The following is a 72,089-nucleotide window of genomic DNA, read 5'->3' as shown; positions in this document are numbered from 1 at the left end:
GTAACAATTATTATTATGTTTTCGTTATAAAGAACTGAATTCCTTTATTTCAATCGGCTCCCATTAAAGACAAAAATAATTATAAATAAAATGAACACGTTATTTCGATAGGAGGAAAACTCGAGGCAAAGAAATAGTCACGATTGTACCAATTATATCGCTAAACATAAAACTGTTTCTTTCTAAAACTATTTTATGTAATGTTGTCAGCAGGAACATAAATCGATTCTTTTCAATGCATTTATATTGAAAGCCATTTAAAAAGAGCCTAAATTGAAATCTGCCATTAAAACAAGAATTTTAATTTATATATATATACTCTAAGTTACGTGTTATTTCTAGTAACATGCGCTAAAATATATCCTACCAAATCCTCAGATTTCCTATACAGATTAATTTTACAATATACAGATTTATTCAGATTTTTATTTCAGTAAATATGCAGATATTTTAAAAGAATATGTGGCAACACTGAAGTGATCTCTCGAGTAATCTCTCTTATAGTTTCAATTCTAATTCTGCCAGTTATTTCCCAATATCCCTCTGAGGGATTTGTTCTCCATTCTACAAAATCTGTTGGAGATTGTTTCATTGTCATACCACGACTCGTGTCCATACAGTAACACCGATCTTACTCATCTATATATAGCCAGATTTCTATTTCAGGCTATTTGATTTCCAAATTTTACTTAACCTAACCATTGTATGATTTTGTTTTTTTTTAATATTTTGTTGAACTCAAATTCTAGGAATCCTGTATTAGAGATCATAGTACTTAAATAATTAAATGGTTCTACCTCATCAATCCTTTCTCCCTCTAATGATATTTCATCTTCCATTGTATATATCAATCTCATTATCTCTGTCTTTCTTCTGTTTAGTTTAGCTTTATGCCAAACCTCACATTTCATGTTTTCTGGTAAGCAAGCTTTGCAAGTCCTGAACTGATTATATTATAGCCTGGATTTTTAGTATGTAATTTCAAGCTTTATTTGTGTCCAGAAAATTATTTTGTGTTGTAAAATATCCATCCAGATGTCAAACTGATATTTCAATTTTCTCTCCACAGGATTAAAGAACCCATGGCAAGAAGAGAGCAAATCTTGAAGGAAGATGGAAGTCTCAGTAGACCCTCTACAACTGCTGCTGCTGTCAACAAGGCGAGAGATCCTCAGGATGAATTATTGGAGTTCCCCTGAAGGTGGCAGTAATCTGTCAGGTCTTCAAAGAAGTCTAGTTCAATCAACGAATCTTTAACGGAGGATTAATTTTGATATTTCAACTTCGTTTTACAAAGTTTTATATCCGAGTAGGAACCCAAAGGTATTTTTGGCAAACTAGGATAACCTGCAAAATACTTTTTATCTTCAGTCTTGCCAATAATTAATTACCAAACCTTTGATGTCCTTCGAGACCATAGTCATGTGCATAATTGGTCCTCAAAAGGATTTAGGCTTGACATTCCTGTTCTAGATTGTTGTCAATGAGTAATATTATCTGTGAATTTATATAACTCTTTTAAACAAATTATCAATACGTGTGACTGCTGGGTAATTAACTTTGTACTTTACACTCCAACTTCTAAAATCTATTATTTGCATTATTCAAAATTCTTGGAACTGTAACTTCAAACCAATTCTTTAATTATTCTTCTTCTTTCGTGAATCAACTCATTTAGATTTTGTTTATAGTTTGTTTTAAAGTTTAAATGCATCTTTCAGTTTGAGATTAGCTTATTTCTGTAATATTACTTTTATCAATTCTATTCCATAACTTTTAGTTGGCCTAACTAATGTCTGCAGAGTTCATGATGTCGATGTTGGATTCCATGTTGAAGTTTATTCATGATAGGCTAAAATTTTACTTAGTTTATGCTTGCATTGTCTATCCCTGTACTGTAGTACAGGCATCACTCCCATAGCTATCTTTATTCAAATAATAGCTAAAGAGAATCCTGTCAAATCCATCTATCTGATTCATTAAGAAATTGACTAAGTTTCTGCATGTATATTTGTCTTTAGTGTTTTTCCATTATAATTTTGCTGTTTAAAATTTTCATCAGTCCTTAATATAACGTTAAGATTGAGCAATTTCTTAATTTGATAGGTTTTAATATTTATGCAGTAAGCCAGTGAGAATCAAAGTAAAGTTGTTTTAAATTATCAAAGCCATTTTGAAATCCTGTAGACATAATGGTATCTGATGGAGATTTGTTGAATTACTGATATGACCCAATAAAAATTTCATATTAAATTCATTCTCTCTCTCTCTCTCTCTCTCTCTCTCTCTCTCTCTCTCTCTCTCTCTCTCTCTCTCTCTCTCTCTCTCTCTCTCTCTCTCTCTCTCTCATATACAATTCAGGTTTTCAGTAAGTTTCCGTTCTGTTGAAGAAAATAATTTTTGTCCATTATTCTCCACTTGTTTTCTTCTCAGAAGCTACTTTAAATACAAATTTGATTGAATTTTTAAAAGAAACATCTTCTGTGGAACATTACAGCAGTCACACATAAGATCCTTGTCCAAAATAGCTGAGAAATTGTCCTAAACTTGATGTTCTTGGAGTTGTTAGTTTTGGATAGTAAGCCTTAGAATGACTTCACTGTTTTTGCTCAAAATTTACTGATTTTAAGGAATGTTTTCATTGAAATTTCATGTAATGACCTTAATCATGTGAACTGCTTCACACCAATAGTTACATAATATAGGTCAAGTGACTTGATTGAAAGACTTAAGGACATAAGGAAGAATAAAGCTTCAATTTAGGTATTTGGGGATCAAATTGTTAAAGACTTTAGTTCTTAAAAGGTTTGAAGCTATGGCAGATTTATAAATTAATGGTACAGTTATAAGACAAGAGAATGGGTAGATACAAAATGTTAAGAACTATTAGATTAATTATAGATTTATAAGGATAGTTGTTGGATTTAAGGTCTAGGAAAGAATATCTATGTAACAACTCTATTAGTTCTAGGAAAGAATATCTATGTAACAACTCTATTAGTTCTAGGAAAGAATATCTATGTAACAACTCTATTAGTTCTCAAGTCTCAAAGAACGTATTGATTGAAAGATTGAAGGAAAGTGTAGCTATAAAACTCAAAATCTATTAAAAAATAAAGGGTTAAGTGGTGTGAGGGAATAGATAAGGGACATGTCATGGTGTTAATGAAGTATGTAAAAAGGTAAAGTACAGAAATGTATCAGCTAAAAGTAAAATAGGTAAGCCATATTTACTGAATGTTACTATGATGAATTTAGGTAGAACATTCGAGTGTAATTAAGTTTATGATCTAAATGGGACTATATGAATTATCGGAAAGCAGATGCAGATGTTTATCGGGACAGGATTGTAAGATAAGTTCAGGGACAAGTTTTAAGGAATATGTATTTATAAATGACTTTTATTAATCTTTTTTTATATATAATTAAATTAACAGCGATTGACGTAGGAATATCCTTTGATGAGACCAAAGGGGACAGTTTATAGATTCATTCTAGAAGGGCAGTCTTTGAGAAAGTTTGAGAGAAATTATTTGGGTGATCGAAGAATTTAGATTAGATTTAGGAAATAACCTTATCTTATTGGAGAGGGCAGCTTTCAGAATGTTTCCTTAGCCGGACAATAATCATAAACTTTAATAATTAAAGAAATTTTCAAAGTTGAGTAAGATCTTTAAGCGTAGGAATTGAGGCAAATGAGTTCGTCTCTTGCTAGTTTGAACTATGTCAACATTAGGTAGCTTCTAAAAACATCGCTGCTTGAAACATTAAGTGATTAATCTAGAATTATAGTTCAGAAAACGCTCTTGTTTGAAACTCTTGTGTTGGCAAGCAAATCATGCAGACATTGCTTAGAATCAACATTATCTGAATTGTTTTCATTTGCACTTTCAGTTGTCATTTTAAGATGGTTTAGATGCAGGAAAATTAATAGTCAGGCTAGTGCTCATTATATAGCCATTGTACTTTATGTATACTAAGGTTGCATATCAATGGTGAATAATATTTCTTGTGTAAATTGCTATCGGTATTTTATTTTTTTATTTTTTTGCAATTGTATTACCTGCTAATGCATTGTTTCTGACTTCTATTTATATATTGCTACTGTATCTCTATTTATGCATTATTACTGTATCTTCTCTTTATACATACTCCTGTATCTTCTCTTTATACATTACTCCTGTATCTTCTCTTTATACATTACTCCTGTATCTTCTCTTTATGAATTTCTACTGTAATATGTAATTTTGATCTGAAAATACATCTGTTTTACCAATGAAAACCTCAGAAAAGACATTAGCCATGCAGAGTACAAGAGATTTGTAATCGTAAAGTAAAATACATTATAGAAGACATCTTAAGACATTCAAGGCTAAGCCATGGATGTTTTTTATGTCTTCTATAATGTCTTTTACTTTACGATTACAAGTCTCTTGTACTTTACATGGCTAATGTCTTTTCTGAGGTTTTCATTGGTAAAACAGATGTATTTTTTTTCAAAATTACTTAATACAGTAGAAATTTATAAACAGAAGATACAATAGTAATGTATGAATTGAAGATACAGTAATAATGTATAGGAAAGCAGTAAAACTTTTGACTAATTTTGTAAAATTTATTACAATGTATAATTTATGAAACTAAAATTGTGTGAATAAATGAAATAAAAACTTCTATAAAATATATTTATTTTCATTACCATTACAACCATATTAAAGAGTATATTGAACAAAATAAAAAATATAAATAAAAAAAATATTAAAAATATTCAATGACCTGGAGTGTTCTCTCCTTAATCTAACGTTCATATGACTTGAGTGTTCTCCGTCGTCCCCCTCCCTCTTCTGGTACCAGTAAATTGCCTTCATTCTCTCTCCTCTGAAAGACCAGAGACCTCATGTAATATAAACCTTGGTTTTAAACTGATAAACCACAATTGTTCATTTATAAGACTGGTTTTATTCCCTTCCTATGTAGAGAGCTCGTTCATTCTTCCACTGGTGATAATGAGAGAAATATGTAGTCTCTTGGTATGTTAGTATTATGAAAATGAAGACTAATTTACTATGATATTCATGTTTAGTTCAATTCTCAAAGTATATTCATTCCTGACAACTCATTTTAGCCTCAAAATTAGTTATCTTCAAAATATATAAGGTACTTTCACTTTGGGTTTAAGCATAGTAGACCGAGTCGACTATTTTGTGTTAAAAATTATTTTCAAATTATGAATTAAGAAAAACAAATACGTTTAGATAATATCTTTTATTGTAGAAGATTATTTGCCATACACAGAACAGGTTTCAATATACTTAATAGCAATATTAAGTATAAATATGAATACACTACGAAGTCAAGGACAAACCATATCAAATTCTTTAACCCCGTTTTCTAACAAACTCAACCAACGACAGAAAATCATAGAAAACGGAAATTTCAGATTCCATAAAATGGGATACTAAAGTAATACGTTATCTTTGATTTTTCTGAACATTGGAATGATTTTGAAGTTAAACATTTGAGATTAAAAGCGCCATGATTGTGTAAATTAGTTAAGTTTTCAATAAAAAAAAAGAAAAGGAAATGGAAAGCCCACCAAGGCCCGCCCCTTCCCACCTGGTAACAAGATTAACTAAGCATTTTGTTTTTGAACGAACAAAGTCACCAGGCCCTTGAATGCTTTCCATTTCCTTCTCTTTTTGAAATGTTTTATTGAAAATCTTACAGACATTAATGCAATGATCATGAATTAAATACGCCAAGAATAGTATGAAGTTTTCGAGATAATGTTATAGTATTCTAATTTTGACATCTTAAATGATAAACCTTTAAGCAATGACAGAAAAAGGGGACTTTTTTCTCAAATCTAAATTTTCTTTTAGAAACAATAATTAAATAGAAACATGGTTGGAGGGAGTGGAGACCTCATCAGTCTTATATTACAATTCCACCACGATCAATTACTCCAGAATCCTTTTGCCCTCTCAAAAGCAGACAGGAACCACAACTGCCCCAAAGGATCTCTCTCATCCGTCCCATTTCATGTGCAGGATTGAGTCAGGTAAAGGAGAAGACACGTGCAAACCACTGCCCTGACTATCCTTACTACTCCTCCTAGCAGATAGGCAGATCGGACCGAAGTACACATTAACCTTGCACGTGGACCACACAAAGTCAATTCAGTTCCATGTGTAATACATTCTCAAATATGACCCCTTTTGGAAGCTATGCGGAGAGAACATAATTTAAGGTTTTCTTAAAACCCAAACAACCCTTAACATAATAGTAGGCCTACCTGCAAAGCTGAACAACCCTTAAACTAACAGTAGGCCTACCCACAAAGCTGAACAATCCTTAAACTAACAGTAGGTCTACCTACAAAGCTGAACAACCCTTAAACTAACAGTAGGCCTGCCTACAAAGCTGAACAACCCTTAAACTAACAGTAGGCCTACCTACAAAGCTGAACAACCCTTAAACTAACAGTAGGCCTGCCTACAGAGCTGAACAACCCTTAAACTAACAGTAGGCCTGCCTACAGAGCTGAACAACCCTTAAACTAACAGTAGGCCTACCTACAAAGCTGAACAACCCTTAAACTAACAGTAGGCCTGCCTACAGAGCTGAACAACCCTTAAACTAAGAGTAGGCCTGCCTACAGAGCTGAACAACCCTTAAACTAAGAGTAGGCCTACCTACAAAGCTGAACAACCCTTAAACTAACAGTAGGCCTACCTACAAAGCTGAACAACCCTTAAACTAACAGTAGGCCTACCTACAAAGCTGAAAAACCCTTAAACTAACAGTAGGCCTGCCTACAGAGCTGAACAACCCTTAAACTAACAGTAGGCCTGCCTACAGAGCTGAACAACCCTTAAACTAAGAGTAGGCCTGCCTACAGAGCTGAACAACCCTTAAACTAACAGTAGGCCTGCCTACAGAACTGAACAACCCTTAAACTAAGAGTAGGCCTGCCTACAGAGCTGAACAACCCTTAAACTAACAGTAGGCCTGCCTACAGAGCTGAACAACCCTTAAACTAACAGTAGGCCTACCTACAAAGCTGAAAAACCCTTAAACTAACAGTAGGCCTACCTACAGAGCTGAAAACCCCTTAAACTAAGAGTAGGCCTACCTACAAAGCTGAGCAACCCTTAAACTAAGAGTAGGCCTACCTACAAAGCTGAACAACCCTTAAACTAAGAGTAGGCCTGCCTACAGAGCTGAACAACCCTTAAACTAACAGTAGGCCTACCTACAAAGCTGAACAACCCTTAAACTAACAGTAGGCCTGCCTACAGAGCTGAACAACCCTTAAACTAACAGTAGGCCTACCTACAAAGCTGAAAAACCCTTAAACTAACAGTATGCCTACCTACAAAGCTGAAAAACCCTTAAACTAACAGTAGGCCTACCTACAGAGCTGAAAACCCCTTAAACTAAGAGTAGGCCTACCTACAAAGCTGAGCAACCCTTAAACTAAGAGTAGGCCTGCCTACAGAGCTGAACAACCCTTAAACTAACAGTAGGCCTGCCTACAGAGCTGAACAACCCTTAAACTAACAGTAGGCCTACCTACAAAGCTGAACAACCCTTAAACTAACAGTAGGCCTGCCTACAGAGCTGAACAACCCTTAAACTAACAGTAGGCCTGCCTACAGAGCTGAACAACCCTTAAACTAACAGTAGGCCTGCCTACAGAACTGAACAACCCTTAAACTAAGAGTAGGCCTGCCTACAGAGCTGAACAACCCTTAAACTAAGAGTAGGCCTGCCTACAGAGCTGAACAACCCTTAAACTAACAGTAGGCCTACCTACAAAGCTGAAAAACCCTTAAACTAACAGTATGCCTGCCTACAGAGCTGAACAACCCTTAAACTAACAGTAGGCCTGCCTACAGAGCTGAACAACCCTTAAACTAACAGTAGGCCTGCCTACAGAGCTGAACAACCCTTAAACTAACAGTAGGCCTGCCTACAGAGCTGAACAACCCTTAAACTAACAGTAGGCCTGCCTACAGAGCTGAACAACCCTTAAACTAACAGTAGGCCTGCCTACAGAGCTGAACAACCCTTAAACTAACAGTAGGCCTGCCTACAGAGCTGAACAACCCTTAAACTAACAGTAGGCCTACCTACAAAGCTGAACAACCCTTAAACTAACAGTAGGCCTACCTACAAAGCTGAAAAACCCTTAAACTAACAGTAGGCCTACCTACAAAGCTGAAAACCCCTTAAACTAAGAGTAGGCCTACCTACAAAGCTGAGCAACCCTTAAACTAAGAGTAGGTCTACTTACAAAGCTGAATAACCCTTAAAATAACAGTAGGCCTACCTACAAAGCTGAACAACCCTTAAACTAAGAGTAAGGCTACCTACCAAACAGAGGTTTTACCCAAGTGTCACATTGCCTAGTACTTATTCCTATCATACAGACACACCAACTAATCGAACAGTAGGCCTACTCGATAAAAAATTAGTACAGTGTTAACACACACACACACACACACAACTGCCCAGTCCTGAATAGATTCTATTGATATTAGATGCTCCTGAACATTTCTGACTAAAACAAAATATTGAAAAGCTGAAGGAGATTTTGAAGTATTTGGAGTCATCCTCTCTGACTTAGAAGTCAATCTTCCTTTCATGAAATATCTTTGGCTTCATAAACTTCGTATTTCCCATCTTAATAGTCAGTAGATTCTTTTAAGGATTTGAAAAATTAAATATCTTAAAACGTATTATGTGAAATAAATAAATTTTGAATTTGAGTCTATCAGATATCATAAAATTAATATGAAAGTTAAAAATTAGGAAACTGATTTATATTAGGCCATTATATGGCTTGGAAAAGGTTATTAACAATGTTAAAAACATCTATGGGTATGATAGTGTTCCTCTTTAACTGTTAAATTCTCCGTAATGTTAAGGATAGTTGAGGATCTACAGTTATCCTAGATATGGCTCAACTAGTTGGCTTCTAACCGAAATGTCTCCACTAGGCCTATCATGAATACTGAAGACAAATGAAACTTTATTTGAAAAGAATTAAGGCCAAGACTTGCAAAGCGTTTCTATATTTCAATGGGATGAACTAATGGCTTTACTCTTTCATCGAAAAATAATTTTATTTATTAAAAGACTTTTGAAAAACAATCAGAATTATAAAATATCTTATTCATTGGGTATCATTTGTAAATATCATTGCTTATGGTCAATGCAGAAGACTGGAACTTGTCCAATAAAAACGAATTGTTTGAAAAAACCTTAAACTTTTCCATATTATAAAAAGAATATTTTTATAACTATATTTAACTCAACACCTTGCCTATCACCTCATCTTAATGTGGCCACGTAAGAAATTAATATATTAAAAGATTCATAAAATAACTTTATAATTTTGACAATCTATAGATAAAAACAATTAGGATAGACCAATCTGGTAAAGTGAGCAAATGATAAAGCTATTTAAAAATTCTTTAGATTTAATCTATAATTAATGCAAAAACAAGTGAAATTACTTTTGATTAACCTGCGGATTTGCTATTTCATATATTTATTTAATTACTCATTATGAAAATCGTTGAAATCTACGATTCAACTATGGAATTAATTTAGGCACCAGAATTATTTAGATTATTCTCAAAACGCTTTGATTTGAAACTTCCCTTTGGCCAATTATGGAAGGAAACTGATATTGTCTGTCATGAAATTTGAATTCTTAGAGCTGTCTACTGAACAAAGTTTACCTTAATCTCATGATTTAAACCCAATCTTATTATTCAAACTCAATCTCATGATTTAAACTCAATCTCATGATTTAAATTCAATCTCATGATTTAAACTCAATATCATGATTTAAACTCAAATGATTTAAACTCAATCTCATTATTTAAACTATATCTTATTATTTAGACTTAATACCCTATGGTTTACTATAAATCTAGATTAATTTTATGGTTTTAACCTGAGGTACACACACTTACTAACCTTGATTTAACCAGAGAAAACCTAATCTAAGTGTCTCACTAATATAACCTTTACACAGATCTATTAAAATCAGTAACCAATTAAACTTATTTTCCCTAAAGACAAAACTAGTAAGAGACACTAACTCCTTTCTCTAGACTAGATCCTCCTTCTCTTAACACTTACTCCAGACATCATCCAACCATCCGTTCATTGCTTGTTACAAGTTTACTGATGTACAAGGAATGCATTGTCCTGCATTCATTAATTCCTAAATTCAATCCCAAGGTTTAATTTTAAGTGGTAGAGCAGCAACATAAGTGGTAGAGTAGCAACATAAGTGGTAGAGTAGCAACATAAGTGGTAGAGTAGCAACATAAGAGGTAGAGTAGCAGCATAAGTGGTAGAGTAGCAACATTAAGTGGTAGAGTAGAAACATAAGTGGTAGAGTAGCAACATAAGTGGTAGAGTAGCAACATAAGTGGTAGAGCAGTAACATAAGTGGTGGACTCTCAGAGATGACTGTCATGAACCAATGATCAAAAAGTTTTCCAAAAACTTTTTCGTATTACATAGTGACAAACTGACCTATTTCTTGTCCCCTTCAAGTCACTCAGAGATGACGTTAATATCTACATTAAAATCAATGGAAAAACAGACATTTGAAAAGTGTATTGTACCATATTATGAGAAAATTATAATTAAACTACCATTTTGTTAAAGTTAATTCCGCCAATTATTAATTAAAATCAACCAATTGAAATTCAAAACTTTCCAGCCAAATCAACATAGGTCTTCCGTATTTCGCATCGATATGAAAATAATGAAACGTTCAACATAACTCGAAAAAGTTACTAATTTCAAAAAATGAAATTGGCTTAATGGGTTGGTATTTGAAATGCTGAGTGACATGAAATATCAAGACATTAAAATCTCTAAAAACTGATTTTTCAGGATTTTTCTTATAGTACTTACATTAAATCTGATAATTTGCTTTGAAGATTAGTGAACTAACTTCTAGTTTTATATTACCCTAAGTTACTACACATTTACTCAACATGGACCTAAGTTAACTAATGTTTTAAACAGTTTTAATCAACAGTTTATGACAATCTTAAATATATTAGCATTTAAACGTAAGGGACTTTAGCATAAGCAGATCAGAGTTTATTAAACTTTGTTAATTCAACAGTTTTTGGCTTTAGTTGTCTGGAAAGAATGGCGTAGAAATTATGATGTTATAATAAATAACTTAAATTGTATATTCAAATCTCAAGTGTCATTAAAATCAAAAGAAATTGGCGAGTTATATAGTTTATTACAATATAAACACCAATTCTCTGAGTTGATGTTTTGTACAAGCTTCAGAGGCTTATCAGATTAGGTCTAAGTTTTCTGAACTACAAAGTTTCCTTGCATAAAATGAATATAACTTCAGAGAGGTTAAGTTTTGTAAATTACTACACAAGATACATTCCTGCACATCAGTATTATAGTACGTTTATAAAGTCTAATCTCAAAAAGTCATACTTCAGTTTAGATCCTTTGCCTAATCCTGCATAAATTTTAGAAATACTTAACCGAGAGCAGATTAAACTAAATGAAATTGAAGCCATAGGATTTAACCCTAAATAAACATCCCCTAAGCTAGGTTACCTGATCCTGAATTACACAAATAATGACTTTAATAATCCCTTAATTCCTCTCATCAACATTGGCACTAACTCCCCACTAAAAACTAAAACTATACCAACAACAATATACTCAAGAATGTATTACACACTTCTTCTAAAATGACTCACAGCAGTTCTTTATCCCTTCTTTATGTCCTGAACAGAAACAGTAGGAATCAGATATCTTGGGACATTTATAGTCCCAGCTGGACCCCTTTTCAGAGAGCTCGGGTTTCTCTCAGTATAATGGAAAGCACTGGATTGCAAGACTGATTCCGTCAACACTTTTTGAGAAAGTTATCTAAAATTTTAAAACTAAATTAAAATATCTCTACAACATTTTGATTTTCATTGACAGATAAAATTGAAAAATTAAGCAGTTACTAATTTCACATAATCATTGAAAACTCACATATTCTTGGACAAAATTTAAATCACTCTCTTGACAGAAATAATTTCACAACTCAATTTACACAATACATGACAAATTTGATATAGTTTGATTTTAAATGACAGTGTATACATAACAGAAACCTGTTCAATTTGACATTACAATCTCCTACAATTCAAGATTAAAGATTTTTTAAAAAGTTTTAAATTAAATTTCAAAAATATATAAAAGTATGAAACAAATTTTTAAAAATCATTTGAGGCTTTAAAGATCCTTTAACAAGACTGAATTATTATCATGGCTAGAATTGACAAGACAGAATCTACCCTGACAAGATTTCAGAGAAATCAAATTGGACTAAACATGTTCACCATAGCACAGAGTCTAGCATTTTGACAATACAACATACACAAGTTAACAATTTTCTTCTCTCATTAAACCAGCAAAAGAATGAGCGAGTTCCGTACATGGGAAGTTTATAAACAGCCTAAATGAACAGTGGTTCCAGTCAAAAGCAAGATATATACTTCATGGGCCCTCTGGCCTTTCAGTGGTGAGGAATATGGCAAATACTGATACCAGAAGAGGGAGGGGGACAGATGGGGAGGGAGGCTCAGTCATATGAACGTTCCCTTTATCTTTTGAATCTTTCCAAATTGGGAGGGGTAGGATCAAGGAGTGGGAATGGGAGTTCTGAAACTTTGATTAAGTATTAGAGAGAACAATAATCTGATTCGAACCCGTCATTTAAAAAAATCAAAGTTAATTTCAAGGTATGTTCATGTAGCTTAAGAGAAGATGAGGAATAATACTAATACTAGCCAAAGCCCTACCATTTCACACACTAACATGCTAGCCCTCCCACTTCCTAGCCGCCTACTAGCCATTTCACCCCAAAGCCCAACTAACCCTTTCAGACCAAAGACCTAGTCATTTCACACCAAAGTTTCTTAGCCACTTCACACCAAAGACCTCCTAGCCATTTCACACCAAAGTCTTCCTAGCCCTTTCACAGGAAAGCCCTTCTAGGAATTTCACACCATAGCCTTCCTAGTCACTTCACACCAAAGCCCTCCTAGCCATTTCATACTAAAGCCCTCCTATCCATTTACACCAAAGACCTTCTAGCCATTTCACACCAAAGCCTTCCAAGCCTTTTCACACCAAAGACCCCTTAGCCACTTCACACCAAAGCCCTCATAGCAATTTCACACCAATGCCCTCCTAGCCACTTGACACCAAAGCTCTCAAATCCATTTCACACCAAAGACCTTCTAGCCATTTCACACCAAAACCTTTTCACACCAAAGACCTCTTAGCCACTTCACACCAAAGCCCTCATAGCAATTTCACACCAAAGACCTCTTAGCCACTTCACACCAAAGCTCTCGTGGCCATTTCACACCAAAGTCTTATTAGCCACTTCACACCAAAGCCCTCCTAGCCATTTCACACCAAAGCCCTCCTAGCCATTTCACACTAAAGCCCTCCTAGTCATTTCACACCAAAGTCTTCCTAGCCCTTCCACACCAAAGCTCTCCTAGCCATTTTACAACAAAGTCCTCCTAGCCATTTCAGACCAAAGCCATCCTAGCCTTTTCACACCAAAGCCCTCCTAGCCATTTCACACCAAAGCCTTCCTAGCCATTTCACACCAAAGACCTCCTAGCCATTTCACACCCAAGCCTTCCTAGCCATTTTACACCAAAGACCTCCTAGCCATTTCACACCAAAGCCTTCCTAGCCATTTCACACCAAAGCTCTCCTAGCCATTTCACACCAAAGCCTTATTAGCCATTTCACACCAAAGCTCTCCTGGCCATTTCACACTTTAGCCTTCCTAGTCTTTTTACACTAAAGCCCTCCTAGCCATTTCACACCAAAGCTCTCCTAGCCATTTCACACTTTAGTCTTCCTAGTCTTTTTACACTAAAGCCCTCCTAGCCATTTCACACTTTAGCCTTTCCTAGTCTTTTTACACTAAAGCCCTCCTAGCCATTTCACACCAAAGCCCCTCTAGCCATTTGACACCAAAGCTCTCCTAGCCATCTCACACCAAAGCCCTCCTAACCATCTCGTCTGCCAACGATCACCTAAAACTATTCACTATTCTGTATTATCCAGCAATGTTCAATTCCTACTTTGATTCTTAGTATTTAAATCTATACCAATCAACAAATCAGCCTTTCGACCTTCCAAAAAGCTTAAAGTTTTTAGAACCATCTTTCCTAACCTCAAGTTTAAGCTTCTCTAACAATATCTAATCAAAATCTGAAAAAAAAACATGTACAATAACTTTTTGATAGGCCTATATTCTATAACTTTTTCTTTCATTCATAGTATACTCCTAAAATCCTCTCTATACATTAACTTAATATTGAGAGAGAGAGAGAGAGAGAGAGAGAGAGAGAGAGAGAGAGAGAGAGAGAGAGAGAGAGAGAGAGAGAGAGAGAGAGAGAGAGAGAGAGTAACATGGGGAGGATGGACATTTAATCAAATACTGAATCTTACAGATTTAGAAATAAAAGTTGGATAAGTTTTTATACAAATTAAAGACATTAAAATAGTTAATCTAGATTTTTAAATATAGGACCAATAAGGTATTTAAACTTTAGATTGCTTCAAATAAAGTTGTTAGTTATTATCCTTTATAAAATTTAAACTACAATATGGGGGATCAGCTATCAAAGGTAAACTATTGAAACTAGAAAGGGTTTTGTGTTAAGGAACCTTAAGCTTATAGGACAGATAGAAAAATTGAAAGGCTAAACAAGAACACACCTTGAAATAAGCATTTAAAGCAGCTCAATTTAAATGCCACAAACAGAAATAAATTATGTTTACCTAACTTAAACCTCATTTCCATCAACTGAATGTTTTGGCATCGGATAATTCAGTAATCTTATATAAACTTAATTCCTAATACAATAACACTACAGTTTGACAATTTTCCAACTAATTTACGACCATATTCCTACTTCCTGAACTTTAAAAAGGATATATATTGCAAACTAATACCTGCTTTAATATTCATAAAGGTTTTTCAAATCTTACTAAAAATACTCAATTCTTGAAAGTCAAAATTGACAAATAGAAAAAAAAATAGCTAAAACTTTGCTTCTGGGATCTCATAATTTGAATGTCCAATCCCACTAAATCATATAAGTAAATCCAGACTGAAATTTAACTGAAGCAGCCCTGCCTCTACCTGAAATAGCCCAGTCTATCTGAAATACACCACCCTCTATCTCAAATACAGTAACTCTTCCTTGAAATAGCCCAGCCTCTACCTGAAATAACTCCTACCTGAAATGGCCCTGCCTCTACATGAAACAGCCCTGCCTCTACATGAAACAGCCCTGCCTCTACATGAAACAGCCCTGTATCTACCTTAAACAGCCCTGCGTCTACATGAAACAGCCCTGTATCTACCTTAAACAGCCCTGCGTCTACCTGAAACAGCCCTGCGTCTACCTGAAACAGCCCAGCCTCTACCTGAAACAGCCCAGCCTCTACCTGAAATAACTCCTACCTGAAATGGCCCTGCCTCTACACGAAACACCCAAGCATTTGCCTGAAACAGCCCAGCAGCAACCTATAAAAAGCCCTGCATCTACCTGAAACAGCTCAGCATCTACTTGAAATAACTTCTATCAGGACGACCAAAAATCTAATATCTAAAAGACCTCAGGTTAGTTTACCCAATATTGCAATATTAGTGATTGACATGGATTTCGATAGACCTAAATTGATTCTTAAGTGAATTTTAGCCATAAATTATTCATTAAAGTAATTTTCAAAGGGATTTTAATCTATAAAAACTAAATTCATGAAATTAAAAATGAAAGAACTTAGGTAAATTAGTAAGCTGGCAATATAACTTAGCATGCTGTCCAAGACTTAAAACTTGAACAAGATACTCAAATCCTCATAGGGAGAAAATGGTGTCCTAGAAGTCCCACTTGCTCTGAAGGACTTTGCCAGGAGAGTCTGGATCCCAGAGGACTGTTCCAGAAGTTCCACTTGCTTTGAAGGACTTTGCCAGGAGAGTCCGGCTCCCAGAGGACTGTTCTAGAAGTTCCACTTGCTCTGAAGGACTTTGCCAGGAGAGTCCGGATCCCAGAGGACTAATCCATTGTAGTTCTCAATGTCCCTCATCCTTTTGGTTAGAGAGTTTGAAGCATCCTAGGAGAAGGCCACATTAACCTGAAAGGCAAAAGTGTTAATAGGAACTCACAGAATATAACTAATTAAGATTCATAAGGCACAAATTGAGTACTGTTTTCGGTCATTTTTTAAAGCAATAATATGTTTTTCATAATTCAGATCAACTGAAAACAAATCAGGATATTTAATCCCCCAAAAGTAGAATATTTTAAGCTAAAAAATTTAGAGATTTTAAGCCCCCAAAACGAAGTCACAAAACTTATGATATTCTAAAGACCAATAGATTATGATATTTCAGCGAATAAGTTAGAGTATTTCAAAGCAAAAAGAGAAAATCGGGATATCTTAAAAGAACAAATAAAAAAGGTTTTGATTTTTGTTACAGAGCAAAAGATAAACTGGAAAGAAACCATTTTCACACACCAAAGCCCGCCTGAACAGACTTTTACGTGTCTATTGGAGGGCGAGAAATAAACCCCTAAAAGTTAAAGTAAAAAAGTAAATATAGAACTAAACTCTAAACTTACTCGAGTTTAAAAGCATTTAATAAAAAGCATGAGTTTAATCTGAGCTTCCAAACTAACGGGATTTACTACTAGAAAAAAAATAATAATAATAAAATTCAGCCAAAAAAAACGATTTTCTGATTAGTTTGAGTGAGTCCCATCACTTAAATTTCAATTTAAAGACTCCCCTTCCCGAAAATAATTCTCATAAAATGGAAAACCAGAATCCACAAAGTACTAAACCTTCAAAATCAGATATTTACTGAGTCCAGTCTTATATCCCATCTCTGTAACTCTTGCAACTTCACCCTAGTACCAAATGTTACAAAATCTAACCTAGGTTTCAAAAGCACACAACTTTCAAATTCAATTTGACCATCTTAAAGGAAGTTGACAATATTGGATCATTGAAGATGGCAAACTTAACTCGGGTCATACTGGAGACAGGAGACTGAAGACCTTCATCACAATCTTTCAACTTCAGGATCAACAGCGTCTGTCTTCACGTCCTCCAGGCTTCGGTGCCATACCACACAAACTGGATCACAAATCTGGAAGGAATTGAAAAGGATATTTCAATAGAATTTTTGCTTTTGCCTCTTTTACATAAGTCATTTTTCCTAAAATTATTTTGACAAAAAAAAGTAAACTTGAAGTAATGTTGTCCCAAAATAGTAGGTCTAATGGAGACCTAGAATTAAACTATACTTGCATACTTGCATTAACATTTTTCCCTTTACAAAAATGCATTTATTTAATCAAAGCTTTTACCAATTACTCGGGAATTAGTAGAAAAACATTAATAAGAAATATATATTTTGATCAAATACAGCTTAAGTGAATCCCACGAGGCCTATTACTTGTTTCAAATCAAGAAAAAATTAAATCTCACTGAATGGATTACCAATTCCTGGAAATAAAAAAGATCTTGAATATTATTTACTCAGCATAATCTAATATTGTTCTGTACGGGATTGAGGAACTGCATAACCAGCACTAAATGCCAGAAATCTAACCTATCTTCTAAAAAGCATAGAACTTTAAAACGAGGATTTTACCATTAATTAAAGCGAAGTTCACAGTATTAGTTCACCCTGGATGGTGTCATACGTAACTTGTCTCATTCATAAGACAGAGGATTCTCTTGTAGCGATTTCTCAACTTGTTGCATGACAGCCTTAGTGTCCTCTTCCAGTCATCAGTTTCTTATGAATTTAATACCAAGCAAACTGGAGCACAAATCTGGAAAGAATTGAAAAGGACATTTTAGAAACATTTTCACTTTTGCCTACTGTAATTCAATTAGATTTCTCCCAAAATAGTTTAAGATTCCTTCCAGCCTTAAGATGCTTGTCACTAGTTGACTATCCAATGTCAACAGCTGAGTTGACTGCCAGACATAAAAAACTATTTAGTTACAAGAGATTCCTGTTAGCACGAACAAATACAAGAGGTTTATTTGTTGAACAAGTCATAATTCATTGGTTGTATTAATTAAATTGTCAAAAAACACCACACCTAAAACTATTGGCCACAAATGATGGGGAACTAGTACACTGATGATATAATTCCTGAAGCGTTTTTGCCTTACTTTCCTAGTTAAAATTTCACAAATAACATATAACAATAACTACAGTATCATAGTTATAGTTGTAGATTGTTAGAAACCAAAAATGAATTATAGAGTTGCAAAAGAAATGGAAAGCAAAACTGTTTCCTCATAAGGATTACAGTTAACGTTAAATTAATGAATTCAATCAGAAATGATTAATATTTGTGTCCGACTGTGGGGGAATAGCCGTTCGGTCGTTAGCTTGACTAAAAGCTTTACCTATTTTTCTTCATAAATTAAAAGTAAATAACTTAATGCTACTTAGTATAGTAACTATTAGCGTTAATGATAAGTAAAATGAATAATTGTTTTGTTCATTAAATATAAGTAAGGTTGGAATTAAAATAAATTCCAACAAGATTGTGACTGCAGAATTGGGTCTATACTTCATGACATGTATCCCTGGAGTGAACAAATTGGAGGAACAGAATCAAGACGTCAAGTAAACCTATCTGGAAAGACTACGATGGACTGCAACAGCTTTACCAGGGGATTTGTGTGTTTCATACTTCTAAAGAAAACCTAGTAACGTTAGGTGGTCCTGGGATTACTAAAGAAATCTATATATTAAAGCCAATGCGTGACTGCAAGAATAGTTAAACTCGTTATTATTATTATTATTATTATTATTATTATTATTATTATTATTATTATTATTATTTGCGAAGCTACAACCCTAGTTGGAGAAAAAGGATGCTATAAGCCTGAGGGCTCCAACAGGGAAAATAGCCTAGTGAGGAAAGGAAATAAAGTAATTAACAATTAAAATAAAATATTTTAAGAACAATGAGATTAGAATAAATTTTTCATATATAATCTATAAAAACTTAAAAAACAAGAGGGAAATAAATAAAATAGAATAGTGTACCCGAGTGTACCCTCAAGCAAGAGAACTCTAACCCAAGATAGTGGAAGACCATGGTACAGAGGCTATGACACTGTCCTACCTACAGCAATTCATGTGACAGATTTCCTAAAAATGGTTTTGAGCACAATATCCACATTAACGAGTTCACATTTTGGTTATTATAGTACGTTTTAATAAATTACTTTGATTTTATGATTAAGTGTTTTATTAAGCTTTAAACTATCACCTAAAGATCCTCGCTTAGGGTGGTGGATCTTCAGACGAGAAAATTTTAAGATAGTGGATCTTCAGGTGATCCAAAAATCAATTAAACTTTACCTTTTAAAAGTAAGTTTGGCTACTAAGGATAACGCCAGTCGAGTCTGTCTCTTTCCAAAACCAAGCAGAAATAACTTTGGACAACCGATAACCGATTGTCCGGCTTGCATTGGCCAAACAGTGGACAAGTCCAGTCGTAACTTTCTGTGAAGTGTTATGTTCTAATGACCTCAGAAATACGTTACTAAAGAATAAGGCAAACTGAGACAATGACAAGTTCATCATGAACATCGTCATCACCTGTGTTATTTCCAGGACTGACTATTGAAACTCGCTCTGTTACCATCTCAAGTGACAACTTAAGATATTATGATCTTGTCTAACTTATTTTTGAACTCGTTTACCTAAGTGTTACTGTTCACTACATCCGCTGGAAGTCTATTCCAAGTATTTGCTATTTAAGAATGTCAAGAAATTTCCACTTTGAGTGGTGTCGTACCTTTTCAATTCCAGTTTGTGTCCGTTACCCCTGAACTGATTTGAATGAGCTGTAGTTGTTCTTTAGACTATCAAAAAGTTATTCAATTACAAAATGATTGAGAGAGAGAGAGAGAGAGAGAGAGAGAGAGAGAGAGAGAGAGAGAGAGAGAGAGAGAGAGAGAGAGAGAGAGAGAGAGAGGTCCTATAGTGATAAGGGTTCCCCTGTGTGATAGGACCACGAAACCAGCCCTTGAAGTTCAAGTTTTACAGTATATTCATATCAAACAATGGCTAATTACTGTTTACTTTTTATCTTGCAAGACTGCTATTATTATCAATACATAATTGTAAACGATGTTCACTAATTTACAAAACATAATTAATTTGATATGTCAAAACCAAGTAAATTATAAAAACTAAATGAAGGGTTTCCATCTAATGACACTCTATTCTAAGTTATCCCAACCACGAATAAGAAAAATATTTATAATAAAATAATTTCCATCCAAAAACTTATTCAAAACTTTATATTTCTTATTGAATTTAAAACTTAATAATTATCACAGCATTCCGAATTCACCAATGTTCAGTGGTGTTTTTTTTTTTTTTTTTTTTTTTTTTTTTTTTTTTTTTTTTTTTTTTTTTAAGCACTATTATGATAATTTAACTATTAACATCTATTAGTCTGTGTGATACACAAAATACTTATGATACGATAAACTGATTTTGTAGGTCCTGTAGAGAGAAGGGTTCCCCTGCGTGATAGGATCAGGAGAACAGCAATATAAGTATAGTAAGCAAGCATGAAAGTAAGTAAACATGTAAGTAAGCAAACATTCAAGTAAGCAAGCATGTAAACATGTAAGTAAGCAAGTAAACATGTAAGTAAGTAAGTAAGTAAGTAAACATATGAGTAAGTAAGCAAGTATGCAAGTAGACATGTAAGTAAGCAAGCAAGTAAACATGTAAGTAAGTAAGCAAGCATGTAAGCAAGTAATCATGTAAGTAAGTAAGCAAGCAAGTAAACATATAAGTAAGCAAGCAAGCAAGCAAGTAAACATGTAAGTAAGCAAGTAAACATGTAAGTAAGTAAGCAAGTATGCAAGTAAACATTTAAGTAAGCAAGCAAGTAAACATGTAAGTAAGTAAGCAAGCATGCAAGCAAGTAAACATGTAAGTAAGTAAGCAAGCAAGTAAACATGTAAGTAAGTAAGCAAGCAAGTAAACATGTAAGTAAGTAAGCAAGCAAGTAAACATGTAAGTAAGCAAGCAAGTAAGCAAGCAAGTAAGGTTAGGTTGCAAGCAAGTAAGTAAGTAAGCAAGCAAGCAAGCATGTAAGTAAGTAAGTAAGGAAGCATGCAAGTAAACATGTAAGTAAGCAAGCATGCAAGCAAGTAAACAGGTAAGTAAGCAAGCAAGTAAACATGTAAGTAAGTAAGCAAGCAAGTAAACATATAAGTAAGTAAGCAAGCAAGTAAACATGTAAATAAGTAAGTAAGTAAGCAAGCAAGCATGTAAGTAAGTAAGCAAGCATGCAATTAATATATAAGTAAGTAAGCAAGCAAGCAAGTAAACATGTAAGTAAGTAAGTAAGTAAGTAAGCAAGCATGCAAGTAAACATGTAAGTAAGTAAGCATGCAAGCAAGTAAACATGTAAGCAAGCAAGTAAACATGTAAGTAAGTAAGCAAGCATGTAAGCAAGTATTCATGTAAGTAAGTAAGCAAGAAAGTAAACATATAAGTAAGCAAGCAAGCAAGCAAGTAAACATGTAAGTAAGCAAGTAAACATGTAAGTAAGCAAGTATGCAAGTAAACATTTAAGTAAGCAAGCAAGTAAACATGTAAGTAAGTAAGCAAGCATGCAAGCAAGTAAACATGTAAGTAAGTAAGCAAGCAAGTAAACATGTAAGTAAGCAAGCAAGTAAACATGTAAGTAAGTAAGTAAGTAAGCAAGTAAACATGTAAGTAAGTAAGTAAGTAAGGAAGCATGCAAGTAAACATGTAAGTAAGCAAGCATGCAAGCAAGTAAACAGGTAAGTAAGCAAGCAAGTAAACATGTAAGTAAGCAAGCAAGCAAGTAAACATATAAGTAAGTAAGCAAGCAAGTAAACATGTAAATAAGTAAGTAAGTAAGTAAGCAAGCATGTAAGTAAGCAAGCATGCAATTAATATATAAGTAAGTAAGGAAGCAAGCAAGTAAACATATAAGTAAGTAAGTAAGTAAAAAAGCAAGCATGCAAGTAAACATGTAAGTAAGTAAGCATGCAAGCAAGTAAACATGTAAGTAAGCAAGCAAGTAAACATGTAAGTAAGTAAGCAAGCAAGCAAGTAAACATGTAACTAGGCAAGCAAGTAATTAAGCAAGTAAACATGTAACTAGGCAAGCAAGTAATTAAGCAAGTAAGCAAGTAAGTAAGCAAGCAAGCAAGCAAGTAAACATGTAAGTAAGTTTAGCAAGCAAGCAAGCAAGTAAACATGTAAGTAAGTAAGCAAGCAAGTAAACATGTAAGCAAGTAAGCAAGTAAGCAAGCAAGCAAGTAAACATTTAAGTAAGTAAGCAAGCAAGTAAACATGTAAGTAAGTAAGCAAGCAAGCAAGTAAACATGTAAGTAGGTAAGTAAGCAAGCAAGTAAACATGTAAGTAAGTAAGTAAGTAAGTAAACATTTAAGTAAGTAAGCAAACAGGTAAGCAAGTAAGCAAGCAAGTAAACATGTAAGTAAGTAAGCAAGCAAGTAAACATGTAAGTAAGTAAGCAAGCAAGTAAACATGTAAGTAAGTAAGTAAGTGAGCAAGCAAGTAAACATATAAGTAAGTAAGTAAGCAAGCATGCAAGCATGTAAACATGTAAGTAAGTAAGTAAATAGGCAAGTAAGTAAGTAAGCAAGTAAACAAGTAAGCAAGCAAGCAAGTAAACATATAAGTAAGTAAGCAAGCAAGCATGCAAGCAAGTAAGTAAGTAAGTAAGTAAGCAAGCATGCAAGTAAACATGTAAGTAAGTAAGCAAGCAAGCAAGCAAGTAAACAAGTAAGTAGGCAAGCAAGTAAGTAAGCAAGTAAGTAAGCAAGCAAGCAAGCAAGTAAACATGTAAGTAAGTAAGCAAGCAAGCAAGTAAACATTTAAGTAAGTAAGCAAGCAAGCAAGCAAGTAAGCAAGCAAGCAAGCAAGTAAACGTATAAGTAAGCAAGCAAGCAAGCAAGTAAACATGTAAGTAGGTAAGTAAGCAAGCAAGCAAGCAAGTAAACATGTAAGTAGGTAAGTAAGCAAGCAAGTAAACATGTAAGTAAGTAAGTAAGTAAGTAAACATTTAAGTAAGTAAGCAAACAGGTAAGCAAGTAAGCAAGCAAGTAAACATGTAAGTAGGCAAGCAAGTAAACATGTAAGTAAGTAAGCAAGCAAGTAAACATGTAAGTAAGTAAGTAAGGAAGTAAGCAAACAGGTAAGCAAGTAAACATGTAAGTAAGCAAGCAAATAAACATGTAAGTAAGCAAGCAAGCAAGCAAGTAAACATATAAGAAAGTAAGTAAGTGAGCAAGCAAGCAAGTAAACATATAAGTAAGTAAGTAAGCATGCAAGTAACCATGTAAGTAAGTAACTAACCAAGCAAGCAAGTAAACATATAAGTAAATAAGTAAGTAAGTAAATAAGTAAGTAAGCAAGCAATTAAACATGTAAGTAAGTAAGTAAGTAAGTAAGCAAGCAATTAAACATGTAAGTAAGTAAGTAAGCAAGTGAGCAAGCAAGTATGTAAGGATGTAAGCATGTAAGCAAGTAAGTAAGTAAGCAAGCAAATAAACATGTAAGTAAGTAAGCAAGCAAGTGTGCAAGGATGTAAGGATGTAAGTAAGCAAGCAAGCAAGCAAGTAAACATGTAAGTAAGTAAGTAAGCAAGCAAGTAAGTAAGTAAGCAAGTAAACAAGTAAGCAAGCAAGCAAGTAAACATATAAGTAAGTAAGTAAGTAAGCAAGCATGCAAGCATGCAAGCAAGTAAGTAAGCAAGCAAGCAAGCAAGCAAGTAAACATGTAAGTAAGCAAGCAAGCAAGTAAACATGTAAGTAAGTAAGTAAATAAGTAAGCAAGCAAGCAAGTAAACATATAAGTAAGTAAGCAAGCATGCAAGCAAGTAAACATGTAAGTAAGTAAGTAAGCAAGCAAGTAAACATGTAAGTAAGCAAGCAAGCAAGCAAGTAACCATGTAAGTAAGTAAGTAACCAAGCAAGCAAGTAAACATGTAAGTAAATAATTAAGTAAGTAAGCAAGCAATTAAACATGTAAGTAAGTAAATAAGTAAGTAAGTAAGTAAGCAAGCAATTAAACATGTAAGTAAGTAAGTAAGTAAGTAAGCAAGCAATTAAACATGTAAGTAAGTAAGTAAGCAAGTGAGCAAGCAAGTATGTAAGGAAGTAAGCATGTAAGCAAGTAAGTAAGTAAGCAAGCAAATAAACATGTAAGTAAGTAAGCAAGCAAGTGTGCAAGGATGTAAGGATGTAAGTAAGCAAGCAAGCAAGCAAGTAAACATGTAAGTAAGTAAGTAAGCAAGCAAGTAAGTAAGTAAGCAAGTAAACAAGTAAGCAAGCAAGCAAGTAAACATATAAGTAAGTAAGTAAGTAAGCAAGCATGCAAGCAAGTAAGTAAGCAAGCAAGCAAGCAAGCAAGTAAACATGTAAGTAAGCAAGCAAGCAAGTAAACATGTAAGTAAGTAAGTAAATAAGTAAGCAAGCAAGCAAGTAAACATATAAGTAAGTAAGCAAGCATGCAAGCAAGCAAGCATGCAAGCAAGTAAACATGTAAGTAAGTAAGTAAGCAAGTAAGTAAGTAAGCAAGTAAACAAGTAAGCAAGCAAGCAAGTAAACATGTAAGTAAGCAAGCAAGCAAGCAAGTAACCATGTAAGTAAGTAAGTAACCAAGCAAGCAAGTAAACATGTAAGTAAATAATTAAGTAAGTAAATAAGTAAGTAAGCAAGCAATTAAACATGTAAGTAAGTAAATAAGTAAGTAAGTAAGTAAGCAAGCAATTAAACATGTAAGTAAGTAAGTAAGTAAGTAAGCAAGCAATTAAACATGTAAGTAAGTAAGTAAGCAAGTGAGCAAGCAAGTATGTAAGGAAGTAAGCATGTAAGCAAGTAAGTAAGTAAGCAAGCAAGTAAACATGTAAGTAAGTAAGCAAGCAAGTATGCAAGGATGTAAGGATGTAAGTAAGCAAGCAAGCAAGCAAGCAAAGTAACTAAAGTAAGCAAGCAAGCAAATAAGCAAAAAAACTTATATTACCGTCGGGAAACTAAGAAACGAACATACTAAAAGTTGCTAAATATTCCCAGTAAAAAGTAATTTCCTATTTTTTCCAACATTCTAAATGTTCCGTAAAAATGCTTAGTAAGTTGTCATATTGTTGTTGTTGCTGTTGTTGTTGTTGTTGTTAATATGGAGCCAAGCACATGGTAGAAGGAAGACAGGGTACAGTCAAACTGGACTTGGATTTTGTATTTAGAGTCAAATTAACAAATAGAGATATGGACTGGGAAATTAACTATACAAATAGAAGGGGATCAGTGCAAAGGTTAAGGGAAGGTTTAATAGAAGTGACATTAGATCTGCAATTAATTTCCAGGGGTCTGACACACTAGTGATTTCGAAGGCCCAAGATAGAAAAAGGATAGTAAAAATATGCATGATTGAATAGATATGCAGTGACTGGATGTCTGAATGATATAGATTAGTGAAGGGGGAACATAAAGATAAAACAAGACCATTACAAAGAACAACCACTATTGTGTCAGATGGGTGAAGGTATTGTTTATTACCCTCTGCCAACGTAGTTGGAAGGAGGTTGTGTTTTACACCCTGTTTGTGTGTGTGTGTTTGTGAACAGCTTCTTGGCCACAATTTTAATCTTAGAGTAATGAAAATCGCAGGGATTAACTTTTATATAATAAGCTGGAAAGAATTAAATTCTAATAGGTCAAGGTCACGGTTAAGAAATAGGTTCTATTAGGTCAAGGTCAAAGGTCAAGTAAAATATCCAATTCACGTCATCAGCCATAAGTTTGGACATCGTTGTCACAGAGACTTCAAACTTGGTTCATTTTTGAGTGTGTGAAATCCACGCCAATTAATACAAAGATCATGGTCAAGGTTGAGCAAAACGTCGAAAAATAAGCTGCTTTAGCGGAGGTCTGCACTCTACTGAGTGCCCCTCTAGTTCGTATAATATATGGCTAAACAGCAAAATGTCTAAATTACATTTCGATATCATCGTCACAGACGCGAATCTAAATTTTTCTTTGCAAATTTCCAGGACACAGCGGCCATTTTTAATTTATTATTCACAAGTTCAGCAAAATTCACAAAATAACTGAACCTATTCCCAGCATCATTGACTGAAAAAGTCAAGTCATTGGATTCTCTTTCGAAAAAGATTGAATCCTTTGATGACGGTTCAACACTTCTTCTATTGCATCCTTTACGAATTTCTACGTCCTACCGCAAACATATACAATCAACAACTTACTTTTCCCTATCCTGTGAATAATACAATTCATTAATACTATATCTCCTCCCCATGCACGTTTTCCTTGAGCTTTCAAAAGCAATTAGGTATAACTAAAGTAAAAAGTTCCACCCACCGCAGTGGTTTCTCTATGCATTATAATACCTCACATATATCAACTGTAGGATATGCCACAGCGTTTTACGTTTTTAGTTAAGTTGGCGCTACACGTTTTCTCTGTTGATGATAAGGATGAGGAGATAAGCAAGCGTCGGGATTGCCTGATGTTTGTTTTGTATTTAATTATATACTTATGTGCACTATTTTGAATTGAATATTTCTATTGAATGGAAAACTGTATACATTTTTTGTTTACTTTTTTATATGAAAAAGAAGTATTGAGTTGGTACTGAAAAATATTGTATTGTTATTGTTGGTATCTGCCCAAAAGGCCGCGATTTATGCCCGCCTTGGCGCCTTTGTCAGTTCAGCGTGGGCAGGCTCTGGAAAGCACATGGAATTTCTGCATGCTGTGGTTCTGCAGTATTTGTGGTGTGCTGAGCTGCCCAGTGTACTCATCATAGTATTAAGTGACCAGTGTTGCTGTTAGCTAGGAGGCTGAATGCATCTGGTGGTACAGCAACTTGTACCAGTGGTTATCTGAGAATTTTAGCATTAGAATCGGCGTCTGGAAAATGTAAGTTTATTTTCTAGGTTAAGTGAACCTTACCTGTGGAATTACTGTATTGTATTTTACATCATTTACATTATTTTGTATTTACATGATATTTACAGTATATATATTGTTTTACATGAATATTAACATTATTTTTTTTGTATATTTATTGCTGCTTTTGTTTGCAGCGTCAAACCTCGCTGCTTTGATGGAATATATGAACACCTCAGAGGAAGAGTGTTTGACTTCACCATTAGTAAAACGCCGATATTCAGAACGTAGCTGCACTGGTGGTGCAGTGTTCTACATCAACTCTGATCTTATGTCCCTTAATGATTTGAATCAATAAACAGTGTTACTACAAATGAACTCTCCTTAATGAAGGTGTAAAGCAAATTATATTTCTCGGATGTATTTGAAGAGCATGCCCAAATCCTCTCCATCTACCCCTCATCATAATCTTCCCGAGAGAGATTAGTTCACCAAACTTTTACCTGGGCTCCACAAGGCACTAGATGAGTTGGAAGACCCAGGCCTACATGGTTGAGGAATATGAAGAGTGAAGTCAGAGGTGATGAAAAGAGAAGAGAGATAGAGACGACTGGCGAAATCTAACCGAGGCCTTTTGCGTCAATAGATGTAGGAGATGTTGATGAGTATGATGTACTTCAAGACATTTTGCGTTTAAGATATGAAAGAGCAAAAATCGAGATTTAACGAGAAATTTAGAAAAAAACTCGCCGTGCTTACTTTCAATTTGATGTTAATGGAATAATGACTCAACTGGGGTATGGATTTTGTTATCTAAGAATAGGAATTCCAATTAACGATCATGGTGTGGCCTCAATTTTACCTGGTGTAGTCTAAAGATGTCCACCCAATACCCAGGTGAAAACCCATCTGAATTTATTAATAAACTCTGGCTAATCTACTACGAATCTGCGACCAACATCTGAAAAATAATAGTAAATATCCCAATGAACATAAAACGGGAATATATACTAAAGCTAGATTGTATTTCAGTTTCAAAACCAAAACGAAAAATATTGAAAATTCACTTATTGACCGAACTAAACAAGAGGACATTTACAATCATCAGTACAGGCTAGACCACACTCTGGATCACAAACAAAAGGATCATTATGAACAAAGGCAATTTGAGAATATGTTCTAGATAAAACCACGATTATTGCAGGATGAGCAACACATTTGACATCGCCAACATAACCCATGAACACAAATATGCGATTCAACATAGACACGTACTTGAGAATTCTTCAATTGTGGAACCAATACTGAGATATCACTTTTCAATTTGTTTTGTACCGCATTGCCAAATGTGAACATTCAGTTCAATACGTGACCCAGTATCTGTCAAATTTGTACGTGAAGTTAAATTAACATTTATAACTGTTATAACATCTAAAAAAAAAAAAGTGTTTTTTCAGGGTTAAAACTCAACAGAAGCATTGTCCATTATAACCACTTTGAGACAGGTCAAACATATTTTTGTTGTTGGTTATTCTAGATCAGTTAAAACAACACATTTCTTTACACAGAAAATACTTTTATATCAATATACTATTTTTATTACTAAACTCTCTCATCTTGCCACAACCACAAACATTGAAAAAATCGAAACAAGTTACATATAAATTTTCGCTCCTTCGAATAAAGTTTTAGTCCACTAATGGTCAGACAGTATTGACGTTTGAAGCAATCGTCAACAGGATATTGCTGACAGAAATGTTCATATAAAACTACTCATTTCTTATTTAAGTGATTAAAAAATAACAAATGTAAAACAAAAACTTATTTCCTTAATATGAAACGAAAATAAGGCTTCCTATTTTCATATTAAAAACTGATTTTCTTTCAAAACTTCACAGACAACAAAGTACAAATATTTACAATACCACTTTTGCCTTACTGGTCGAAAAACAGACAATGAAATCTCCCCCTCTTTGATTACACTAAGAGTTTAGAGAATGATAAGACATCATTGATTGGAGCTTAATAGAAAATAAATCGTATCAATAAATGCTTTCCTAAATATATTCTCTCTTATCAGAATTACACAAGAAATTCGTCCTAATTTCTTACGATTACGTATGAAAACTTGCAAGGAAAAATGCGATACCTAAATCGTGGCTTTGTTTGAAAATGAAATAAATTGAAAATAAACATGAAACGTGTTTTATGCAAAATACCTTAGACTCTGTATACAATAAACGGACCTATATATGAAAAGCTATTTATAGTATCTAGTTAATTAGATTTATGAATTTTTCAGGAAAATCCATGTTTATTAACATATGTAATAATAATAATAATAATAATAATAATAATAATAATAATAATAATAATAATAATAATAATAATAATAATAATGAACAAGTTGAGCAACTCGTGCAAGACTGCCCATATCACCTAGAAACGTAAGCATAATTTAACAAAGAAGTACTCTTGAATTCGGTTCCTAAATTCTAACTTGAAATAAAAATTGTCACTGCTGTATGATGTCACAGCCTACATTCCACGATTGTGGAATCAATGCTCGAAAACTTTTGCGTCATTCTTTCCTACAATTTCAAATGTGAACAGTCAATTCATTGAAAATATGTAGGCCTTTAAACTAACATAATAATTGTTGCAGCATCTCCACTCATTCTCTCATGGTTAAAAAACAGAACTGATCCTTCATAACCACTACTAATTCAAAATATTTTTGCTGATAATCATTAAAGAGTTAAAGTCTCGCCTTCGATTCAAATTGTCCAAATCCACAAAGTATTAAAGACAGCATCGACATTTCAGGCAATCATGGCATCACTAATAACCATTTTTTCATAAATTAATATTGTCGCAAATAAAGCTAATCATCATTTAGTAACAAAATTAATTAATGCAGAATAAAGCCAACCTTTTACCTTGATACTGAAGGAAGACTTAATATTAATTACTGAATAAGGCTTTCCATTTACAGACTAAATTTTTTTGAAAATTCACTGACAACGAGTAGGTCCGTCCTCTTAAACGAAGAACAAATATACAGAAAACCAGTTCTGTCTGGTTGGTCGAAAAACAGGCAAGGAACCCCCCCCCCCCCCTTACAGTAAGAGTTTAGTCATTACTAATGAGGTAATTAGGCAATTATACGTCCGCTAATGGACGAGGAAAAAAAATAGGGTTGCTATCAAAATAGATCGTTTCTATAAAGGTTTTCACAAGAATAATTTCTAAAAATCTGAATAAAAAAAGCCGTGTTCCTACTTGTGCTTTTATCACAGTAATTTACTGCTTTCTTTTAACTTGGATTTAAATATATTGGCAGTATAGGGTACCTTAAGATCAAAACTAAGCCTCTTTTTTTACCAGACACTTCTGTGTAAGTGCATTTGCTGAGCTGATATGAGGCTGACTTTTGTGACTTACAAATAATTTATATCTTGGGATACACTTCCAAATATTTGATATTTTAATGGATTTGATGCTTAGAGAGAGAGAGAGAGAGAGAGAGAGAGAGAGAGAGAGAGAGAGAGAGAGAGAGAGAGAGAGAGAGAGAGAGAGAGCTTAATTGGTGGGAGTGGCTGGCCAAAGACTTTCAAACTAATGGAAGTGAGGCGATGGTTGTTCCTTAAAGCAAAATAATTGTATATATTTGTCATAAGGATTATATGTATTTGTATTCAAATGAATGATATATGTGAATTCATACAGCATGTGTATGCAAAATTATATCAAATCATTTATTTTTCTGTATTAGTAAAATAAAGAATGTGTGAATGTAGAGTTGTCCAATAGAATGTATTTTAGCTAATTAGCAAATAATTTTCTAACACACATCACCTGAAACTCTCTTTTCCTCCTTACACTTTTGTAATGAAAATAATTTGCACAAATCACAGTTTTCACTATAGTTTACACCATCATATTCACAACTTTTAAAATGTGAAAAATAAATAATCATATTTCTTACCAGATTAAATCAAAGTATGTGATTAAAAAGTTCTGTCGGTTTTTAATAAAACATTTTGCCAATATTAAAATGGTAGGCCTACGACCCTCTATTTTAACCACGGGAACAAAAATTCCATAAAAAGTATATGACATTTGATTTGCATTCTAAAATCTAGGCCTACAGCTACTGGGATTAGTATTATCTCAATTCCTTCTTATAGTAACAACTTCAATTATAGGTGATTACAGATTCCTTAACTGGAACTATAACCACACAGAGACTACAGTTATACACCATCTCATTAATTGAAAGTTAAAGCCACATCTGGAAACAATCTCATTTAATAACCACTCACTGATTAATGGTATTACCAACACAAGCTAAAAAGACCACTTTTGAGAAATGTCTTTTATAAAGTTTCTTCACCAATAAAAGACCCTTAAAGAAATTCGATGGTTTAACACATGGAAACCTACAACACATATAATATATTCGAATCTCCAGTATTTTGAGTCATTAAAGATACCACGAGAACATAATAAAATCAATGAAACCTTGTAAAATGTGTCCCTCCTTACCTAATGAAGCCTTCACTGTTTGCAGGATCACAAGTTAAAAGACGAGACTTTGCTTGGTTCCTTCTTCCTCTCTCTCTCTTCGTCTGAGAAATGAATCTTCTTCTACAGTCTACACAGTCAGGAACATCCCTAGACAATCCCTAAAAGTTCCCCAGACCAGAAGTAATTTCTCCAGACATTTTTCAACACAATTAAATTTACAGTCTATTAAATGCTGTACAGTGTACTCCTGTATCTTCTGTAATTATAATCTATTCTGTTTTTATTTCTAATTGTTCCCATTGTGAAACAACATACAGTATATTTTGTTTTATTAATGATGATTTTATGCTCTGATTTCAGTTTGTGCTCTAAAAGATATATTAATAAAGTTCTAATTGCAATGAATGGTATACCATAGGAAAACAATAAAACTTAATTAAGTCATTCACTTTCATTATAAGTTTTAATGAAGACTGGATAATTATTCATGAGTATTTAGATAATGTTTTACATTTACCAGATTTAAGGGAGTTCCTACACTCAATGTCCCCAAAACCTTTACAAATTCCGAGATTTGGGGACAAATTCCCAAAAGTTGTCCCCCTAGTTAAGGAAGTGTTTTAACCAATCGGAGACCTCCACCATAGCCTGCGTTCTATAGCCTTTTCATCAGCTAAAATTATAGTATTTTGCTTAAGATATATTTAAATATTCTTCTAATAGATTAATTGAATTATAATAGGAATTCAGGAGATATTCGTATGAATTTATTTTGATATTTAATTGATATTCAGTATACGAGCGAAATTTATAAGCAAGTTACCCCTAGATTAGTGGCCTTAAGAAAAAGAAAACGGTACAACTTTTGATTTAGAGAAAACTTTATTTAAGGGTAACTATAATATATTTAACGACCACGAATATTTTTTTGTATTTATATAGGAAGTCATTTTAACAAATTTCAAACGTTAATGCCTCTAAGAATATTATCTTCCATAACTTATATAATTGTGTGATATAGCATGAGTAAGATTTACTTGAGAATAATAAAAATATCACCATAAAATGAAAGTAAATGGTATTTTAAGATCTAGGACTTGTAGTTTGGCTATAGACTCCATATAAACCTGCATTAGCCTATGTTTGTTTTGCTATGTTTACAAATATTTACCTTTTAAATGAAGGGAGATGTTATGTAATTACCCTTCTGATTGAGGGTATTCTCACAGGACGTTGGTGGTCGACCTGTCTTGGGAGAGCCCTTGCTGTGATACCTTGATCCATGCTAAAGAAAGACCACCTGCTCTCCAGCCTCCGGCCTCACCTCTCTCTTTTATTTTATAGTAAATTATACAATGTCATATCAAAAAACACTCAAAACCAGCCACATCTAAAACCAAAAGCTTTAGCTACAATTCCATAAAATTTCAAGACTGAAAATCAGCCACGTTTAAAACCTAGACTTTCTTGTTCACACAAGACATCTAAAATAAGGATCCATTAATCGTAAAATATGTGAGTGAACTTACCAACAAGACAACACTCAACCAAGCAACAACATTTAGATCTCAATATTCCCAAAGCGACCAGTACGAAATACAGTAAGCAACTGTTCACCTATAACCCCCTTTTTGTCAGGCAATTAGCAAGCTGGTATGATCCTGGTTAACAGTTGACTTGTTTTACGTCATTTTTCAACATCTCCTTTATTGCCCCAAGATTGATTCTCAATCTTCTACCACTTACCAGTTTGGTAGAATAAATAGCCTCAACCATACTCTTATTATCCACATAAATGACAACAGGAACTACGGCACTGGTGTCAGTTTTCACCAACATTGATCTAAGATAAAGTGCCTCCTCCAATCCTTCCAACAACGCTAAAGTCTCAGCTGCCAAGGTCGATCTAACTACCCTCTTTCTCTTATTTGCATGCCAGGTAAGAGGACTTGATCTATTCCCATCAGTAATGAAAATAACAATACCCAAAGAACTATTAAAACCATCAGGTAAATTAGCTGATGGTGTATCAGTAAAAACATACAAAGACCAAGGATTATCTATGCATGGGAACAGAATACAAGACTCACTCTCTTGTAGCCTTCTCAAAACCTTTCTAGCCTTAACTAAATCGTCCACGGTTGCAGGATTCACTCTAGTTGAAAGCCCTATCAGGTCTTGAACCCAAAACAATCCAATTGATGGCACCTACAATAGACCGATAACTTGTCTTCTCAAGTGCTGAAAGTTCCGAACCCCTTTGCGAAAGCCTTTCTTGATCTAATTGCTCCACCTCCACACTATCTACATAACTACTTTGATCAAGCCAAAAACCCTGTTTACTTTGCACTATTCTAAAACCGACATAAGAAAAATTACCTCCCTCCACCCTACTGGCAAGAAACCTTTCTCTCAATGGCTCCATAACTTCCTCCCTAAAAACTCTCGTACCTGAATGCAAAAAGTCATCTATGTGAGTAACCAAAATGCCCTCAAGTTTTCCCTTCCCAGACAATTTCTAGAATAAACTTGGCTCAATAACACACTGTTGACATCCTAATCTTTGCATCTCCTCCCTAACACTCAAATAAAATTGTCTGGAAGCATCTCCCAACCCATAGAGGCACTTTTATAGTTTCCACACCTCACCCTCCACTCTTACCTCACAAGGAGGATGAATGTATACATCCCTCTCAAGGTCCCTTCCCTGAAGAAAAGCGGATTTGATATCCGTAGTTCTTATTTCCCACCCCAAACTAGCTACCAATCTCTCCCACCCTAAACTAGCTACCAATGTCAAAAGCAATTTGATGGCACTTTTACCCACTGTTGGGGAATCGCTCTGAAAAGTACTTTCTTCCTCAAAACCCCTCGCCACCAAACGTGCTTTTATCCCAGAATCTTTCCTAGTCAGAACCCACCTGGTTGAAATACACTTCTGACCCCAAAAAGGTACCTCCTTATAAGTCCCAAAGTCACATAGTCTTTTCATCTCCGCTTGTTTTACTTCCTGACACTCCGACGTGTTCTTTTCGGCTTTCGTAAGAGTTGTAGCATATATTTTCCAACAATTATTCTCCTGCACTCAAAGTCTAATTTTAGGAACTGAACGATTCTTACTTTCATTTTCTGCTCCAACTGGCACCTCTGAATGCACCTCACAGCTTTCAACCCTATTACCAGTAGTATCGGCTTCCCTCAAATCCGACTGAGCAAACGATGTCAAGTCTCACTCCACATCACCATCACCATCTAACCCCGCAGCTTTATTACTTATGTTCCCAGCACCATCAGATTTAAGTTTCCCCCTGAACTCCAACTCCTGCTTAATAAGTCTATTTGGTGATACTCTAACAATTGCACCCCCATGCCTTACAAAGATCAACCTACCATCCTGACAAATCACATTCCCAGGCCCAAGCCATCGATCATGACCCTCCCGTTTATAAAACACACAATCACCAGGCTGGAAAATCTTCTCTGCCACCCTTACCTTATTCCTCAGAGCCTTCTTCACTCTCTCCTGGCTTTTGTCTGTATGAAGGTCTGCCTAGATGAAGGTAGAGCACTGAGATGCCTAGCAAAAACCTCACCGGTGGTCTTGCCCTCCAATGCAGGAACCTTATCAGTCATGATGTTTGGAAGGTTAAGGTTTTCCTCAAAAACCAACTGGTGGCTGTTAAAGCCATTCCACATCTGGAGGGAATTTCTTGCCATAATCGACCGCTTCAACAACACTTCCATAGGAGTTCGATGATATTGAACTTTTAATTTAACAAACATCATGTCAGTGACTGCATGTATTCGCTCACACAACCCATTCTGAAACGGACTTTCAGCAGCTGGTATGTTAATCCTTACATCTAAAACTGAAGCTACATCCCTCATCTCATCTGAACTGAATTCCCCACCATTATCATGCAAAACCCCCTCCATAACCACAAAAGTTCCCACCCAAAGTTTCATTATCTGATGAATCACATTAGTGGTTTTCTTCCTATCTATGAAAGCCGACTGTGTGTACCTAGACCACATATCTATAAGATAAAGAATCCATTTTCCCCCCTGCCAATGTTTCAAATTCATAGCAACAACCTGATTAAATTTTTTTTGCCATGGGCAAACCAACCACTGGTCTAGGTGGAGTTCTCTTAAATTGCTTACACAAAACACAGTTATTCTCAATTCTCTCCCAATCACGGGCATACTGTTCCCGCCAAATCCCAGCATCACTCAACAAACGGATTCTGACGTAGGAAAAATCTAGTTTTGGGTGAGATGGCCATGTCGTCGTGATGGAAGGTTCCTTCCGGCAGCTTCCTACTCTATAATATTTCTGTGAGTGATGTTACAAGAGAATAACCGTCAGGTATCACGGGGTTCTAACCCCCAGAACGGCTATCCGAAGATATCGTGTATAATTAGGGACGTATCGTGAGGAGCGGTTACATATCCTGTCCCCCTATGGTGCCCTCGTTCGTCATCTGATGAGTGATTCCTTTGTTCGCAGCGTTTTCCTGCTTCTCAACATTGGCATCATTACCAAGAGGAATACAATAATGTCCACAAGAAGTAATATTCAAAACTATTGGTTTGCCTAAAATCTCCACAGAGTCATTTTCGATATCCATCTTTACCTTGGCAGTTTCCATAGCCTGCCTTGATAAAGGAATGTCAGAATCAACTATGTCAGTTTTAATTGTGACCTTATTCCCAACTAAGGAAGCCGGTAGACTACACTCCCCAAGAGACTTCAACTGAGTACCCCCTCCAAATTTGACCACCCTATTACTATCTGTGGTCTCGACTAACAACCTATCCTCCTCACTCAATGTACTCAAATAACCCTGAAGCCATGTTTTCCCACAAACGGTACTTGAACATGCACTGTCTAAAATTAAGGCAACACTCCTACATGTACTATAGTTGGGCGCCAGTATGACGTCACATCCCAGCGCCATCTTGTCATTCTTTGTAGAGTTAGCGAGGTGCTACAGATACAGGACGTTTGGGAGGGATCCATTCATCCTTTGTAAAAGGAGGGTGGGTCCATCAGGACGACATGGCTACCTCACCCAAAAATAGATTTTGGGCTCAGGCCATGTCGTCCTGATGGAAGTTTACCAGAGCATTAATGTATCTGTGGATTTCCAATAGTGCCAATAACCGCGGGATAAATTTTCCTTGGTCATCTAGACCTAGAGACACATGGTGTTACCGTCATACACCTTTCAACTGATCATGGACTATGTCAGTGCTTCCTGCACCCTACAGGGAAGAGTCATGGGAGACTCTAGGAAAAACCCAAGGATTGTAAGTTCAATGAACAATCTAGCAAACCAGTTTGTATATTAGTCTCATCATATACATGTAAAACATAGTTTGTATTCTGAAAGGAAGAAATTATGTATTGATTACTGACACCTCCCCTGGTCCACTTGGTGTGTTGTAAGCAAGGTAGACAGATTTTCATTCGTGTAGGAAATTTGTAGTCAGTAAATCAATCAGATATAAAATCAGTCATTACCAGGGACTGATACTTGATACCATAACACATAATTATCAGATTGTTCACTTAGAACAGATATAGAGTATGTTCAGAATATTTTCAAAATAATAGGATAATAAGTGCTCTGACACATTTATTTATATAGCATGCATAGAATTTGTAGGGCAAAATGAGACGCAAAATTCAAAGAAGTGTTTATTGCTAAATAATAGATAGCAAAAATACTGTTCACTTTATAATACAATATAAAATCAAAGAAATTTTTTGGAAATATTGTGTAAAGCATAATAAAATAGTAATAACAGAAAAAGCTGTTTCATCTGGAAAGGAAACATGAAGCCACTGTAAAGGAAATATCGTAGTATTTCATTATTTCACATTTCTGTCGTTACAGTTCATCAACACTTGCGTACTTATACGCATGGCACATGTGTATGTCTTTTATGCTTCTTTCACCTTATACTTAGAACAGTTCATAGTGTCACTACTTAGACACTTCACTAAACATGTCACTCCGTAGGAGGAAACCATGTACACCCTTCACTAAAGTCCCAATTAATGCACTGTTCTTCGCAGAAATCAAGCGGCAGGTTTTAGTACACTACCTGCTGCCACCACAAAATGCTTAATCTCTTGCACTTGTTTCGCGTAGTGCTTGAAGAAAACCCTGGATGACTTCCATCCAGTATCGGAGCGAAGACTTTCAAAACTCATGTTCTGAAAGAATTTCAGAGACGAAGCAACTTTTCTCGGATCATGACCTGCGGGTGTGCTGTCTGGATCCGCTCTGCGAATGAAATAGGTGATCTTTGCCCTTAATTGTTTCAAGGTCAATGTTGAACCTGAGGTTTCTCCTCTGAAAGGCTGTCCTCCCCCAAAGTCTGAAGTTCTACAAAAATAGACCTTTAGGCATTCTACTGGGCATAGAGATGCATCTTCTTTCAGATGGCAGATTCTCCAGGGACCCCACCTTTTGGTGGGCAGCTCATTCTTAGCGAGAAACGCTGGGTCAGGAAAAAGGTTCAGTTCTCCGCAGTCTGTGAACTGAATGTGGCCATCATCCCTCGAAAGGGCCACTATTTCACTAACTCTGGCTCCTGAGGCTAGTGCAAATAGGATTATCAACTTTTGAGTCAAATCCTTTAGAGAGCAATCTTCATTGTTCAAGGTAGAGGCTAGATGAAGAACCTTATCCAAGGACCAAGAAATGGGCCTCGGAGGTGCTGCGGGCCGATGTCGAGCGCAGGCCTTAGGGATCTTGTTGAAGATTTCATTCGAGAAGTCCACCTGGAAAGCATATAGTAGGGGTCTGGTCAAGGCAGATTTACACGTGGAGATCGTGTTGGCTGCTAAACCTTGTTCATGGAGATGAATAAAGAAAGATAAACAGAAATCTGTTGAGATCTCTTTTGGTTTCTTTTCCTTGACGAAGGCAACCCATTTCTTCCAGGAAGACTCGTATTGTCTTCTAGTAGATTTCGATTTGTATTCTTCTAAAAAGTTGATACTTGCCTTTGAAATCCCAAACCTTTTCTTGACTGCTAAGGTGAGAAAATCATGAGATGAAGGTTCCGGGTTTTCTGTGATGAAGCGGAGACAGTCGACTTCTGCACTTGTTGAGTCAGAACTGGATCCGGCAATGGAATCAGCTTCAGTCGTAGTTCCGTTATCAGTGGGAACCATATGCTGTTGGGCCACTTGTGAGCCACTATTGCTGCTGTTCCCTGAAATGATCTCAGTTTGTTGAGGACCTTCAGCAGGAGGTTGGTTGGAGGGAACAGGTAAATCCTGGACCATCTGTTCCAATCTATGGACATGGCATCCACTGCTTCCGCTAGAGGATCCTCGTACGGGGCTATGGATCTGGGTAGCTTCTTGTCGCTCGTCGCGAAGAGGTCTATCTGCAGTCCTGGGACTTTGCGTAAGATGAAGGAGAATGATCTTGCGTCTAGGGACCATTCTGACTCTATTGGGGTGAGCCTGGATAGAGCATCCGCCGTCACATTGCTGAACCCTTGGAGGTGAACTGCTGATAAGTGCCATCTTTTCTTTTCCGCCAGGCGGAAGATGGCCAACATCACTTGGTTGATTTGAGGCGATCTTGAACCTTGTCGATTTAGGCATCTCATTATCACTTCGCTGTCTAGGACCAGCCGGATGTGGATCGAGCAGCGAAGCTTCAGTTTCTTCAGCGATAGAAAAACTGCCATGGCTTCCAGAATGTTGATGCGGAAGGTCTTGAAGAGGGAGAACCAGGTTCCTTGGACTTTCCATTGGTGAGAGTGGCCTCCCCCTCCTTCCTTCGAGGCATCCATGTGAATGGTGACTGAAGGTGGAGGTGGTTGTAGGGGTACCTTCTTCTTTAGGTACTTGGCCTCTGACCCTGGCTTGAGAAGTGATCGCAGACGAGTTGGTATCGGTCTTGTTAGATCTCTTCGAGCGTTTGATGCGTATTTTCTCCAGACTCCTGATGCATCTTTTAATTGTGCTCTCAACACTGGGTCTGTCATCGAGGCAAACTGGAGAGACCCCAACTCTCTCTCTTGTTGCCTTCTTGTTATCCTGACGGATTGAAGGAGTCTCTTCACAGATCCCGCTATCTCTCTCCTTTTCTTTAATGGAATGGAGAGGCAGTGTGACTGTAAGTTCCAGTAGACACCCAGCCATTGGAACTTTTGAGCTGGAGATAGTCGAGACCTTTCCAAGTTGATCTTGAATCCTAGATGTTCCAGGAACTGGATCACTTCCTTGGAGGCTTGTGTGCATTCTTCTTCGGATGCTGCCCATACCAGCCAGTCGTCCAGGTAGGCAATCACCTCAACTCCCTTTAGGCGTAGTTGACGAATGACTGCGTTCGCAAGCTTTGTGAATACCCTTGGGGCTATGTTTAGTCCGAAGGGCATGGCTCTGAAGACATATTGTCTCTTTTGTAGATTGAATCCTAAGTAGGAGGAAACTTGTCGATTGATCGGAACATGCCAATATGCGTCCGCCATGTCTATGGAGACTGCGTATGCCTGTTTGGGCAGTAGGGTCCTTATGTGTTGAAGAGTCAGCATTCTGAACTTGTTGAGTGGTCATAAGTCCAGAATGACTCTGAGCTTTTCCGAATCCTTCTTCGGAACACAAAACAGCCTTCATTGGAATTTGATGGACTTTGCCCTCCTTACAACTCTCTTCTCTAAGAGTTCTTGGACATATTCTTCCAGAATGGGGGTTGAGTGTTGGAAGAACTGAGGGGAAAATTGGTGGAGTTGCATCTCAACTCCACCCCAGTCCATTCTTGATTAAGCTGTGGGCCCAGGGATCGAAGGTCCAGCGATCCCGGAAGAGGAGAAATCTCCCTCCTACTGGAAGCATCTCACTTGGAGTGCTGGTTGGAGGACTTGCCTCCTTGGCCACGTCCACCTTTGTTGCCCCTGCCTCTAGAGGGGCGTCTAGAGGAACCTCGAAAGGAACCTAGAGACTTTGGCCGAAAGGTTGTAGATTGCCTTTCAAAGGCTGGGGTAAAGACAGGCGACTGAGTCGCCACTTGTTGGGGCACCAGCTGGTATGTGGTAGGTGGTTGTGCCACCGTCTGGGGCACCGTGGCCACGGGAAGCTGTTGTTGTTGTCGTGGAGGGCGAGAGGGCACTCTAGGTCATTTAGTTTTCTGTTTGGGTTGGGGACCCTCCTCACTGGAAGACTTCCTCTTGGATGACAAGCCCCACTTGTGGAGGAGATTCCCATTCTCCGTAGCGGCTTTGTCAACAACCTCTTTGACCACTTCGCTTGGGAAGAGGTCTTTTCCCCAGATGTTGGAAGCTATCAGCTTCCTGGGTTCGTGCCTCCCCGCAGCCGAGGCGAACACGAACTCTCTGCAAGCCCGTCTGGCTTTAATGAAGTTGTACAGGTCCTTGGTGACCGTTGCCAAATGAGCTTTGGCAAAGACCATGTACATGTCTGGGGTGTCTGGGACGCTTGCCATAGTCTCTAATCCAGTCTGTAAGGACATAGAGGCGGCAAGTCTCTCCTTCGTCTCCTGCTCCCTGCGCAGGTGGAAGTCCGACAACTTCGGGAGGTCTTCTCCGAACTGACGTCCGGCAATGTCAGCCTCCAGCTTCCCAACCGAGAAGGTGTTATAAACGTCCTTCCAGTCAGCATCGTCAGATGGTAGGGGGAGGGAAAAGGGTCTACACTCTTCAAGTGTAGGACAAGGTTTCCCTGCCTCAACTGCCTTTAAGGCTGCCTTGAACCCTTTCTTCATAAAGGGGAAGGCACGGGAAGAAGCAGCAATGAAGGATGGGTGCTTCGTGCTGAGAGCCGGTACCTTGGAACTAGAGAAGGCCCTCTCCTTCAAGGTCTTAGTGAACAAGGCCTGGGTCTTGGGGAGGTCCTGATGATGACCTCTTTCAGCTCCGTCTCCTCTTTTGAGGGAGGTTCCGTCCTTAAGCGAACGTAACAATCCGGGTAGGCCCCTTTACTGGGCCAGAACTCAACATCCTCTACTGCGACTGTGCCCAGTTTGTCGGAGAGGAAGATCTTCCTTCCTAACATAGGCATGTGTCCAGCATACCTCCAAGGATTGATGTCTGAAAAAGAGGGAAGTTCCTTCACGTTTAGCTTCTTGGGGGCTAAACGAGTAGATACGAGTTGATGCATCTCTGAACGAAGTGCAGCTTCCTTCTCGGATGACTGCTACTTCATGTCCTGAAACATGGACAGAAGGGAAGTTAGCGTATGGCTAATCGTATCCAATTGGGGGGGCGGAAGAGTTCGACGGGACAGGCTCAGTCACCGCAGCCAATGAAACCGAAATAGTTTTGGTTTTTTCGTCGTCGCCTTCAGGAGGTAAGACAGCCTCCTGATCCTGCTCTTCTGCTAGAAGACTGCGTTCCGTATCTTCGGCAACCACCGACAAGTTGTCTTCCAGCTGGATGTCTTTCAAGGCATCTGAAACATCAGATTCTATCGGAATCTGGACGAGGGGGATCTCAGGGTGAGTTTGAGGGATAACTACATCCAAAGATGCCCTAGGGAACAGACAACCTCTCATCCCTTCATTAGGAAGGTATGGGCCAGTGGTGTTCTTCTGGAAACCTCTGAAACATTTCCCAGCGTCTCTCTTGCTGCCTCCCTTGACTCAGTAGAAGGACTGAAGAACACTCGATAGGTTAGGGGAATCTCTGCCGGGAGCCGACAAAGAACCCGAGCCAATCCCACAATCTACCCGTAGGGTCGATTGTAGAATGATGGCCAAGATGTGTGAAGGCTAGGCCAACACCAAAGGACAGCAGGGGAGGGGTAAGGGTCCTGTAGGTGAGGTAGCACCCGGTAGGTCCTACCTAACCTAAAAGATTCTGATCCAGAGTAAAGACAACCTTAGTGGCCAGGGAATTCAATTCCCTAGACTGGGGTAGTCTGAGGATGAGATGGTGGCACCCAGGTCGCTGTCTCAGGTGGATAGGAACAGAATCTAGAGTTGGAGACCTTAAGCAAGGGAAGAATTCAATTCTTCGGCTTTAGGATCTGCCGGCACAGGACTGTCTGCTAGGCCACAGGGAGTTGGCATTATCATATATGCCTTCAGGTGAGGCCTAGGGAGGTCTAGCCTCCTGTATCGGTAGCCTAACCTGACTTAGGAGTAGGAGCGTTGCCTTAATAACGGCCCACCTACACTTCTTGCCACTTTCCCCACTCGAAGCGTAAACGCTATTAGGGGTGTAGATAGCTATGTGGCGTGTCAAGAATACGTCCTCTGATATTATGCGATATCCCTAAAGACAAAAGCCAGGGATATTCGCGCCAGGAGTTAGAATTCTGGATACCTTAAGTAAAATTCTCTGGGATATATCACTGTAGTTAAATATAACCTAGGAAGCTACTATGAAGGAACTTCCATTAGGACGACATGGCCTGAGCCCAAAAAAGGATTTGTCTTAAAATATCTTTTAGGTTACATGAGAAAGCTTATCAATTTTGTTCCGAGACTCATTCCTCGACACCTGCACCAATAAAACGTGTGTTTTAGTAACAAGAACTCTGTTCTGCTCTAAAGTTTTGGTTTATTGATGTTTTAAAGGACTTTAAACCAAGAGATTTAATATATTGTTAAAAGCTATAAAATATTTTGGTTTTCTTATTAGAGTGAGTTTATTGGGAGCTGCTATAGCTGCAAATCTGTCATTATTTTGACTTCACTATATTTTTGCCATCTTGTCATGTGGAAGTTAAACATTGGGATAATATTGGTTTCGTAACTTAACCTAATATAATTTCCTGTATAGAACAAATTTATCAAGTATCAACAGAAATATTATGAGAAACATTAAGTTATTCGAGGTAATTATAAATGAAATTAAAATATTAGGAATGGCTATTTTATTAAATCAGTAAAATTTTACATAACACTACCAGTAGCAGTCTTAGTTTATTTTATAGAAAATGGAACACTAATTTATACATTTATTTTTTCATCACAACACACACACATGAAGAATTATACAACAATGGATTAAACAATACTTTTGACAAGATAGAGAGGCATCCTTTATCACTAAGAGAGCATGACACAGTTCTTTACCAGACATGAAAGAATGAAGGAAGTGGCTAATAAGTCTTCCACACAACTCCACCATCAAACAAATAAAAGCTCACTCACCTGAAAAATAAAAACAAAAGGGAAGAGTCACCAAAGAAGAAAGAATTGCAATTCCCTCTCTACTTCTATGGTGGCTTTACAGAGAAGTCAAAAATATTGGCTGTGGATGAGAACGGAGCAAAAGACATTACCACACTATGATCAACTCAAAGAGGAAGCTCTCAACACAATCATCCTGCGTATAATTTACAGTGGTGAAGAATTAGGTGCCAACCGTGACTACTTAAGTCTTCCACCAATAAAATATACTCTTCTACAATATATCAAATATTCTGCTTTTAAAATAATCATAAGAAAGTCATCACACATAGTTAAACCGTAAGTTATTAAGTTCACATCGTATGGCTGTGCTCTACAAAAAAATAAAAAAAATAAAAATATACTCTGCAATACTGACCCTATTATTATTATTATTACTTGCTAAGCTACAACCCTAGTTGGAAAAGCAGGATGCTATAAGCCCAAGGGCTCCAACAGGGAAAGTAGCTCAGTGAAGAAGGGAAATAAGGATGAATGAAATATTATAAGAAGAGCAACAATATCAAAATAAATATCACTTTATATACTATAAAAACTTTAACATAACAAGAGGAAGATAAATAAGATATAAGATAAAACAGTGTGGCTGAGTGTACCCTCAAGCAAGAGAACTCTTAGCTTACATGATCAACAAAGCACTCCCAGCTAATCTGGAAACAAGTGTGGGGTGCCCGGGTCATAAACAGTATACTGGAAAATGTTCCCTTTCTTGTCTGTCTCTGTTAAGGGAAAACACCATCTTGTTCAAGGACAATATCACTGAAAACTGACGACTGATTCTGGCTAATATCAACAAAGACAGACTTAATAATCCGTAAGAAACCGGCAAGGAAATACAATTTCATACTTCATACTAATGTTGTTAATATTTTCTTAGGTCTGCTGAAACATATTCAAACTTTCTGTGTATCTCTATGCTTATAAAAATCTCCTAACTGCTATACGGCATTGCGTATAGTGTTCTTATAATAACAGGACAATGAAAATGAAATATACACAATGTGTCATATAGCAGCCAAGAGCTTTGTTTTAAGCATCGAGTTAAAGAGAAATTTTAATAAAGTTTTAAGTATGCTTATCCAAAGCAATGAAAAGTATCCTATACATTCAGATCTTCCCAGACAGTTCCATCCTGTTTGTAATACTAGGCAGGCCTTTCTCCATCATGAGGCTCAATACTGCCCAGTGTTCTGGAAGTTTTATTCCAGCTGTGACCAAGTTATGGAATGATCTTCTTAGTCAGGTGGAGTAGTCGAATCTAGAGAACTTCAAAAGTTCAAACTTGCAACAAACTTTTTTATATTGAATAGGCTGATGTAAGTCTTTTTTATAGTTTATATATGAAATATTTGTTTTAATGTTGTTAATGTTTTTATATTTTATATTAAATGTTTTTCACTACTTATATCGTTTATTTATTCCCTTATTTCCTTTCCTCACTGGGCTATTTTTCCCTCTTGGAGCCCTTGGCATTATAGCATCTTGCTTTTCCAACTAAGGTTGTAGCTTAGCTAGTAATAATAATGACTGTATCAACTTTGAATACCTAAACACAATTTAGTGGAGGACAATAGATGTGCTATGACGTGTAAAAATTGATGTGGTTCGTTGTGTGCAATACGACAAATGTGATCAGTGGACATGATTTCACGGCAGCAGGTGAGGGACAAAATGTGATGGAGATCTAGAAAAGACAAGAAATAGAAGACCTGTTTTTATTCTGTTTGGGTTGCTTCATATCAATAAAAAGACGTACAAACAAGTACAGGAAAGTGCGAACAAGGAATTAATAAAGGAGTAGGAGGAACTATATAAGGATATGTTACAGAAAACACAAGAGCTCGACCAGAGATGCCAGAGTTGGAAGGAAATTTACAGAATTACTGCAACAAAAGCAGACAGAAAACTAAAATAAAGATATATAACGCTAATATTGAAGAAAAGAAGTGTAGAAGCTAAAAGGAAAGGTTGGAGACATCGATTGAGGTGGCGGAGAGTACACAATTCTAGGACACTTGAACAGCTATGAGGAGGACCTGAAAGAGATGAACAAATTTCAGGAAAAAGACCTTAATTCAAGAGGTAGGTGAAAGAAAAAGGAAGAGCCTAATGACAGAGAAAGAGAAAGAAGAGAGAGAATGGGAAGATAAGGGAAGCAATTGAACAAGTGAGATGAGGATGAATGGGTAAAAGGTGGACAAAGACAAGGGGAAGGAAACCAAGGAAGAGAAAAAAGCCATAAAATTATGGGGAATAATAGACATAGGAGGTAACAATGAAGTACCCAGAAGGAACAATGAGAAATGGAGAAGGAAACAAGCAATAAAGCAGAGTACACAAGGCAGGTACCAGAGGGGGAGAAATGGGAGATTCACCCATGAAAGAAGCTATAGCGATCAATACGGCCAATGCTAGTAGAAGAGGGGAGAAGGCGCCTCAGCAAGGGATATTGCACATTCAAGCAAAGGATGGGAAGGATAGAGGTCATGCCTCACAGAGGACATCAAGAGAGGCAAGGTGGGAATAGAATCATCGAGAAGAATGTAGTATGTTGGTACTGTACTGCTAACAAGGGTAAGGATGTCCCTTTGTAATGTATAAACCCACAAAAAGGGAAGTAAACAATGTTGATGAAAAATGGAGTTTTTATGATAAAACAAAGTTTTATGAATACTTACCTGGCAGTTATATATACATAGCTAATTATCTCTATTTCGGCAGAATTTTTCTAAAACTAGGCAACCGCCTTGTGGTGGTTGGGTGGTAACACCCGTTAAAGGGTGGTAGGAGGAATCATTCCCGTTTTCTGTTCTTCAGTTCATCTATGCCCGACCTGTCTCCTGAGGGGAGGTGGGTGGGCCTTCGAATGTATATATAACTGCCAGGTAAGTATTCATAAAACTTTGTTTTATCATAAAAACTCCATTTTTATGAATAGAACTTACCTGGCAGTTATATATACATAGCTGATTAACACACTTGGAGGAGGGTGATAGACAGTAACATCGTTGGGGAAACAACCAAAAAAGTTGTAGGATAAATAAACACCTTGATTCCTTACCTGCTAAGGTAGCTGACTTCAAAGGTTCCTGCCTCTTGAGTCGCTTTCCCTTAGGAGTGTCAGCCAGGATGTGACCTGCAGTGCTGAAAACACTCAATCGAGTCTGTCAACGGGGTGAGACCAACAATCTGACTAGACTTCAGGACTACCTATTGCCCAAAATAAAAAACCGCAACTTTACCAAACCAACCACCTAACATTTGCAAAGTAGATAAAAATTATCTAACTAGACTGAGGTGACTGTACACAAGTCGAAGTCCTCAGACAACCAATAAAAAATACACCAACCTATGTACAAGTAAACAAAACTAAGGTTGAGGGGAGGTAGTAACTCCTTTTCCTAATACAGAAGCCGTAGCTACGTATGGTCCCAAGGTATAACATTTCTCATAATCCACCCTCACCTCTCTGAGGTAATGAGAGGCGAACACAGAGTTGCTCCTCCAGAATGTCGCATCCATAATTTGACGGAGCGACATGTTCTTGCGGTAAGCAAGCGAGGTCGCAATGGCCCTCACTTCGTGAGCTTGCACTTTTAAACGTCCGAAGTGTTCCTCCTCACACAAGAGATGCGCTTCTCTTATCACTTCCCTCAGGAAAAAGGACAAAGCGTTCTTGGAAAGGGGCTTTTGAGGATCTTTCACAGAACACCACAGGGAGCTAGAAGAGCCTCTCACACTTTTCGTGCGAGACAAGTAGGTCTTGAGGGCTCGTACTGGACAGAGCAGCTTCTCTTGCTCTTGACCCACTAGGTTGGTCAAGTTAGGAACCTCAAAGGTCCTCGGCCAGGGCTTAGAAGGGTTCTCGTTCTTAGCGAGAAAGTCTAATCTCAAGGCACAAACTGCCCCATTCAGATTGAAGCCTACCTGTTTTTCAATTGCATGGACTTCACTAACTCTTTTAGCTGTTGCTAAGGCCAAAAGAAAGAGGGTCTTCTTGGTAACCTCCCTAAGGGGAGCCTGTGAGATGGGTTCAAATCTCTTGGAGCACAGAAATTTAAGAACCACATCAAGGTTCCAAGAAGGGGGCTTTAACTGGGTCTGCTTGGTCGTCTCAAAAGACTTCAAGAGGTCATGTAAGTCCTTATCGCGAGACAAGTCCAAGCCTCTATGCCGACAGACGGAAGAGAGCATACTTTTGTACCCTTTGATAGTGGACACAGCTAGCTTAGCGTCCTGTCTGAGGTACAACAAGAAATCCGCAATCTGGCTCACAGAGGTAGTGGATGAGGAAATCTTGTGCTTCCTACACCAAGCCCTAAAAGTCTCCCACTTGGACTGGTAGACCCTCTGCGAAGAGACCCTCCTCGCTCTGGCGATAGCTTTCGCAGCTTGCGCTGAAAAGCCTCTCGATCTGACGAGCTTCTCGATAGTCTGAAGGCAGTCAGATTGAGAGCGAGGGGGTTTTGATGATATCTCTCAAAGTGGGGTTGTCTGAGCAGATTTGGACTTGCAGGGAGGCTTCTTGGAAAGTCCATCAACAAGTCCACCACCTCCGTGAACCATTCCCTCATCGGCCAGAACGGAGCTATCAGGATCATCCGTCCCGAATCGAGGAGGGCGAATTTCCTGACTACCAGATTGATGATCTTGAACGGGGGAAAAGCATAAGTGTCCATCCCCGTCCAATCCATCAAAAAGGCGTCTACTGCTATTGCCTCTCTGTCCGGAACTAGCGAGCAATAGATGGGGATCCTCTTGGATAAGTTGGAGGCGAAAAGATCGATGAGGGGTCTCCCCCACAGCCTCCAGAGACTCTGACAGACCTGTTGGTTGAGGGTCCATTCTGTGGGAAGGACCTGCCCTTTCCTGCTGAGCATGTCCGCCCTTACATTCTTCTGTCCCTGAACAAACCTCGTCAGCAGGTTTATCCTGTTCTCCTTCACCCAAAGAAGGAGCTCTCTTGCTGTCTCAAACAGAGACAGAGAGTGAGTCCCTCCTTGCTTCCTGATGTAAGCAAGAGCTGTGGTGTTGTCTGAGTTGACCTCCACAATCTTCCCAGACACCAAGTCCTTGAAGGCCTTTAGCCCCAGAAAAATGGCAATCAGCTCCTTGTTGTTGATGTGCCATCCCAGCTGAATTCCTTCCCAATAGCCTGAGACCTCCTTGCTTCCTAGTGTTGCCCCCCAGCCTGACTCTGATGCGTCTGAAAACAACACTAGGTCTGGGTTCTTCTTGTGTAAGGAGATCCCTTCCCCTAACAAGGTTGGGTCCAGCCACCACTTCAGAAGAGTCTTGACTTCTATTGGAATGGGGAAGGAAAAGGAGTCTTCCTGCATCTTTCTGTTCCACGTCTTCGAAAGAAAGTGCTGAAGAGGCCTTAGGTGGAGTCTCCCCAGAGAGACAAACTGTTCGAGGGAGGATAGAGTCCCCAGCAAACTCATCCACTCCTTCGCTGTGCATCTCTTCTTGTCCAGGAAAGTTCTGACTTTTACGAGACACTTGGTCTGTCTTTCCTGAGAGGGAGAAGCCCGAAAAAGAACTGAATTCAGAACTATCCCCAAATAGAGAATAGTCTGATTTGGTCTGATCTGAGACTTCTCCCTGTTGAAGACCAGGCCTAGATCTTGAGCCATCATAAAAGTCTTCCGTAAATCCTCCAGACATTTCTCCCTCGATCGTGAACGAATCAGCCAATCGTCCAGATAGAAGGATATCCTTATCCCCTCCTGATGCAGCCAACCTGACACATTCGCCATTACCCTGGTGAAGACTTGAGGAGCCGTGCTGAGACCGAAGCAAAGAGCTCTGAATTGGAAGCACTTGCCCTCAATTACAAATCTCAGGTACTTCCTCGAAGTCGGATGGATAGGGACATGGAAATATGCGTCCTGCAAGTCGAGGGACACCATCCAGTCCCCTGGACGTACTGACGCCAGCACCGACTGAGTCGTCTCCATGGAGAACTTTGTCTTCTCCACAAATACGTTGAGAGTGCTGACATCCAGGACGGGTCTCCATCCGCCCGAGTTCTTGGGGACCAGAAACAGGCGATTGTAAAAGCCTGGGGAGGATAGATCCCGAACCGGTTCTATCGCCCCCTTGTCTAGCATTTGGTTGACAAGGTCTACTAGGGCCTTCTGTTTCCCCGGATCTGAGTACCGGGCTACTAAGGCCAGCGGAGCATCTGCGAGAGGAGGTTTTTTCAGAAAGGGGATCTTGTATCCTTCCTTGATGACTGAGAGGGACCAGGTGTCCGCCCCTCTCCTCTTCCAAGACTGCCAAAAACCTGACAGTCTTGCGCCTACTGTCTGGAGGAGACGAACTTCATTTTCTGGAGCGAGGTCTGAAAGAACCCCTGGTAGATCTTGGTCCTGATTCTTGCCTTCTCCCTCTAAAATCTGGTCTTGAAGTAGTCCTGCCCCGAAAGGGCTGCTGGAATCTCCTTTCCTCCCGTTTCAAAGAAGAAGGAGGGGCTGCCAAGGGCTTACGAGCAGAACGAGATAAAAGGTCTTGGGTGGCTTTTTGGGCCAGAGAACGTGTAATGTCATTAACCAGGGACTCGGGAAAAAGATGTTGAGAGAGGGCGGCGTAAAAAAGCTCAGACTTTTGTGCATTGGTAACAGACCTAGAAGCAAAAGAGCAAAGCAGAGCTCTCTTCTTTAGGACCCCAGCTGAGAACAGAGCAGCCAACTCATTCGCTCCATCTCTGAGGGCCTTATCCATACAGGACATAATACTGGTAAGGTCCCTAGATCCTTCCATCTGTTCAGTTTTCCTTGCGAGAGTCCCAAGCGACCAGTCTAGGAAACTAAAAACCTCAAAGGCTCTAAAAATACCTTTGACGAGATGATCCAGCTCCGACATCGACCACATGACCTTGGCTGAGTGGAGAGCATGCCTTCTAGCAGAGTCCACTAAACCAGAGAAGTCACCCTTGGAGGAGGAAGGCACTCTCAGACCCAAAGGTTCTCCAGTTGCATACCACATACCCGCTCTTGAAGCAAGACGAGCTGGTGGAAACGAGAAGGAAGTCTTAACTGTTTGTCTCCGCTCCATCATCCAGTCATCAACCTTCGTGAGAGCCTTCTTTGCGGAGATAGACAGCTTCATCTTGATGAAGGCCGACTGTTTCTTGGCCTTCTTTCTGTTAAATTGGGACTGAGGAGATTGAGGGGCAGCAGGTTGGAATTCCTCTCCAAAAAGTTCAAGAAGGGAGCGAGAGAGAACTTTGTAATCTCCCACAGCGTCGGCAGGATTATCATCGTCATCAGAAACATCCTCGAGGTCCTGATCCACATCTGCAATATCCTTCGAAAGAGAAGAAGGATCCTTAGAACCCGACAAGGGCAAATCAAAGGCATCATCCTGCAAAAGACGGGTTGCATCCTGGAGTCCCGCGCTAGAAGAATCCTTGGGACGAGAGGCAGTATCGTCCCGAAGAGGCAGGGTGGTATCGCCCTGGGACCGAGAACGAGAGGCAGAGTCGTTCTGACGTCGAGAGCGAGAGGCGGTATCGTCGTGGCGTCGTGAACGAGAGGTGGTATCGTCGTGGCGTCGAGAACTAGGGTCGGTATCGTCGTGGCGTCGTGAACGAGAGGAGGTATCGTCGTGGCGAAGCGAACGAGAGGAGGTATCGTCGTGGCGAAGCGAACGAGAGGAGGTATCGTGCTGGTAACGTGAATGGGAGGCGGTATCGTCTTGGCATCGAGAACGAGAAGCAGCATCGTTCGATAAGGTATCGTCCCGGTATCGAGAACGAGAAAACGTATCGCCCTGGTATCGCGAAGAAGTATCGCCTGGCGAAAGCACACATTCCTCATCCTGGCGTGGAGAGGGAGAAGTTTTCTTTAAAGAACAACTCCGTTCTCTCTTAGAAGCAGACTTCTTAATAGGCAACGAGTCGTCTTTACGTCTGTCAGACTGGGCGTGAGGGCGGCTAAAGGCTTGTACTAAAGTCAAAAGTTGTTCCTGCATGACAGACATAAAGGATTTAGCAACATCAGCTGGGTCTTGCGGACCCGAAGGGGGGGGCTGACGAATAACACTCGTAAAAGGGGGAGGATCTTCGGCAGCAGGCTTCGCCCTTTTCACAGGCACGGAGTCGAAATCATCCTCCGACGGACAAGGTTCATAACTGCTAGAACCGGGAGAGAAAGAACGAGACCGTTCGTCGCGGTTCCATCTCCTCTTAGTAGGTCTTGAAGCTTCATACTTCCATTTACGTCTGGACGAATTCGGAGAAGAAAACAACACATCCGACACGTCTTTCCCGTGACGGTCAAGAGCAGCCTGGGAATCGACAACAGGACTGTCTGAGGCGACGGCTGACCGAGGGTACGTACTTCTCGCCCCCTTTCGGTCATCGACGTACCTTCTCCCTTGGTCCTGGGAGCTTGGTAGAGGTCTAGGCCTAGGGGTATGACAGATTCGGTCAGTCGCCACCTCCACTGCACTAACACAAGCACTTTCACTTTCCTTACCTTTAAAGGCCTCCAGTTGTTCTTTAATGGCCTTCAACTCGGCCGCCAGGCTAGCGTACCGAGGGTCATCCGTAGATACGGAACCTGTAGGAGGTGCAGGAGTTACTACCTCAAGGGAAGGATCAACTTCCAAAGAGGAATCAATAATAGGATCAATAGATAAATCTACGCTAAGTTCGTCTTCCTTACCACTAACAGACTCAGACTTAGACATAGAAGCTCTCCTAACTCTATCGAGCTCTAGCTTACGCACATAGCGCTTCATAATTAACCAATCTTTCTCATCCAAAACCTTACATTCCCCGCACCTATTATCAAGGGCACAAACAAAACCCCTACAATTAGAACAAACGGTGTGAGGGTCTACCGCCATTTTCGGTAGTCTCACCTTACATTCCTCATTCGCACAGATACGGTAATGACTCTTTTCACTCATAATGAAAAACAGCAAAAAAGCTAAGAGAAAACAAAATACAACGATCGCCAAAACCCCAAATCAGAGTACTTCACCAAAAAAGCAGACTGGTACACCGAGCAAGGAAAGCGAAGAAAAACTCTTAATGACGGACCAACATGTTGTCGATCCGGCCGGCAGAGATGAACTGAAGAACAGAAAACGGGAATGATTCCTCCTACCACCCTTTAACGGGTGTTACCACCCAACCACCACAAGGCGGTTGCCTAGTTTTAGAAAAATTCTGCCGAAATAGAGATAATTAGCTATGTATATATAAATGCCAGGTAAGTTCTATTCATAAAACTAGAATTTTTTTTTTAATGGATCTATTTCTTGAGAAAGAGAAGCTTGTACTGCAGAAGGAAAAACTGCTGAGGAAATAATTCAATGATGGATTGGACAAGCACAGCCATCAGGAGGGTAGAGAGAGAGAGAAGATTAGACTGGAAGGCCTTATTAGGCAAGAATATTCAAGATAGAGCGTCGGTGAGTATTAGAATGCTCAAGAATACGGGAAAACACATGACAGAAAGCCTGAAGATACTAATCAATAAAATAAGAGGAAGTGGCTACCCATGAAGATTGGAACAAAAAGGGGACATCACTGATATATAAATGAAAAGGAAGTGGACGTTTCAGAACACTTCGCATACTCACCTTCCACATCATTCCATATTTGCGAGAAATGTCTTGTGGCCTCTAGCGACACAGGTCCTTCCACTAACATGCTTATGTCATGTCAGAGTATCTGCGCAATTTGATGCCTGTTGACATTATCTGAAATTTACAAATCATATGAAAGCCTTGCTTAACAGGATTCTAATATGCAACAAATTTATGCTGCCAAATGAAAAGTTTAGTCTAATGTTTTGCGTTACCTGGAGCTGCTATAAGAAAAATGGCCACCCACGACTTGGGTGACTGTGTACTCATATTTCAAGCCCAAAATCATACAAGAACTAAATTAAAAGATTTTCAAAGAATATTTTCTATCTTATTTGTAGCCATATAAGGCAGTTGTGATACCTAACACCCACTGTATATTTCGAGAAACAAAAACAAAAGAAAAGAACAGTTTTGTAAAATTGTTCTACATAAACCACTCTAATGTTTCATCCTTAATGTCATTTACAATACGTAATCATTTAATCAACTTTATTATTCTTTAGACTTTAACTCTAATGTTCACATTTTCATAAGAAGTTGCATACAACTAAAAACTCTTCTAACTGAATTAGTGAGTTTCTTCTTCAAATATCACAAACATTAACATTTGTATATTACTAGTTACACAAACCAGTCCTCTAAGATAAGCGAGCATAGTAGAGTAGCCGCCCCCTACCATCCTGTCAAAGAGACATAACTGTTGACCTTTGGCTCAGAGCTGAGAGGGGTGGTAGAGGTCTAAAAGGTCACTCCTGAGTGACAGAAGCAAAGGAAAGGAAATCCTCAACAACAACAACCATATATACATATGATCAGGGACCAAAACCCTATCCAGGCAGGCTAGGACCAGGAAGGTTCAGCCAACATCAGCTGATGACTCCCCCCAAACTTTACTAGATACCATCAGGAAAACTCCGTCCAACAGATTGCAAGATAGGGTATCACAATCCTGGGGAAGCTCAACTTTGAAAGGAATGCAAAACCAGGACAAATTTTAATTACTTTTAAACCTATTGATCCTATGCATATACAGACCTTTCTTCCTTTGAAACAGGGAGGCACATTCTTATTGGTGGACAGGAAGTCCCACTGGAACCAAACTTGTTTTTTTTCTTCCCTGGAATATGCCAGTCTTCCAGGACCTATAGCAAAGGAGAAGATTCCAGCAACCCCCATCTGGCCATCATGAGGTAGATAGCCTGATAAGGCCTTCTCTGTACTTGATAAGTACCTGGTATGTTGTCAAAGAATAAATTAATTTCCCCAAAAAAGGAGAGAGCAGTGTACATTCCACAAAGGATGGGAAAACAGTTAACATGGCAAACACCCATCCTGTCTATAATATACTTTTCCAATTGATTTCAAAACAACTGCCAAGTGAAAATGGTTGGTTACAGTTTGGATTACTGGGATTTTTCCTGGCTTAGTTATGGAGTATTGCTTGTTTCAATGTGGACACAAACCTCTGAGTCAATTATATGGGAGTCTTCCCCAAGCGGGAGGAAGCCGTTGGACTGGTCTCTACCTACTGTTGTACTACATCACTCTTAGGTAGCCACAAAACTGACAAAAAATTACAAATACATGACAATCAGATTGACATAAGGGTTCCTTCGGTGAAGACAATACCAGATGACGACTGGAATTTTATGAAGAAGGAATTGAAGAAAGGCAACATTCCACGTTCACACGCTTCAATGCGGAGAATAACTGATGACGTGACTGAAGGTTGAGCGTCCTGTAAGAGCTTTGCCTAAATCAACTGTTGTGCTGCAACAATGGGACCCATAGAAAAGATATCCACCGATCTATGGGTACAATCCTTTACAGTAGGTAGTGGCCCTGGTGGAACTTTTCCTGAGGAATTATAGACTTTGAGAATAAGAGATAGTGGAACCAAAAGAGATTGTGTTCTTGGAAATCTTTGATCGACAAAAAGCCGACGGTAAAGTCAAATCTGGTGTCGTTTATGGCCGGATTTTGAGTTTGAGCCACAAATTCTGGAACAGAGTAAAAATCTAGGTTCTTCCAACCCTTGGAATGTGATATATGGTATGATAGTACAAGCCATGCAGTTTGCTCACTCTCTTAGCTGGTGGAAATTCTTCATTTACCTTAATAGTAAATCCCTTAACAATTAGTGGACTGGATAAAAGAATTGGATTTGATCTTATCAAGATGTTAAGTCAACCACTCAAAATTGAGAGAATGTTTAGGAGAGAGTGTGCATACGTTGGTGCGTAAAGTAAGCGTAAACAAAGGAGGAGTATTTGTGTTTACAATCAAGACAACTACGATGATTCGAGAGGGGAGAGATGTTGTTCCCTTCATTATCATTTGAAAGTCTAATCTCTCCCTTGTAAAAGGCGAGATGACTTAGACCAACATAAGCAACAGTGGCACAGAATAGCTTGCGATAGAAGTCTGTGGAGAAACCTGGGGAAGGCCTACATCCAACAAAGGACTTTTGAAGGCTGAAATGATGATGATGATGATGAATGTGTTTTCATAACTCTTAATCTCTTAAAATAACAGCAAATTATTAAGTCTTGTTATGACGATGTTACACGATTTGATAATTGCTCAATGCTAAGCTTGCATGTGCTTGGAATTGTGCCACCAACCGTAAGTTAAGATTCTTGAGTTGCCAGGCTAACTGTGCAGTGTAACCAGTAGGTTAGGTAGGAGTACAGTGCAGTATACCTTAGGCTACGAATTGCATGTTGTTTGACATAGGATCGTTGTCCTAAAGGAAGTTTTGGCATTACAGAGCACCAGTTTTGGATGGATTCCCTATTAAGGTCACTTCATCGCATATCCAATTACAGCACTGTTCAAGAACTAAAAGAATTGAGAAGAAACTGTGGGGATCAGCCTTTCCCTCAACCTCAACTATAAATAGGAAGATTCATCCGTCTCCAACATCACGTACCAGTTTCAATTCAATAGCAGGGTTTGTGGTGGCTTAATAGGTAACGTCCTTGCCTGGAAATCACCAGACGGGGGTTCAATTCCCGCTCAAACTTGTTAGGTCCTTTAGTGGCTACAACCTCACTATCTTTGTGAGCTAAGGATGGGGGGTTTGCGGAAACCTATAGGTCTATCTGCTGAGTAATCAGCAGCCATCGCCTGGCCCTCCCTGGTCTAAGCTTGGGTGGAAAAGGGGTTTGGGCACTGATCATATGTATATATAGTCAGTCTCTAGGGCCTTGTCCTGCTTGCTAGCGCAATGACACTGTCCCTTCCTCCGCCATTCTTTTAATCTTTTAAACTAAGCCTCTGAAGTACACTATTACTATTATTACTTGCCAAGCTATTATTCTAGTTGGAACAGCAGGATGCTATAAAGGCAAGGGCTCCAACAAGGAAAAATAGCCCAGTGAGAAGAGGAAATAAATAAAATACAAAAGATTTAATGAAAAATTAAAGTATTTTAAGAACAGTACCAACATTAAAATAGATCTTTCATAAATAAAGTATAAAAAGAGACTTATGCCAAGGTTTGGATTGCTACAAATATACTGAATAAGTCAATTGTCCTAAAGTGAACGGTGGCACCCGAATGTTAATTACGACAATTGACATATCAGTAAGAGTTGAAGGTATTCAAATTATACAGGGCCAAGAAAAAAACTTTCTTCAGGGACAGGTCTCGGTCTGAGGTCCTATTTAAAGGTTCGTAAGGTGCCATCCTAAGGTATGGCAAGACCCTCGTCACATTCCAAGACGGGGGTTTGAGTTCCTGAGGTGGGCAGGTCTGTTCAAAGCTCCTGATGAGAGCTGATAACTCCCACAAGGAAAAGAGATTGAGTCCCTTTAGTTTAAAGACTTGGCTCCTCAAGGCTATCGCTCAGCAGATGGGATACTGAGCCTCCTTGCTTGTTGATTTAAGTCACCACTTTGGAGTTGCTGCTCATCAACACCACATACGAGACCTTTGAGGGTCTCTGAAAAGTGGAGTAATGCTAGATTCGCCACTTTCATTTTCCAGTAATTGATGTGTAAGGTTTTTTCTTTTTGTGACCATATCCTTGAAATCTCTGAAGGTAGGCTCCCCATCCTTGGCGAGAGGCCTCCGTAAAGAGAAGAAATTCTGGAGGCAGAATTTGTAGTAGGATTCTGGCTAACAAGTTCTCTGTCCTCGATCACCACAACAGATCCACTCTCACTTCTCATGGAACCTCCACTAAAGCTCCAGGAGGGTCTGATGTCTGGGACCACTGGCTCTTTAGAGCCCACTGCAATGAGAGAAGACACATCCTTCCGAAGGGAACCAGCTTCTCTAGGGAAGTTATATGTCCCAGAAAACTCTGCTGAAAATAAGCTGGGAGAGTTTCCCTTTTGAGAAAAGATTCTGCAGCTTGTCTGATCCTCTGCATCCTGTCTGAAGAGGGAAACGCTCTGGCTCGGACAGATTCTAAGTCCATACTGAGGTATCGGAGGCGCTGCTGGGTAACGAGACTGGACTTCTCGAGGTTCAACTGGACTCCCAACTCCCTAAAAAAAATTTAGGAGATCTCTGTGGTGCGGTAGCTGAGATCTTGAGTCTGCCAAGAGAAGACAGTCATCTAGGTACCTCAGCAGCCTAATACCAATGACGTGAGCCCAAGCAGTGACGAGGGCAAAGACTCTGGTAAAGACCTGGGTTGCTGTGGACAGGCCGAAGCACAAAGCCTTTAAATAAAAGATACTTCCTAGATCTGGGATGGATAAGGGTCTGAAAGTAAGCATCTTTCAGGTCTATGGTCAACATGAAGTTGTTCTTTTTTAAAGGCTTGAATAACAGTGCATGGGATCTCCATCTCGAATCTTGTTTGGAGCACAAACTGGTTCAAGTGGGAGAGGTCTACGACAAGTCTCCAGCCTCCCGAGAACTTCTCTATTAAGAAGAGGTTGATGAAGAAGCCTGGGGATCTGTCTGAGACCTCCTCTATGGCCCCTTTAGCCAGCATCTGAGAGACTTCCACCTCTATGGTGGGACTATCAAAGTCTGAGCTAATGTGGGAGGTCAGCCCCTGAAGTGGATGTGATATTCTGAATGGAGAACTGCCATCTTTCTCTATAGCTCTGCAGGCATCCCCCTACTGGTGGTAAGTCCGGAGATCTGCCTTCCCTAGCGGGAGCCACAATACCCTCCAGCCAAAGTTGGGATTCTGATCCTGCTTTTTTGGTGGCTGACTGTCTGTCTGAAGGCGGGAGGAGCCAGTGCTTCTGACCGTTTAATTGGACACTGTTTTGGAGGCTGTTGCGGGACGGGCATCCTAGGAGCAGCTCTTCTCATGAACAAGGATTGGTCGGCTTCTGCCACAGCAACCTCTGTGGAAGGAAAATGTAGGAAAGTCCACAACGTTAGAGTTTTGCAGGTATAGCGCATCATTTTGGGACAACTATTTGGAGCACCTTGCCAAGACAGTGTCTCTATGATCGAAGACAATTTCTCCACAATGATAAGTGTCAACAACCTTAGATGTCAAGATGCCAGTACACTCCAAATCAATCAATCTCCACAAAGAGACAGATTGATGGACCAGGAATTTCAAAGCCTTAGCCCCCAGACATTGATATTTCCTCAAACTGTTTAATTACGTTAGGATTCTTCATATTTTCTGTAGTAGCAAAGCATGACATTGCCCCTGACCAGTGGTCTAGCCAGGAGCAGACCTGAATAGCTGACATGGCAGCTACCTGCATCTTTTGCATCTCAGACGCTAAAAAGGTGCAGTAACTGCTCTTAACGTATAAGACTCATAACTTTAAGGAAATCTGACGTCTGGTATGTGAGGGTTGGAATCTTGAAGGGGCTACACCAGTAGAACTGGTTCTTGCTCCATCAGGGGTCATCAATAATAGTCAACGATGGGTCATTGTATGTCGGCTCCTGCCTAACAATTATGCAGCGAGGTTCCTGTTTCAGAAAGATACTGGAGGCTTTCACCTTTCCTTAGACGTAAATGCGTTCACGCCTGTGGCTCGGACGGTGAGAAGAGGCCGCGGTAAGAGAATGGGCAGAGCCACATTTATTTACTCCTGCGATAAGAGTCTCTATCCACGTTGGGATGAGGTTGCACGGCAGGGGAGGGACTCTCAGTCTGAACTTGAAATCTGTGATGAAAAAAGATTGATCAGGAGACGTCTACTTGAAATGTCTTTTTCTGGAAGCACAATAATATTGAGGAGAACCGGGTCTCTTTTTCCAATCATTATCACTATTACTTGCTAAGCTACAACCCTAGTTAGAAAAGTAGGATGCTAAAAGATCAAGGACTACAACAGGGAAAATAGCCCAATGAGGAAAGGAACTAAGAAAATAAATAAACTATATATGAAGTAATGAATAACAATATAAAATATCGTAAGACCAGTAACAACTTTAAAATAGATCTGTCATATATGAACAATAAAGAGAGAATAGTGTGCCTGAGTGCGCCCTCAAACAAAAGAACTCTAACCCAAGACAGTGGAAGACCGTGATACAGAGGTTATGGCATTAGCCAAGAATAGAAAAGGAGTTACTAAGCCAGACTTATACTTATCAAAGGCAGAGACTTGAAAATAAGAAAATCTTACGGTCAAGGGAGAAGATGGAGAATGGAAGTAACCTAACCCAAAGGCCACAGACAACCATGGATCCGTAGATAATCTGCCTCTCCAATGAAGTGTCTGACTCTACTGACACCGTAGAAGACGAGGGGGTCTGGAGTCACAGCAATGATGGAAGACGATATGCGGAGCTGCTATGGGGCTGGATGGCGATTGTCTTAGTCACCTTTGGGGTGAGACTCCTGACAATATGACGGGTGTTATCTCCTGCCGCAGCAAAGATTAGGACAATCAGCTTGATACCACAAGGCGATTACAACGTCTTCCTGAGGAATATAAAAAAGAAATTTGTGAAAAAAAATATGAAATACTGCATATTGTGCTGTGCATGGAATTCAAAATCACATAATAAAATCCTTATAAAAAATGAAAATGATAAAACTATGAGGCAAAAGAGAAATGTTTGATTCTGCTGAAGATAACACATTATCGTACTGTACCATCAGTCTACAAGTAATACTCAATGGTACTGTAATACAGTATTCATTTTGATATGCAAAAGTCTGAAACATAGGATAAACAAAAATTATAGTTTTAGTTCAAGTTACTGAGTGAAATTTTTCTTAACATAAATCCCAACAGAATAAATGATAATGAATAAATGTATAACAGTATTATACAGCAGCTGTAATTCATTTCTATTCAATCTGCTAAACCATTTAGATTTGAATATTGGGTATATATCTTGAACGATAGAAAATGGAAGAAAACTGGGGAGTAAAATGGGAAGAAAGAGAAGGGAAGAGATTCAGAGTTTGCTAAGGAAAGTAAAATAGCCCCAGGAATAAACAGACCATAAGTGCTGCGACGCCTACTCCTGCTGAGCACGGTATGCCAAAACCAGCATCTCCCATAAGGAAACGTCCTTGAAATTGACCAAAACCTTAACTAACCTAACTCGGAGATTATTCTGTCCATAGACTGACAAGGAGATATTCCATAGAATTGATTTGTTTACGATTTGAGGTCATTTTGTGGCTATCCTATGTACAGGCCAAGACAGATTAGATGCAGGTCATAACGGAAGATTTCTTGTTAAGGTTTCATGAGTCATCGGAGAAAAATTTCAGAGGAAATAAGCAAAGACGGAGAAAATAGATTTCTGAGAATCTTTTGTTTCGTGATGAGACTTTGTCAAGTGACGCTGGTATTCCATCGCAGTTTACGCAACAAAATAATCTAATATGATTTGTATTTAGCCAAAATACTGTATAATAATGGTTTAATCTAAAATTAAATTTTCCTGACTGGAGAATCTATTTTGTAAAACTTAATCCAGTCAAACACCATGACAGAAAATACCATAATTATCGGGTTTTTTCCATGACCGCAGACCACTACCGACGGTCACGGCCACCTTAGGGATGTTAAGTGCACCACAGAGGCCTAAAGTAGTTCTATTTGGGCTAAATATTTGATGCAAAATTCAAAGTATGAGAAATGGCACTTTTCTATACATAAAGATATCTTAGTCGATCGATACCTTTCAATTCACGTTTAAACCCAAGCTCAGATGTGCAGACCAAAATCCCTAAACGAGCATAAGCTATCCATCATAGGTGTAAGGGATATTTTTATATATCCTTATCAGATTCTTTTAATGATGTTTATAGCATGATAATACCTCATAATATTGTGAAAATACTAGGGCGAAAATCATATATGTAGAGATAAGTTTACCAATATTATATTTATCAATAATATTTAAAGTTACATACAACTAGGGTTCCATACAAATAAGATATAAATTACGAGAAATTATGAATGCCGATTAAATACAAAACAATATAAATATAATTATTAAATTACTAGGAACAACAAATTCAAACATGAATGAAGAACCCAACTATGAAATTAGTTATGAAACCTAACCTCATTATTACTAGTTTCCCAATACTCTTTGAAGCAAGTCAGTCAAATAATTCACGTCACAATAATATATAATAAAAATTAAGATAACAAGCACCAAATAGTAAAATAATAGCCAAAATATAACTAAACAAGATGCAAAATCAAAACAGAAAAACAAACATTAATATTAGTCACATTTATCACTGAATATTTGTCTCTTAAGAAATTAAACAGAGAAAAGCGATGTTTACTACGATTCTCCTGTATTACCGTGGAACATCCACTAAGTCTTTCTCCTGCACATTTCCATTGGAAGTTAAGGTTAGGAAACGCAGACTTTTCCTTCACTTTTTGACTTTCTCTTAAAATGTAACAATTCTTCCAAGAACAAAACGGGACTTCGTGACGGGTTAGGGACACACCCGCAGCTGTCCTCTGAAGCTTGAGAGAGTAGCACAGAAAGTGCTAGATTCAACAGAAGAGAGGTCCCAAGAAAACTATCTGGGGACTCTCAAACAGGTAGTTACTTTAAAAAAAAAAGTAAACAGGAAGTTACACTTGAATACCGTAATTTTTCCTTTACAATAGGTATAGCTATCCATTATAGGTATAAAAGGTTTCTAGGTATTATTGCATAAGTTGCCACTGTTCGATAGCTCAAAATACTATGCACATTGGTTAGAGCATTTAAAAAAGGAATATTTTGAATACCATAAAAGCCAGGTGCAAATAGATATTAATATAATAATTATACAATTCTTAATATTTGAAGCCAAATCCAAATCTGAAAGTGTTCGAACAGGTACCGCTCATTTTTTATATCATGTGACCCGCAAGTAGAGGTTCATTTATTGACCTGTTTTCTAAATAGGTAAGGTTAAGTAAGGTGTGGTTTGGTTAGCTATTTATTAAATATAAAAAAAATGATGGATTTGCATCAATACTCGTGACCAGACTCGTTCAAAACACAAGAAAATATGCCGGAAAAATCCAATCTGTTATACGCCTGGAATTATTGGAATCTTATGGAAATTTACCGGTTTCTGGAGCTTTTGTAGATCAGCGGCTAGTTCCTCCAGTGAACTTCCCCCCCTTAACCTAACCTACAAGCCGTGTCCTTACCTACTTAGCTAACAGGGGGGGGGGGGGGGCTGATGCCCCCCCTTACACTACCGTAATCAAACATACAGGTGACCCCTTTCATACATAGACCCCAACTGACCTATGAGGAAAGGTCCTACGATCTCATGTAACTGGGATCCTGACCTGTCTATCACGAGGTGACCTCTGGCCCATAGACACACTTTATAGGGTCACCTTTATCCATTAACATAAATATAATATGTTCCTACGGCTTACAATATCCTTCAGGATATGGGTTGACCATACACACACGTATAAGATGGCTCCATACAATAATAATATCCCTTATATGATGAGGAGATTGCATTGATTATACTAATTATAAACTGCTTATTTAATGTTTCTTTATCCATATAATTAATGTAAATTACCTTAAATTATGTTTTTATATTGAATTTACGACCAACTTCAATAATGCTTCAAATTACAGTCCAGACCAGTCTAGTAATAGGTGTGTGTGGGATAAGTCTTTGCATCGGCTCCTCCCACATCTTGTATCTTGTCTTCCAGATTTCTTTAATGTAGTTTTTCTTCTCTTGTACTTCATTATTATTGTTGATATTAAAATGCATAATTTGTGCTAATAATTTTTCTTTACTTTCACTCTGGTTTTCCGTTGGAATGTTGAACCTGTGTCTTATGTTGTCATAACCTTTACACTCTAATATAAAATGTTCTTGTGATTCTTTATCACAGTCATTGTATGGACACTTTTCACTCTTTCCTTGGTCATGATTCCTCCAGTCCAAGTTTAATATATTCGTTCTTGCTCTTACCATTAGTGTTGCTTCTTCAGTATTGTCTATCCAACCTCCTTCTTTTATGTTCTTATGTTTCCTATATATACTTAATGTAGATGTCTGTTCTTCCTCCCTTCTCCACCTTGCTGTGTCCCACTCTTTGATCTTCGATATAATACTTTCCATCTTTAAGTGTTTTATTTCTCTCAAAGTCAAATTCACCTCTTTATCCAAGTGGTTTTCCCCTTTTCATATTCCTTTCGAAAAATTTTCCTTCATTAGTTCATTTCTGTTGTCCTTTAATATATGTTTGGCAAATAGCATCTTAATTTTTCCATCTCTGGCTACTGTTGAAGTTGCTCCTACCTCAGATCTTAGTACACAATTTGCTTTATATGTCGGCACTTGTAGTATGCATCTATATACTTTATTTTCTATAGCTTTTCAAGTTCTTCTTTACTATAGAGTCAAGTATCTCAGCCCCATATAATGTTGCAGCAAGCCCGACTCCTTTCCAATATCCCTTCCCAACTAATAACCTGTTATAGCTCCTTTCTGTGACACTATATGTCATGTTTGCCAGTTGTTCAGCTTCTCTTTTTTGTATGTTTTAAAACAATTTCTCTTATTTTCTATTGTTATTCCTAGATACTTAAGTTTGCTGCATATTTTGATGTTGGCAATTGTGTCTGGCTGTTCTTGCTGGTTGTATATTAATATATTACTTTTCTCTTTGTTTATTTGTAAGCCACAATGCATTGCTAGGTTTTCTATAAGTTTGATGCTGTAGCTTGCTTCTTCTATTGCTCTTGAAAGTAGTAATCCATCATCTGCATAATATATAATATTGGTATCTTAAACTTATCGTTTTTAAAGCCATTTTGTTCTTCTTCTAGTTTCTGTATAATTTCATAAGTCATTAGTAGAAAAAGTACAGTTGAGCCATTACATCCTTGTTGCCTGTTTCTCATTATCAATATGTAGGTGTGTCTTATCATTGCTGTATATTTGTGCTATAATGTTTATGAGACTTGAATCAATTTTATTTTTCATGAGTAGGCCTATCTTTATTAAGTTTTCTCTGTTAATTGAATCAAAAGCCTTTTTATAATCCAGTGATGTTACTATAAGTGTGTCCCTGTTCTTAAACGTTTCAGAAATACAGTATTTTAATATATATATATAAATTGTCTGTAACTCTTCTTTCCTCTGTAAAGCTTGCTTGCAAATCGCTTCTTAGTCTACCTTCTCTAATATGTTCTTCAATATTTTATATGATGCATTTGCTAGTGTTATTGGTCTTAAGTCTGCCACTGTTGGTTTGCATTTCTTAGGTATTAGTGTTGTGTTAAGTCTCCTTCCAGCTTTCTGTGACACATATTCTTCTTTGATAATATTGTTAAGACATTCCATTAACTTGTTGACACATATTTCACTTGTACTCATTCCCTTAAACAGATCTGGTTTCAATTTGTCTGGTCCTGATGCTTTACCTTTATCATTCTTGTGAGCTGCCTCTTTACCTCTTCCTTTGTTATTTTTATTCTGCTTTTATCCATTGGTTGAGGTGTCAGTATGTTGCAGTGGTAAGCCATGTCTAAAATGTTCTCTTAAAACTGATGGAAAGTTTAAGTCATTTGGTTCCCATCTTTCCCCTATTATTAAACTGAGTTTTCCTTCCTCTATTTCTTTCTCTAAAGATTGTTCATATGTTCGTCTACTATCTTCATTCCACACTTCTTCTATTGTGTTTTCTCTTTGTCTGTAGATTGTATTCCAGAAACAGGTTAATTTATTTGGCCCATCTTCAGGTTCTATTGGCCTTCCAGTGTCCCCATAAAGTATTATCTTCTTACTTTCCTTCAGGTTTTCTCCTTTGAGTCTTTTAATGTGCTTCCATAGCTTTTTTGTCATATTTCGATCTCGTCTAATATAATCAGTTACTTTTTTTTTCATGCTTTCACATGGCATCTTTCATCATATTTTTCACAATAATTTTCTGTTCTCTGTATAGTGTATCATATTTTTTATATTCTTGAGAGGTATTTTGAAGCTTCCTTTTTTCTTTATTATCGGTTTGTCTTATGCTTATTGCTTTCTTTATCTCTGTTGTCATCCATATGGGCTCCACTTCCATTTCTTACCTTGCACTGTTTTTCTCCAAATTTTTCTTTTCATATGTTTTTATGATATATTTTTTTTATTAGGTTTTCATAGGCTTCAATGTCATTCACAGTGCTTCTTCTTAGTCCATTTTCTAGTTCTAATATATATTTCTCCAAAGTATCTTCAGTATTTTCATATATGTGATTTCTTCTTTGTTACTATATTTACATTTGTCTAGAGAAATTCGTATGAGTACACTAAGTACATTGTGGTCAGACAAGTCATAATTTTCTTCTTCTTTTTTTCATGTATATTCATACACACAAACCTCTTATATAGTTCTTGATTCATCATTACAAAATCAATGGCACTCTTCATATCCCTACTTTCCCATGTAATTTCACCACTGCAATTTGGGTCTCCATTTAGCAAAATTAAATTTCTGTTTTCAATCCAGTTTAGCACTCTCTCTCTCACACCGTTTGTATTGACTTCTTGGTGTCCTATAAATCCTATATGACCATTGAAATCACCCCAAAAAAAATAAAAGATTGTTCTTCAAACTTATCTAAAATGGGATTTATTTCCTTTTCCATAATTGTATTCCTTACTTGGTCCCTTGTAGACATGTATACAAGTAAAATAATAAAACTAAAGTTTTTCAGTGCACACTTCACTAATAATATATCACTGTGCTCTGTTTCTATTTCCTCTGTAACTGAAGAGTCATTTTCTCTATGCCTGATACATAAACCACCTCATTTACTGTTTAATTCTTCTTCTTCCTTTTATCTCGAAGTTGTTACTTTGTATTGAAGAGCGAATTACAATGTGATGATAGCAAGGTGTTATTCTATCTGATTTCACGGTACAATGAAAAGAAAATACAGATTAAGAACTGTATTAATGATATTTTTATGGTACAGGTAAGATAGACCTAATTACAGTAATATCTATAAGATTAGAAGCTTTGCAGCCTTTCTATTATGGGATAGAGTGCCCGCAAACTCATTTTGCGGAGAGAACAGCTACGGGAATATAATGGTAAGATGATATATAAAGCGATAATTAAGTCTTGTCATATATACACAAGAAATTAGCATAGAAGGAAATGTAAGACAAGGAACAGGTTAACTTTTTTTTCGGCAAATATTACATTTAAATCGCAATTTCTCTCATCTTATTTTCGGTTAGACTATCCCAATGCTGTTGTCAATTGTTATAAGTAAAATTCTTAATTGCTGATAAAAAAAAAAATCATTATAAAGAATGGGATACCTTCTTGGCAGAAACTCAGCTGCAGCTCTCTTTGCCAGTGAAACTGCCTCTTCCTTATCCAGACACACCTACGTGTGCCGGAACCCAGCAAAATCGAACTGTTATGCCTTTGAGGCCAATAATTCCAATAATTGAAAGCCACTCTAAAATCTCTAAAACTAAAGGGTTACTAGAATTAAAACCTTCTAAAGCTTGAAGGACACTTCTTGAATCACTATAAATGGTAAAAATTGCCCTCTGCTTTTAACGCTATTTTCTCAATAGCGGTTAGTATGCCATATATTTCAGCAGTAAATATGGAAGACATTGAAGGAAGTGCACCTAAACAGTTATAAGAACTACTAAATACTCCTAATCTAACGCCAGCATCAGATTTGGAGCCATTGGTATATATAAAAGTTGATTCCCTATGTTCTTCATGTTCCATAAAAAGACACCTAGCTTCTAATACAGTAATTCTTTTTTTTTAACACCATAAATATTTACAAAAATATATATCTGGTAATTTCCACAGAGGGGTTGATGATATCTTAAATGAGAGCACCTTACTTCTACTTATATCAAGACTTTTTAATAACTGTTTCACCCAAAAGCCATAAGGTTGAAGAGATTTTGGGTGCAACTCAAAGTATGTTGAGTGCCTTACAAGGCTTGCGGTATGAAAGGCTAAAGAATTAGGGTCTTTGCAACCTAAACCAATACCGAATAATAGAAGACATTCGGTAATAGTCTAAAGGCAACTCTCCAGCATCAGCAACTAGACTAGGGATAGGCGAGGTTCTAAACGCTCCTGTGGACAATCTAATACCAGCATGAGGTATTGAATCTAATATTTTTAATGGGCTTAGGGTGGCTGAGGAATACATTTTGCATCCATAACTAATTTTTGAAAAAAAATTAAGTCCTTGTATAATTTTAAAATAGTTTTATGGTCTGCCCCCATGATGTATGGGACAATACTTTAAAAAGATTCAGAGCCTCAAGACATTTAGCTTTTTATGCCTGTAAGTGTGGAATCCATGTCAACCTAAAATAAAGAATAAATCCTAAAAATTTAGCTTCCCCTACACATGGTCGCGTTGGACGCCCAGTATCACCTGCAGTGCTTGATAGGACTTTACAACCGCGCGAGATCGGTCCAATCAACAGGACCACAGGACTCACACCAAGAGAGAGCAATGTCGGCAGTAGCCTTTGCTGAACTCGTCCTCTACATTGAAGAAACAAGACAAGAGGAGGAGACAGCAGTAGTATTTAGATTGGGCGATCTTGTCCACCTATATCAGTCGAGAATGGAACTGCTCGGAGTGCAGCTCGATACGAGAGTCCACTCCACACGACTGAAACAGAGACTGCTATCTCAGTTTCCTGACGTGCGAACACACACCAAGGGGAGAGATATATTGATGGCATTTGAAGAAGATCTCGGTGCTGCTCTTGACAAAGCCTGCGAACTGGACAGTGATAGTGATGCAGTCCGTCTTGCACGTGGTGCACACATTGTTCGCCACCATATGTTTGGAGAAGCCAAGCCCTTCACAGGATTCCCTGAAGGATGCCAAGAAGAATCTGTGCCACCGTTGCTGTTTGCACCAGTCAGCATGATTCTCGAGAGACCCAGCATCAAGGACCAGACGGAAGACACTAACCCTACAGCAATTACTACAGCCCAGATACTGAAGTTCAACAGGGTCAAACACAAGCGAACTCGTGGCACCACATCGTCCACCTGTGTCAGGCACAGTGTTGCACAAGAGACCCTACTTCCAGCATATATAGGGATGATGTTGCATGCTCATACAGGCAAGAAAGAATTAGTCGACAGACTTTCACACCTTGGCTTAAGCATCTCGTATGACAGAGTGCTCCAGCTCTCAGCACAGATGGGCAACCGTGTCTGCAAACAGTTTCACAGAGAACAAGTGGTCTGCCCTCCAAAGTTGTGTGGCGAAGTGTTTACAACTGCCGCTGTAGACAACGTAGGCCACAACCCCAGTGCAACAACATCAAAAGACTCCTTCCATGGTACCGGTATTTCTTTAAACCTAGAACAACAATGAATCTAATCAATAACTCAAACAATTTTTATTTTACAGACTTTGAGTAAAATGTTGTCTTGTCAAAAATACATGATGATGAATATTCATCTCTCATGAATCAAGTGAAGTACTGTAATGAATTATGTCATTTTGAAAAATGAATATTGTCATGTACTGTAAAAATATTCGACCCAGAGTTTATCGCACATGTAGAATTCAAGTGGCGGCCATTTTGAAATCCAATATGTTGGCTAATTCATAAAGATAAACAATGCAGGTTGTAACCATCGGATTCCTTTCCTCCCAAAACATACATTTGGGCACCAGAGTAGAGTCAATAGCAGCATTAGACCCAAAGATAATCGAAAATGTAGATTTCAAACAACGGCCATTTTGAATTCCAATATGGCAGACATGAAGAGAGAATTCCTAGTGGCTCATTTGTGCCACAATTTGATGCTTGAATCACAAAATGCAGAATCCTTTTGACATTCCGAGCTAAACCACCACACTACTAAGATTTTAGGATTATTCTCATTATTGATATTATAACGTTGTGAAGATGCTGTAGTGTTATTAGGAGCAGAACTGATTCTGTACTCCACAAAATTGAGAATTTTGTGTTCAACGACCGGACACTTGGTCTAGCGCTACGAGTACGAGTACGATGAGGACAGGGAAGTGGGGAATATGGGGAAAGGATAAGTACCCCTGGATACAATCCAGTTTATAGCCCGAGGGCAGGTACCTGGGATGGGAAAGGAGAAGGGAAAAAGGGGGGGAAAATGAAGTACAGGGAAAGAATAAAAGAGAGGGGCAGACCCTCATGCGATATTAGATAGTAGTAGAGTTATTACAAGACGGGAAGAGACAGGAAGGAATAGGAAAGGTTTCTTGGTTCACGCCAAGCAAAAGGACACCAATCGACTGTCACCATTACGTTAATTGAGTGACTGTCACCATTATGTTGTTTAAGTAGGGTATGATGGTTAATGAAGGTTTTTTTTTTTTTTTTTTTTTCTTTATGATGATGATGAAGTAATGCTTAAATGAAATTACAATTTAATAGCAAAATGAATCTATAATGAAATCAATCAGATGAAATGAATCTGGGTCTAGGAGGATCGCAATTGATCCCAGGCTCCAGTCTCTTCCACCAATAATGGTCACGAGTATGTTCAGTAGTGAGAGTTCTAGTTCGGGTGCAAAGGTCGTCATCATCTGAAGCAAGTTTGTCCCAGGTTTTCTGGCCAAGCCTGTGAAACCGGACATTAAGAGGCTCCAATTTGGAATGAGCATGTAAATCCCTAATTGTATTGTAATAGGGAGGGCTCTCTTTGTAGGCTCTCCTCAAAGCCTTATTTTGAATTGCCTGCATTTTATTAAGGGAAGTTTTGCTGATTGCTCCAAATATTACGGTGGGGTACTCTAACTGTGGCCTTACTAAAGATTTATATAAACGGAGTTGGGTTTTAGTTGATAAGTGTTTAAATCGTAGCAATTTAGCAAAAGTTTTTCTAGAAACAGCTATTCTCTCTATGATGTGTGAAAGTATACCTGATTTCTTAAAGTTACATCCAAGTATTGTGGCCTTTTGTTTGAATGGAATTCTAACATTGTCAACAATGATTTCTGCAGGACTGCGAGCTGAAATGGGGAGGAGCTGGAATTTGTTCAAGTTTGTTGTTATTTTCCATTTCTTTTCGTAATTATTTACTTTTTGTATTTCCCTGACTGTTTTAATTTGCAGCATTCGTTTGTTCTTATTAGGAATAGATATTACCTGGGTGTGGTCATCTGCGAACATGATTTGCAGACAACCAGGAGCAGGAGGAGGGGTGTCTCTGATATAAAAATTGTAAAGTGAAGGAGAGAGAACACTGCCCTGAGGAACACCAGATAGTAGTGGAAATTCTGGTCCAATATATTCTTTAATCTTGATCATGGCCACTCGATTATCAAGAAAGTTACACAATAGCCTAGTAGCTAGATTTGGGAGTTGTGCTTCTATTAATTTGTATTTAAGGCCCTCATGCCATACCTTGTCGAAAGCTCGGCTGACATCCCTAGATATTAGGTTACAACGACCCCCAAGATTTGACTTGACCGCAATGTATTCGTAAAGACGAGCTAATGCAAGTTGGGTCCCTTTACCCCTTGTAAATCCGTATTGATTGCTATTGTTAAGTAAATTTTCCTCAAGGAAATCCTCCAATCTCTCTTTAATAATTTTCTCAAGTATCTTACCCGGTGTCTCTAATAACGAAATGGGTCTATAGTTAGAGACTGAGGTGAGGTCTCTGCCCTTTTTCCCCACAAAGGGAAGTACTGCTTATTTAAAAAAATCTGGCCAATAGCCCATACTGAAAGTTTCATTAAAGATGTTGCAAAGAAAAGAGAGCATTGAATTTGGCAAATTACTAAGGATAAGTTTATTTACTTTAGACTGGCCTGGAGCTTTGTTTTTAAAACTTTTGATTATTTTAATAATATCTTGGAGTTGAATAGGTTTGAGGAAAGGGTCATCTTCATCAAGTCTCTCAAGATCTACAGAATCATAAGGTATTATATGATCAGCATGTTCACGGATTGACTCAGTGACATGCCTCTCGTGTCGTTGGTCAAACCTTAGATTTTCTACTGGGTCTATTCTAAAGATATTGGACCAGAAGCCTCTGAAGATCACCTCCTGATCTTAAGATGAATAGATCTTCTCGTTATTATGGGTGATGTACGCTATTGGTTGAGAAGTTGAGCCCAACAATTTCCTGATCATGTTCCAAAATTTTGCAGGATCTTTATAAAAGCCTTCACATTTGTCTAACAGAGCCTCCCAAGTAGAATTAATGAGGTCAATTGATTCTATTTTAATACGTTCTTGTATATCATGAATATACTCTAAAAGTTGGTGCGTGGGGCCTCGGTTGTT

General features: G+C 38.0%; 2 long non-coding RNA genes across 5 annotated transcripts; both read right to left on the bottom strand.

Moving 5' to 3' along the window:
* Positions 1-9,983: 9,983 nt before the first annotated feature.
* LOC137638231 (uncharacterized) lies at positions 9,984-31,695 on the bottom strand. 2 transcript variants are annotated; one of them, XR_011043933.1, is made up of 4 exons: positions 31,628-31,695; positions 17,768-17,951; positions 17,132-17,260; positions 9,984-16,242 (listed from the first exon to the last, which is right to left on the bottom strand). It is a non-coding gene; the product is annotated as an uncharacterized lncRNA (long non-coding RNA). The 2 variants fall into 2 exon arrangements; XR_011043932.1 differs by having other exon boundaries at positions 9,984-17,260.
* An 11,768-nt stretch (positions 31,696-43,463) lies between these two features.
* On the bottom strand, positions 43,464-63,459 carry LOC137638222 (uncharacterized). 3 transcript variants are annotated; one of them, XR_011043906.1, is made up of 4 exons: positions 63,369-63,459; positions 59,971-60,269; positions 53,395-53,514; positions 43,464-45,833 (listed from the first exon to the last, which is right to left on the bottom strand). It is a non-coding gene; the product is annotated as an uncharacterized lncRNA (long non-coding RNA). The 3 variants fall into 3 exon arrangements; XR_011043904.1 differs by having other exon boundaries at positions 43,464-45,481; XR_011043905.1 differs by lacking the exon at positions 63,369-63,459 and adding an exon at positions 63,214-63,266 and having other exon boundaries at positions 43,464-45,481.
* Between the last annotated feature and the right edge of the window lie 8,630 nt (positions 63,460-72,089).

The sequence above is a fragment of the Palaemon carinicauda genome, chromosome 3 (genome assembly GCF_036898095.1).
Source record: "Palaemon carinicauda isolate YSFRI2023 chromosome 3, ASM3689809v2, whole genome shotgun sequence".
NCBI lineage: Eukaryota > Metazoa > Arthropoda > Malacostraca > Decapoda > Palaemonidae > Palaemon > Palaemon carinicauda.
This window is presented reverse-complemented; position numbering and strand designations above follow the sequence as displayed.